At 49.1% G+C, this 64,820-nt stretch overlaps 7 protein-coding genes, 1 long non-coding RNA gene and 2 other non-coding genes across 22 annotated transcripts; 6 read left to right on the top strand and 4 right to left on the bottom strand.

The window, feature by feature from the left end:
* Window positions 1-1,210: 1,210 nt before the first annotated feature.
* Window positions 1,211-3,768, bottom strand: LTA (lymphotoxin alpha). Of its 2 annotated transcripts, none has more exons than XM_047796789.1 (4): window positions 3,111-3,768; window positions 2,609-2,713; window positions 2,420-2,525; window positions 1,211-2,186 (listed from the first exon to the last, which is right to left on the bottom strand). In XM_047796789.1, exons 2-4 carry the CDS (start codon window positions 2,702-2,704, stop codon window positions 1,774-1,776), a joined length of 615 nt encoding a protein of 204 aa, XP_047652745.1. In that variant the 5' UTR covers window positions 2,705-2,713; window positions 3,111-3,768; the 3' UTR covers window positions 1,211-1,773. The 2 variants fall into 2 exon arrangements, with proteins under 2 accessions (XP_047652745.1, XP_047652746.1); XM_047796790.1 differs by lacking the exon at window positions 3,111-3,768 and adding an exon at window positions 2,982-3,104.
* Window positions 3,769-14,291: 10,523 nt separating this feature from the next.
* On the bottom strand, window positions 14,292-26,103 carry NFKBIL1 (NFKB inhibitor like 1). Of its 3 annotated transcripts, none has more exons than XM_047795848.1 (4): window positions 26,046-26,103; window positions 24,558-24,834; window positions 15,243-15,464; window positions 14,292-15,088 (listed from the first exon to the last, which is right to left on the bottom strand). In XM_047795848.1, exons 2-4 carry the CDS (start codon window positions 24,820-24,822, stop codon window positions 14,502-14,504), a joined length of 1,074 nt encoding a protein of 357 aa, XP_047651804.1. In that variant the 5' UTR covers window positions 24,823-24,834; window positions 26,046-26,103; the 3' UTR covers window positions 14,292-14,501. The 3 variants fall into 3 exon arrangements, with proteins under 3 accessions (XP_047651804.1, XP_047651802.1, XP_047651801.1); XM_047795846.1 differs by lacking the exon at window positions 26,046-26,103 and adding an exon at window positions 25,938-26,038; XM_047795845.1 differs by lacking the exon at window positions 26,046-26,103 and adding an exon at window positions 25,222-25,424.
* Window positions 25,499-28,411, top strand: ATP6V1G2 (ATPase H+ transporting V1 subunit G2). Of its 2 annotated transcripts, none has more exons than XM_047795849.1 (3): window positions 25,499-26,126; window positions 26,697-26,797; window positions 27,312-28,411. In XM_047795849.1, the coding sequence occupies exons 1-3, from the start codon at window positions 25,904-25,906 to the stop codon at window positions 27,483-27,485; spliced, it is 498 nt and encodes a 165-aa protein (XP_047651805.1). In that variant the 5' UTR covers window positions 25,499-25,903; the 3' UTR covers window positions 27,486-28,411. The 2 variants fall into 2 exon arrangements, with proteins under 2 accessions (XP_047651805.1, XP_047651806.1); XM_047795850.1 differs by lacking the exon at window positions 25,499-26,126 and adding an exon at window positions 26,204-26,417.
* Window positions 28,412-30,313: 1,902 nt separating this feature from the next.
* Window positions 30,314-40,962, top strand: DDX39B (DExD-box helicase 39B). Of its 4 annotated transcripts, none has more exons than XM_047797071.1 (11): window positions 30,314-30,418; window positions 31,688-32,020; window positions 32,801-32,928; window positions 33,192-33,284; window positions 34,745-34,928; window positions 36,272-36,390; window positions 38,426-38,557; window positions 39,298-39,407; window positions 39,507-39,651; window positions 39,790-39,937; window positions 40,739-40,962. In XM_047797071.1, the coding sequence occupies exons 2-11, from the start codon at window positions 31,810-31,812 to the stop codon at window positions 40,753-40,755; spliced, it is 1,287 nt and encodes a 428-aa protein (XP_047653027.1). In that variant the 5' UTR covers window positions 30,314-30,418; window positions 31,688-31,809; the 3' UTR covers window positions 40,756-40,962. The 4 variants fall into 4 exon arrangements, 3 of the variants coding, with proteins under 3 accessions (XP_047653027.1, XP_047653028.1, XP_047653029.1); XM_047797072.1 differs by lacking the exon at window positions 30,314-30,418 and adding an exon at window positions 30,438-30,578; XM_047797073.1 differs by lacking the exon at window positions 30,314-30,418 and adding an exon at window positions 32,414-32,548 and having other exon boundaries at window positions 31,883-32,020.
* On the top strand, window positions 31,166-31,243 carry LOC125136953 (small nucleolar RNA SNORD83). The gene has a single exon (XR_007137278.1). It is a non-coding gene; the product is annotated as a small nucleolar RNA SNORD83 (small nucleolar RNA).
* On the top strand, window positions 34,980-35,056 carry LOC125136954 (small nucleolar RNA SNORD83). Its single transcript, XR_007137279.1, has one exon. It is a non-coding gene; the product is annotated as a small nucleolar RNA SNORD83 (small nucleolar RNA).
* Window positions 40,963-40,967: 5 nt separating the features above from the next.
* On the bottom strand, window positions 40,968-42,272 carry MCCD1 (mitochondrial coiled-coil domain 1). The gene is made up of 2 exons (XM_047797085.1): window positions 42,001-42,272; window positions 40,968-41,475 (listed from the first exon to the last, which is right to left on the bottom strand). Exons 1-2 carry the CDS (start codon window positions 42,160-42,162, stop codon window positions 41,275-41,277), a joined length of 363 nt encoding a protein of 120 aa, XP_047653041.1. The 5' UTR covers window positions 42,163-42,272; the 3' UTR covers window positions 40,968-41,274.
* Window positions 42,273-42,291: 19 nt separating this feature from the next.
* On the bottom strand, window positions 42,292-49,910 carry LOC125136340 (uncharacterized). 2 transcript variants are annotated; one of them, XR_007137160.1, is made up of 4 exons: window positions 49,546-49,910; window positions 48,455-48,558; window positions 47,514-47,667; window positions 42,292-42,454 (listed from the first exon to the last, which is right to left on the bottom strand). It is a non-coding gene; the product is annotated as an uncharacterized LOC125136340 (long non-coding RNA). The 2 variants fall into 2 exon arrangements; XR_007137159.1 differs by lacking the exon at window positions 49,546-49,910 and having other exon boundaries at window positions 48,455-48,796.
* Window positions 49,513-53,517, top strand: LOC125136335 (class I histocompatibility antigen, Gogo-C*0203 alpha chain). 4 transcript variants are annotated; one of them, XR_007137158.1, is made up of 7 exons: window positions 49,513-49,671; window positions 49,907-50,251; window positions 50,496-50,771; window positions 51,344-51,576; window positions 52,054-52,155; window positions 52,567-52,599; window positions 53,250-53,517. XR_007137158.1 is itself a non-coding variant. In XM_047797078.1 (7 exons), the coding sequence occupies exons 1-7, from the start codon at window positions 49,599-49,601 to the stop codon at window positions 53,252-53,254; spliced, it is 1,110 nt and encodes a 369-aa protein (XP_047653034.1). In that variant the 5' UTR covers window positions 49,513-49,598; the 3' UTR covers window positions 53,255-53,517. The 4 variants fall into 4 exon arrangements, 3 of the variants coding, with proteins under 3 accessions (XP_047653034.1, XP_047653032.1, XP_047653035.1); XM_047797078.1 differs by having other exon boundaries at window positions 51,344-51,619; XM_047797076.1 differs by lacking the exon at window positions 53,250-53,517 and having other exon boundaries at window positions 51,344-51,619; window positions 52,567-52,891.
* Window positions 53,518-59,957: 6,440 nt separating this feature from the next.
* On the top strand, window positions 59,958-63,200 carry LOC125136332 (BOLA class I histocompatibility antigen, alpha chain BL3-7-like). Of its 2 annotated transcripts, XM_047797070.1 has the most exons (8): window positions 59,958-60,105; window positions 60,412-60,681; window positions 60,856-61,131; window positions 61,729-62,004; window positions 62,123-62,233; window positions 62,670-62,702; window positions 62,819-62,888; window positions 63,032-63,200. In XM_047797070.1, the coding sequence occupies exons 1-8, from the start codon at window positions 60,042-60,044 to the stop codon at window positions 63,096-63,098; spliced, it is 1,167 nt and encodes a 388-aa protein (XP_047653026.1). In that variant the 5' UTR covers window positions 59,958-60,041; the 3' UTR covers window positions 63,099-63,200. The 2 variants fall into 2 exon arrangements, with proteins under 2 accessions (XP_047653026.1, XP_047653025.1); XM_047797069.1 differs by lacking the exons at window positions 59,958-60,105; window positions 62,670-62,702; window positions 62,819-62,888; window positions 63,032-63,200 and having other exon boundaries at window positions 60,112-60,681; window positions 62,123-62,376.
* The last annotated feature ends 1,620 nt before the right edge of the window (window positions 63,201-64,820 follow it).

The raw sequence follows: 64,820 nt of genomic DNA, 5'->3' as shown, positions 1-64,820 counted from the left end.
GCTCATCTGGAGGAAGCGGTAGCGGGCCCTGCACCTTCTGTCTCAGTTTCATCTCCATAGCGGGGGTGGCGGTTTGGAAAGTTGGGGACACCCAGGCATCAGGGATACTTCCTACCCTCCCCGCCCGGATCCTGAGGTGGGCTTGCTGGGCCAGTTACCGCTCTGCGTGTAGGACCCTGGAGGCTGGACCCCAGGTCCCCCCGCCTCCCATTTCCCATTGTTTCCATTTCTTTGGGGGACAAGTTCTGTTTCTTTGGGGGACAAATTCCTTTTCTTTGGGGGATGACTTCTATTTCTCTCTGATTTCTGAACAGGGCTCAGGTAGGGGTAGAACTAGGAATGGGAGGAGCTTCAGAAAGCTGAGTTCTTAATGGAGAGAAAACTTAGACGACACCGCGCTGGGTGCTGAGACCCATGTTTCGTCTCCTGGAGGGAAGAGGAGCTGGGAGAAGGGCAGCTGGAGGCCCTACACGGGCTGTGGGAGGACGGCAGGAACAGGCCTGGGACAGCCCCAGAGGGAGAGGAAGCCAGGCTGGGAATTCACAAACCCACCATGGCGGGCCTTCTCCTTTCACTCTGACAGGAACTCACCAAAACTCTGCTGCTGGTTTCAGTCTCGGCTTCCAAGGGAATGTGAGGCCCTGACTTCTGCATGAAGTCCCCACACCTCAGCCTCCCTTTGTGTGGCCACGTATCCTCAAAGAATTCCTGCTTCTTCCAGATTCCTAGAGACTGCCCAGGCCCTCGGCGCTCCTGACCGTGTCTCCTCAAATGTCCCTGTATCTCCAGCAGCTAGCCTCAGAGGCTCTCCCACTCCTCAGGGCCCTGGCATGGCCATGTCTCCCAGGGCGTCCCCGTGCTCCTCCCTCAGAATCCCAAACACCCCTCAGTGTGTTCCCTGCTTCCGGGAAGCCTCCTGTCACCCCTATTCTTCCGTCCCTCTACCTGTGGCCATATCTGCCAGGCGACCCCTGACCTCGGTTCTCCAGACCTTGGCCCTGCATCTCTTCCTTTGTCTTCTCAGAGGACCATCTGCTTCTCCTGCGGGGTCTGGCTGTCCTCACCCCGAGGTCGCCATCTCTCACCTGAGCCCCTTAGGCCTCTTCACATGCCCACAGCTCCTGTCCCCTCTGATTCCTGTCCTCCCTCCACTCCTTAGAGACATCTGGAGAATTCTCCCCTCCCGAGTGACAGATACGGGCAGACAGCATTTCAGAGAAAAGAGCTTTATTGGGTTTCATCGAGGGTCAGCCGTCTCCTCATGAGCCTCCAGTCAAGCAGCCCCTTCCTGAGCCACTTTGCCCTCTCTGGCCGGGTCATTTGGAGCCCATGCCTTCTGTCACTTTATCTCTTGGGCACATGTGTCACACTCTTCTGACGTCCCTCTGTGATTCCCTTCTCTCCATCCTCCATAAATAAATAATTTAATTTTCCCCTTCATAAATAACCCCCCCCTACACCGCCTCCGGTCATCCATCCAAAGTCCCTCATGGGTCAGCTTCCCTTCCACGTCCTGGGCGAGGCCCCCTAGATGGGCAGAACAGGGGAAGGGCTCCAGGCGGGCATTCAGATCCTCAGCAGAGCGTCCGGGGTGGTTCCAGTTCCCCCGAGGTGCCTAGAATTCCTTCTACGGAAGCTCCAGGTGCTGAGTGTGGGGGAAGATGAGACTGTTGGAAATTGTCAGAGGAGAGGCACGGTGACCTCCGAAGTGGTCAGAAGGGAGGTGAAAAGGGGAGAAGGCCTTGAAACCAATTTTTTTCTTTCTGGATTCTTCTATAGAGCGAAGGCTCCAAAGAAGACGCTACTGGGGCTGAGGAGCAGGTGGGGGGTGCCGTCTGTGTGTGTGGACAGCTGATCTCCCTGGGTGAGCAGGAACACAGCCCCCTGGTACACAGAGCGCACCCAAGGTCCCTGTGGCCCAGGGCACACGGACTTCTGAGCGCTGAGGAGTGGCACGTGGAAGGGGTACTGGGAGGAGAAGAGCTGGACCTCGTGGGCCAGGTAGAGAGGGGTGGGGGTGGCCTTGGGGAAGCAGCCTTCCCCGGAGAAGACGACCTGGGAGTAGACAAAGTAGAGGCCACTGGTGGGGACCAGCAGGGAGTTGTTGCTCAGCAAGAAGCCGTGGCGGAGGAAGGCACGATCCGTGTTCGCTCTCCAACGCAGCGAGTCTGGGGTGCTGGGGTCTCCTAGGAAGAGCCAGAGGGGGTGGGAGTCAAGGACCTGGGGGTCGGAGGTCTCAATCCCCGAGGAAGCAGGTGCTAGACTGAGTTCCTGGGGGATGGTTGGGAGGGAGTCGGGAGTGGGATGCCTCCATTTAGGGGGTGGGGGGAGATGGGGGGAGGGATGCTTCAGTCCCTGAAGCAGGGGCATAGGAGGAGGGCTAGGGGCTACAGGTCTGGGAGACCAGGTGGATGTTTACCAACGAGGTGAGCGGCAGGTTTGAGGGTGCCTCTGGCCAAGTGCTTTGGGGGGTGCTGATGGGCAGGCTGTGCAGCTGAGGGTGGGAGGCCGACGCCAGGGAGCCCCTAGGGGAGAAGAGCATCAGAGAGGCTCTGAGGCCCAAGGTTGGGCAGGGCTGCCCCCACGGCCCGCTCTCCTGCTGCCTCACCTGGGCCTCGGGCGGCAGGGCCAGCAGCAGCCCCAGGAGGAGGAGGATGGGGGTGCTGCACACCCTCCGGAGGTAGAGGCGTCCAGGTGGTGTCATGGGGAAAACCTGTGGGGGGAGAGAGACAGTGAGCGGGGCGGGGCACCCTGCGGAAGAAGGGCCTCCTGCCCTCGGAGACAGCCACCCCAAGAGACAAGAGACGGGGCGCCAGACAGAGAAGGGGACCAGAGGCACTCAGGGAAATCCCGAGGTGAGCAGGGGGAGACCCAGAGAGAAACAGAGATGGGAAGGGAACAGAGAGGGATCAGAGTGTGTGAGAGCTAGAAAGAGCCTGACAGATAAAGAATCAGAGAGAACAAACCAAAACCAAACCCACCAAGGCCCAGGCCGGGGGCTGGAGATGCAGGAGGGGCAGGAAGGCCAGGGCACGGGCGGAGGGACCGAAGGTCTGAGGGGGGAGTCCAGCGCCCGGGCAGCCCTAGGAGATGGGGTGGGAGAGTCTCACCTGCTGTGCGGGGCCCCTTGGCCCGGGCGCCTGGGTCCCTTTATAGAGGAAGCGGCAGTGGCAGCGTGGCAGGCGGCGGGCGGGTTCTAGGCCGGGGCTGGGGCCTGGGGAAGCCCCCAGGGCTTAGAAGATGCTGCTGTTTCAGCCGAAGGCAGGAAAGGCTGAGGCCTAGGAGAGAACCGCAGGCTGGGGGCTCAGATGACTGAGTTCTGGGAAAGGGAGTGGGGTCAGGGGAACCGTGGGCTGGGAGGGCCAGGGAGCGGGGTCAGGCTTAGGAGTTCCAGAGAAGGGACGGTGAGTTCAGAGGAGGAGAAGGAGTGCAGCTGGGGCGTGGGCTGCTTGCCCGGTTCCCTGAAGAGCGATTATGTATAACACCTCTGCACCCTTGGCTGATTACGGGCTTCTCTCTGTGCACGTTTCCTCCTCTGTACCCCTGTCCTGGGCCCAAGAGGCTCAAGTCACACTTGTCCCAGTCTGTGTATTTTCCAGGTCATCTGGCCGATTTCATATCAACAAGTTCCCTTCTATACCCTCCTGCCTGGGACATCCTGGTTTGTTCCTGCTGTCCTGGAGGAAATCTTCAGGGAGCCCCCTTTTGCTCTCCAAGGTGTCCTCATTTGGAAGATCTGACTCAGGGATGAGGCCATGAAATCACCTACAATGAGGTTTCATCTCACTGCAGAAGGCCGCCCCCCACCACGTCCCAACCTTGGGTGGGCCCCACAGATCAGATGTGTCTAACTCTAGACAAACGTGCATCAAAAGAACGTGGCAACTGCTAAAGTTCTCTACAGGGGAGGCTTCAGAATTCCACACAGGTGGAGCTTAAGGGTGGTGACCTAGGGTGGGGTGGGGACAGCAGAGGGATTGTGTTGAAACTACATCGGTAAAGCCAATACACTTTGTAATTTTCAAATCATTAAGGATTTCCCCCTCTGCTGATGCAGAACTTAGGTCCCATGAGAAGCCCGTCTCCCAAGCGGACAGCCTGAGGAAATTTTCCATCTTCTGTAGCCATGTTGCCACCATCCAGTCCAATATATTTTTAGGTCTCCAGAAAGTTCTCTCATGCCCCCTCCCAGTTCATACCTGCCAAAGACAACCAACTGCTCTCTGACCTCTGTCACTATAGATTAAGTTCTTCCTGCGCTTGAACTTCATAGAAATGAATCCACACAGATGACTCATCTATGCTTGGCTTTTATTCTCGCTGTTGTATTTGTGAAATTCATCTATATGGTTGTGTCTGTCAGTAGTGATTTTTATTTCATTGTGATGTTATATTCTATTGTGTGCATATACCCCAATTAACTTATCTATTCTTCTGTTGATGGGCATTTGGTTTGTTTCTAGTATTTGGCCTTTTTTTTTTTTTGTCTTTATAGGGCCACAGCTGCAGCTTATGGAGGTTCTCAGGCTAGGAGTCTAATCAGAGCTGTTGCTGCCAGCCTACACCAGAGCCACAGCAACACTAGATCCGAGCCACATCTGCGACCTACGCCACAGCTCACAGCAACGCCGGATCCTTAACCCACTGAGCAAGGCCAGGGATCGAACCCGCAACCTCATGGTTCCTAGTCGAATTCGTTTCTGCTGCGCCACGACGGGAACTCCCTGTTTCTAGTACTTGGCTAGTATGAAAAATGATACAAACATTCTGGAATAGGAGCCAGTTTTCACTTAGCTTGTAGGTTACATGTTAAGAAAAAGAAAAGTTTCTCTCTTTTTTTTTGTCTTTTAGGGCCGCACCTGAGGCATATGGAGGTTCCCAGGCTAGGGGTGGAATCAGAGCTGTAGCCACCAGCCTACACCACAGCCACAGCAATGCAAGATCTGAGTCGCATCTGCGACCTACACCACAGCTCGTGGGAACGCTGGATCCTTAACCCGCTGAGCAAGGCCAGGGGTTGAATCTGCATCCTCATGGATGCTCATTGGGTTCATTACCTGCTGACCCATGACGGGGACTCCCACACTTCATTGTAATTATCTGATAACCAACCGGTCTTCCACAATTGGTCTTTGAGGTCCCAGAGGTCAGGGGACTGTCTTTCCCATCCGTATCCTCAATGCTTCATGTAGATGCTCAATAAATGATTGTGGAACAGAGAGAAAACTAAAGAGATGGAATGCAGACAAAAAGAAGTCATAGGTCAGAGCAGCAAGGCATGAGAGGCAAAGCTGCAGGGCCTCAAGCAGGGGGAGGAGAACAGGAGAAATAGTTCATGCACAGCCTGAATGTAACTTCTGTGCCACAGGACATCAAAACCCCTCAGGCTCGGATCCCACGTTGCTGTGGCTCCGGCGCAGGCTGGCAGATACAGCTCCGATTAGATCCCTAGCCTGGGAATCTCCATATGCTGCGGGTGCGGCCCTAAAAAGAAAGTCAAATAAAATAAAATGTGATAAGTTCCATGACAGTGGGCTTAAAGCAGCCCACAGAAAAGCCATTGAACCTGGCCTGAGGGAGAGGCATTAAGTATCAAAGCAAAAAAGATGGTGAGGGGCAGAGAGAGGGAACAGAAGGTGCAAAGACGGGAGGTAAAAGAGAGTACATGGTGTGTGGAGATGTACACGTGGGTACACGTAGAAGGAGCAGGGATGAGGCTTGGGAGGTAAGCTGAGGACACATGCTGAAGGGTTTGCACACAAGAAAAATGGTTTGGAATTCCTTCTCATCATGATAGGGAGCTGCCAAAATTTTTAAGTGAAAGAGGGACCCCCTCAAATTGGTATATTTAAAAAATGAGAATGACCCGAGGGGCGTTGCCTTGTGTGCAGTGGGTTAAGGATCTGACACGGTCACTGCATTGGCACAGGTTTGATCCCTGGCCCCTGGAACTGCCACATGCCATGGGCATGGCCAAAATAAATAAATGGAAGTATGGGAGATGGGGGGCTGGAGGGGAAATGAGAAGTGTGGAGACCAGTTAGGAGGATTTTGCAACAACCCAGCAAGGAGATGACAAGAGCCTGCATTTGTATTAAGGCGGCAGCAGCAGCAGCAGGAGAATGGAGAGGAGGAACGTTTCTAGGCAAAATCTTGGTGGCTGACCAGATGTGATGGCGGAAGAAGGGTAGCCACAGATGGCTCTTTTAAATAGCTTGGTCTCTATCTTGGCCTCATCTTATTTCTTTTAACCTCACTGTGTCTTGTGTCACTGTTGGCCTCTCTCTTGGTGCCTGTTTCTTGCCTTTCCTCTGAGTCTCTTTCTCTGGAGTCCCTTTGCCGTCCTGCTGTTTCTTTCTGCCTCCTCTCCAACAGTAGGAGCTGATGGACTAGGAGACCTCGGCTTTATTAAAATATAAAATGGTACCGTGAGAAATAAAGGGAAAAACCCCAGGCAGAGAGGAAGAAGGGGGCATTGCAGGACAAAAACGGGAAGGTGAGAAGGAGTGATGAGAAGACATGAGAGACAGAGAGGAAGGAAGCTCGGAGAGCTGGGCCGAGGCTCCGTCAGCGACATTCTCAATGTGCTGGAGGACGCGCCTTGAGATGGGCCAATCTTGGTTTCAATCTTAGTTTCGGAGGTTGTGTGAAATTCGGTTTCTTTCTTGAGGAGGCCAGCAGTTGGTTTGGGGCTTTCCCTGTGTGGGAGGGGTGATGACTGGAGTCTTGTGCCCAAAACTCAGGGAAATGCAGTTTCTGCAGTGGTCTCTGCGGAGAAACTAGTGAAATCTCTGAGTCCTCCAAACAAGGCTGAAATGACATTAGACTCAAACTTGAACTTAGCCTCAAAACCTAAACTGGGATTTAATGCTGACTTTGATCCTAACCCATATTTAACCTCAACCCAAATCACAACTCAAACTCAACCCCAACCTTAAATCTAAACATATCTCAGTAAACGAACCCCCAAATGAATTTATCCTCTAAAGTAATGCAACCCTGTTTCTAGAACTGATCTTGAAATGGACTCATCCCCATTCCTAACCCTCTAGTTAAACCTGACTCTAAGTGTAAGTTCAATCTGAGCCCCCAAACCTAAGTGGAGCTTTAGTGGAGCTTTATCCCACGCTTCCCCATTATCCATCCACACCTCTGTTTACCAAGTCTTTAGTGAGAGTTTTTCTGTGTGCTGAGAACTTCCAGGCAGGAGGGATACAGAGGCAAACAAGTCAGGCAAGGAACACACACTCATGGAGCTTACACCCTAGCGAGGCATGGCCGAGAGGAAACACGCCGGAGAAGCGGGCAGTAAAGAGCGCTACGAGGAAACAGGGGGACCCGTGAGAAGAGTGGAGGGAACTACTTTAGACACAGTGGTCAGGAGAGTCCTCCCTGATTTTAAAGTGGTATTTTAAGCTGAGACCCAAATGAGAAGAGTGGCTGAGTGAAGGTTTAGGGGAGAAGCATATTCCAAGCAAAGGGAACAGCTGCTTCAAAGGCCGGAAGGTGCACATGAACTGTGGGTGCTGAGAAACAGAACAGAGGCCAGGGTGGCCGGAGCAGACAGAGTGCGAGAGGGGTGGGAGATGAGGTCAGAGAGGAGGGGCCGGGTCAGGGCACTCAGGGCTGTGCAAGAACAGGTCAAGCATATGGATTTTATTCACACATGGGAAATTTTGGAGGGTGTCATGGTGTGTACATGTGGGGATGGGTGGGAGGGAGATGTGAGGTAGAGGCGATTGGATTTACATGTACAAAGATCACAGTGGCTCCGGTGTCTCAACCAGACGCAGGGCAGGGGGTAAGACTGAAGGCAGGAACACCAGTTACAAGGCAGTTGCAGTAACCCTGGAGGAAGATGGTGGCAGCCATGAAGATGGAGAAAGGTAAACTTCTTTATTTATATTGGGATATATTTCAGGGGTCGAATGGACAGGATAAGATGATGGATTGGATGGGTGATGGAAGTGGAAGATGGCAAGACTGGGAGAGAAGTAGGATTCTGGTGGGATGGGAGAACCAGAAGTTCAATTTTGGATTTAAGTTTAAAGCTATTGGAGAGACCTTCAAGTCTTGGATGACATTCGAGTCTTGCCAAGAGATGTCACTTGGTGGTTGTATATATGAGATGAGAGGCAATGTCAGAACCAGAGAGTCAACATTGGGAACTGTCAGCATGAAGAAAACCATGGACTTGGAAGAGACATCTTATCTTGTGCATCCCCCAAGACTCCTCACAGTATTTGTTGTCCCTCATGATAAATGCAACGTGTCTCCCATTCTAAATTCCAGAAGTGGCAGCCTCTTTCTTCTAGTAACAAAACCCTCCAGACTTGGAATTCTTCTCCTGAACTTTCACTGGGATTTAACCTCCTTGGATTTGATTCCCTATCCAACAAGGATGCTTCAACTATTCCATTTCACGATGAAAAATTTTTTGGCCGTGATCTCAATGTGCAGAAGTTCCTGGGCCAGGGATTGAACCTGCACCACAGTGGCAACCCAAGTTACAGCAGTGGCAATGCCATGATTCGCTGAACCACCAGGGAACTTCCCATTTCACAATAATTTTTGGAACTCTTCATATATTCAAATCCTCTATTTCACTTTTGAAAGCATCCTCCTCTGGTACTTTGAAAGCTGGCCTTCCCCTAATGATGCCCCTTCCGTCTTTCGTGAAGCCGCCCTTTTTCCACACCCATCACTAGGGGCAGGAGGGCAGAGGAGGGACCACTGCTCTCTCTCCCCTCTGCACTGTTGATAATCTCCTCCTCTCTTGAAGCCCACGCCTTTCGCATTTTCCATTTTCTGGTCTTCACAGCTCAATCTTCTCCACCAACATCTCTACTGTGCTCTTAACAATTTGTTTATCTAGCTCAGGTTTTCTCCATATCTCACCCCTACCATTACCTTTCAGTGACTTCAAAACCACACAGATCAGATGAGCCTTACAGTCTGGCCTCTCAGTGCTTCAACTTTCTCAACTCCACCAGCAGCATTACAGCCTCTTTCCCTGTTCCGATGTAGCCACCTGTAAGCACACAACACGTAAGGTCCTATCTCATACCTCGGCATCACATGGAAGGACTATTCCTTCGAGACCTTGAATTATGAATTTTCCCTCTCATCATAACTACCCACTTTTTACATCTCCCACTCTCACCCTCCCCTTGAATCCATTCTTCACTCTTACCCAAACTTCCTTTTTATTCTTCTTTCCTTGTTTTCCTTGTCTCTTTGGTTTAACCTGTACTGCATGGTCAAAAAATCAACTACTTTCACTAGCACTCTAGGATCACTTAACTACCTGATATTCCACTGAGAAGATTTTGAAAAGCCTGATTTGGGTGAACTCAATTGTCTCTTTCTTGGGTCTTTCTCCAAGGCTGCCCAACATGGCAGGAGGGCACTATGTCTCCATAAGAGGCTTGCTACAACCTTCACAGCCATCTTTCCTCAGAGATCCCTCAGTGTTCTCCAGGCTTTGATTCCCTTATTCTACTCCTGCAGGTGCTGTTCTCAACCTTCACATTACTCTTGGTGATGCTGTCATCTTTTTCTTTAGCTTAAGGCCATCCCAGGTGACTCTCTTCCTTCTTTTCCCTTCATTTAGTGTTTTCTTTTTTCCTTCTTGCCTCAGAGAAGGATGCTCTCTCTCTCGTCTCTCCTGTCCAAGGAATTTTCTTTCCTTTTTTTTTTTGGTCTTTTAAAATTTTTTTTTTGGGGGGGGGGAGTCTTTTGACTTTTTAGGGCTGCAACCATGGCATATGGAAGTTCCCAGGCTAGGGGTTGAATCACAGCTGTAGCTGCCGGCCTACGCCACAGCCACAGCAACTTGGATTTGAGCCACATATGACCTACACCACAGCTCACAGCAACGCCAGATCCTTACCCCACGGAGCAAGGCCAGGGATTGAACCCGAGTCCTCATGGATGCTAGTCGGGTTTGCTAACCACTGAGCCACAATGGGAACTCCGTGTTTGTTTTTTTTTTGTTGTTGTTGTTTTAAGTGCTGCACCTGCGGCGTATTGAAGTTCCCAGGCCAGGGGTCAAATCAGAGCTACAGCTGCCAGCCTACACCACAGCCACAGCAACTTGGGATCTGAGCCACATCTGCCACCCACACCATAGCTCATGGCAACACCAGATCCTTTAACCTACTGAGCCAGGCCAGGGATCAAAGCCGCATCCTCAGGAATACTAGTTGGGTTTTTAAGCCACTGAGCCACAACGGGAACTCCTTGACTTTATTTCTTGAAATAATATTTCTTCCCTGGACTTCTTCCTCAAATGTCCATTACAAGCCTCACCTTCCTTTTCTGTGTGATGTCTCGAGAGACCAGCCCCCTGACTAACCGCTTTTTTGGGAACTGGTAAAATTTTCCTCACTGTAAAAATCGTGGGTTGAACTAGAGATGATTCTAAGTTACCTTCTATAGTCACCACTCTATGGCTTTGTACCACCTCCCTTTCCTCACCTCCTACTCATTCCTCAACCTGTGTAAAGCGATTTCTGCCCCTCTGGTAAGTGGAAACTGTTTTCTCAAAATTTGTAATCGTCTAGTTCCTGAACCCAGAGGATCTTTTGAACTCTCACCTACTAGACTTCTTTGAAGCATCAGATGTGGCTGCCCAGTCTCTGCTTGGCATGCCCCGCCCTTGCCCTAGTTCTGACTGTTCTCTCCTTTATTGGATCCTCTCCCCTTGATCATCCTCGAGGCTCTTCTAGTCACCCTCTCTCTTGAGGATCCTGTCCATTCAGAGGCTCCACCTCCACCAGGAAGGGAATGATGCCCAAAGCCATCCATCCAGCAGCCCCAAGTTTTCTCAAGCTCCATAACTGCTTGCTGGAAATCTCCAGAGTGTCATGCTAACGCCTCAAACTCAGCAGGCCTTTATTACTCTAAGCAGGTGTACCTCCCATTGTCACATATAGTCACAGATCATTAGACTGCAAGCCCTGAGGGCAGTGACTTTATTTCTTTTATACCTATCGTCTATCAGAATGCTCTGCTCCTATCAGGTGCTTAATAAAAATTTACTGAGGGTATGTCTGAAATTAACTCATCTTTCCCCTCCTTGGTTTAGGGAACCATCTTCTTTCCTATACCCTTGGCTCTAAACTCGGAGCCATCTAAGACTCCTCTTCCCTTGCTCCCATCATCAATCAATTGGCATGTCTGAACAACTTACCTCTCCAAGTTTTTCTATTTGTTAAATTGTATTTATTTATTTTTAAAATGTTATATATATATAGTCTTTTGTCTTTTTTTTTAGGGCCGCACCCATGGCATATAGCGGTTCCCAGGCTAGGGGTCTAATCGGATCTGTAGCCGCCAGCCTACACCACAGCCACAGCTGCAGCCATGTGGGATCCCAGCCACGTCTGCGACCTACACCACAGCTCATGGCAACGTCAGACCCTTAACCCACAGAGAGAGGCCAGGGATCAAACCTGCATCCTCGTGGGTACTAGTGGAGTTCATGAACCTGAGCCACGATGGGAACTCCCACCCTCTCAAAGTTTATAAAATCTGTTCCTTCCTTTAATGCCTCTTGTAGCTACTGGAACCTAAGCAGAAAGTACACGCGTTTTGGAGTCAGATGAGTTTAATGCTAATGCCTCTGCTTTTTCACTGTGTGACCGCGATCAAGTTACAGTACGCTTATGCACCTGGGTTTCCTCATCTGTGTGATGGAGATCCACCCCCCGCTTTTGAACATTTGCTGGCTGGATTCTGACATTAGGAAAAGGGGCTTGGTTAACGCATAGTATGTAGATTAACACAGTCTGTGTCCCCAAATGGCAGTTGTTTTGCTAGTACCCATGCCACACCCCTCTTCTCCCTCCTCCTCACGGCTGACACAGTGCCACAGCCCACGGGATGAAGTCCAAATCCCTTAGCCGGACATTCTGGGTCCTTTCTTCCACACATGCTCTCTCACCCCCGTGCTTCACCTACCTCGGGGGCATTCATCTTTCCCGAATGTACATCCTTTGTTTCCGGACCCCCCGCCTCTGCTCCAGCCTTTTCACTGATCTCTAGAGCCCTTGCCTTCACCTCCTCCCACAGAAATCCCACCCTTTCATCAAATGCCCGCTCCTCCCTCAGAGACCCCTGGGTGCTCTCGGATGGGGTGCACCTCCCCTTTCGCTATAGCCACTGAACCCTACTCTGGCATTCACTCGGCAGGCCTCGAATGGGTGGATTAGTGTGGGCCCGCCTCCCCTATTGGATGGTAAACTGAAGCAAAGTTTAAATTTATCTCTGGGCTCCTGGATGCTCGGCTGAACTGCATGGCAGAGTCCCTCCCAGACCCTTTTCCTAGCCTAACCCAAACCTGCCCCAACCCCAATCCCCCAACTTCACCCCCCCGTCGATCTCACCAGTCTCATTCCCAACCTTCTTTCTCTACCTGAACCCCAATGCACCCTCCACCGAGAAGTAATTCCTTGCTCCAGCTCTAGAGAGCAAGCTACGTTACGCACACTTCCACCTCCCCAGCGTTTCATGGTAGGCACTGAGTCATCCCTTGGGGATCCCTGGTCCCCCCTCCCCCCACCGTGGTGGACAGGATGCCTGCTGCCTGGCCCCGGGGGGTCAGAGGAAGCCAGGGCCTCTAGGGCTCAGTATTTTTATCAGCCTAGGAAATAAGAGACACAGAAGCGGAAATGGTGTGGTCAGAGAAAGTGAACAGCCCTCATCTCAGGGGAACCCCCAACAGGGCTGGGGGCCAGACACCAGGGAGAGACGTTGAAAAGAGGGAGGCCTGGGGGGACCAGGTGTCAGGGCTTATTCGGCTTTGGTTTTATGTGACTCTTACAGAGGGACAACCGATGTGCTTGGAAACCAGACAAAAGCCTCCTGAGTGAAGGGACACATCTGGACACCCAAGTTTTCTGTTGCTTACCCCTCGACCCCCCGTTTAGGGATCCTAACCCCAACCCCAGCCCCTGCTCCGAATCCGAGCTCTTTGCATGCCACTTCCGAAATCTCCAGCCTGTGAGAGGAACCGGACGCCTGGGTTGCTCACAGCTTGCAGTCTTTTCTCTGAATCACAGCAGCTTCCTCTCACAGGATCTTTCTCACCAGCCCTTCCTCCTCCTGCCCTCTGAACATCTGCCTGGTCCCTTGGAGACCTGGGGCCTCTTGGCTCTCGGTCTCCTCCGAGGGTCTCTCGCCCACCCCGTGGTCCCAGCATCCAGAGGCTTCCCCTCCCCGTGCCCTCCACTTCCACTCCTGGGATTCTCCCGTGCAGAGCAGCACTCCATTCCAAACCTGAACAATGAGTTCTGACCCGCAAGATTCCCCGAGGCAGACACGTGTGCACTGTGCCTGTGCCCACACATGCCAGTGCTCTCCCACCCCTGCCCTTTCTTTCTGCCGAGGTCCCTGCTCTGTCCTGCAGGATGGCGGTGGGGCTTGGTGCTGCCTGCGGCTTCCCATCCCAGTTCCCAGGGCTGGAGTGGGGCTGAGTATGAACGGTGGAGGGATGGTGTCCCCTCTCCCTGCACCCCACAAGGACCTCTTCCTCAACCTCAGGAAAAGGCCATGTTCATCTAGAAGGCCAAGACGGGTGAGGCCCAGGGCTCGGGATGGGGGCAGAAGCTGGATGGAGGGAGCTGAGAGGCCTGGAGGAGACCCAGGACTGAGAAGCTACAGCGGAGGGATGGCCTTGGGTGTGGATCCTTGGTTGCCCAAGAACAGACAACCCAGGTTACATAATTCGGCTCTTTCCACTTCCTACCCCCACTCCTAATTTTAGCAACCGAAATTCCACTCCCCCACAGGGCTCTTCCTCCATCCCTTCTGCTTCTATCCCCCATCCTCCCACCACCTCCTCATGGTCCCCTGGCTCTAGCGGCCCCCAATTCAGATCATTCAGTGACTCAGCAAAGGGAAAGCCCTGTGTTGGGGGAAGGGGGTGTTAAGTGGGGAGGAGGATGTGGTTCTGGCTGGGGAGCTGGGGAGGGGAGGGGAACTGCTTTTGTTCCCCTTTTTGACTCTGTTCACATCTATTTCTCCAACCGCTGATGGAAGAGTGGAGAGGAGTCCAGCGTAGGGACTGGAGAGACTGGAGGGCAAACTGGGCCTTCTTAGGGCCACCCTTGTGGGCAGGTGGGTGGGCAAGCAGGGGGCTTCTCGTCTCCCGCCGAGGGCACGAATCATGTGTGCGTGCATGGTGCAGGTGCACAGGCGCTGTGGGTTGTGGCAGGCGGAACGGGAAAGGAGATGTCATGGGTGATGAAAACCACAGCAGTGGAAAAAGGCAGAGGAGACACCGGGAGTGAGATGTGGAACCAGGTCTTATTAGGAATGGCAGAGTCAAGGAGCCGTGGTGGTGGCCCACATCCCCCAGCCCGCGCCACTCATTACAAGTTTGCTCCCACCCCACATCCTCCGCTGCTCAGCATCCGCCTCCTCTTCGTCATCCCCATCTCTAACCTTTGCCTTCCTACTGCCCTGCGCTCCTGCAGGCCCCTGCTCTTTCCCTGGGGTCACTTGAGGGCCTCTGCATGGCGATTCAGGGCCTGAGAAAGGGCTGTCACAGCTCCCATCACCCGGCCCAGCTCCCAGGTCTCGATCTGGCTTCGGAACCGCTGCAGGAAACGGTCAGGGTGCCAGCGCACCTGCTGCACCCTCAAGTACCTCCTCAGAGCTCCCTGTTCCTCCAAAGGGGGGCCCCTGGCCACCAGGGCTGCAGCCATGGCCTCTGGGTCCCCTCCCCCAGGGCAGGGCCAGGGCACATCGCCGAAGCGCCAGAGGCTGCCCCTCCCTGCTCCTCTGGGGTGCTCTGCCCTGGGCCCGGCCCTGGCTGGCTCCGGCGCCGGGTCCCTGGGAGCCTCCTGCGCCCTCCTGGCCCGGCTCTCACGCAGTTCCTCCTCCTTGGCCCGGGCTCGCTCTCGGAACAGCCGCTGCTCCTCCTCTTGCTGCCGCCAGCTGTGACTGGAGCCCTCAGCCCGTGGGGGTCGGCAGGCTCCCTCTGTCTCACGCTGCTGCTGGCGCTTCTGGGCATGTTCCTGGGCCATGCGATCTGACCAGGCTGAGAAGGACTCGGGTTCCTGGGTCTCGTGGGAAGCATCATCTGTTTGTAGGGCAGGAGGGGGTGGTTGGGGACAGGCAGTGAAAAGGAGATGGGCCAGAGAGGCAGGGCAGCAGAGGAAGGGGGCGCAGGAAGCCAGTGGCGGCATCCGTGCAGCAGGGAAGGGAGCGGCTGTGGGTGGAAACGGATTCCTTACCTTCGAATCTTCCAATGACCTCCTGCCACTCGTCCTCCAGCTCTCCCTGCAGTTTCTGTCTCCACTCCCGTTCCTTGGAAGCCTCATCTTCTTCCTCCTCTTCAGCAGAATCCCAGGGGGGTCCCCAGCCCAGAATCTGCCCAGGGGTCTCCCCATCCTTATTCTTTATTCCCATGGCAGAGGGACAGCGACTCAGCAGTGGCAGGAAGAAATCCGTGTAGGCTGTGGGTGGGAGAGCAGTGAGCAGAGTTCGCTGGGGCTCCCTCGTCTTGGCAGGGCCGCCATCTTGAATCCTGCTGGCCACTCACTCCCTTAGTCTCAGACCAGTGAAAGGGTTGCCCACATGGATGCCTCCTGGGTATCAGGAAATCACACCACTGACAAGTATTTACTGATAGTTTACCACGTGCATGGTAAGTGTGGTGATTTAAAAGATTCTGACCTGTGTCTGCAAAAACTAATTTAGTGTCCTGGGGGCTCTAGTATGTCTTTCTGGCCTGCCTCCAGCCGCCTAGGGTGATGTCAAAAACCTTGACTGTGTCTTCCATTCTGGCTGGAAAATAGTGTCACTTTATATACCTCTTGTGTTTCTCACCCAGAACTATATTCTTCCGACTGGTAAAATACCTGAACACCCTACTCTATACCATTATAAATATCTAAATACATAATAGATTTATCTCTTTATGTCACTTTTCAATAAACTGAATAAGATCAATATTTTCAGGGGACTTTCTCTCAGCCAGCCTTACACTGGGGATGCTGGGAGGGAGATGGAGAGGTAGAGAGAGACCAGCAATGAATCTGAACCACAGAAACGTTCCCAGCAAAGCAAATTACTGCTGACTCAAGGCAGGGGAACGGGGCTGAGAGAGGGTCCCACCCAGAGGCTGGGGGGACACGGAGGGACTGACATCCCTGAGCTCCCCTCTTCCTGAGCCCTGACCACAACGCATCTACTCCAGCATCAGCTGAGTGCCATGCTGCTCACTTCACTGCCCACCCAGGACCCTACCACTGGCCAGCCATGCCCCTGGCCACAGCCGCCAACCACCTCTGTGCTCCTAGGACAGAGGAGGGTGAGTGAGGCACTCTCCCTTCCTGTGGACCTACTTTCTCTCCCTAGGGCAGGAGGAAGTGGGCCAGCACTCTTTGAATCTTTATTCCGGGGTACCAGGACATACCGGGTACCCAGCAAGAGGAAGGGACAGAGGAAGGGTTGTCCTGTCACTACTATGGAAGGCAGAAGGCAGAACGGGTTCGGCCTCGGCTGGCCAAGACCCACTGCCCCCACCCATCTCCTGGCATGCCTGAGCGTCGCCCAAACCACATCAGGATGACAGGTGGGGGCACTTCTCTTTAGAACTGATGCGACCTGTCACAAGCCCTCCCAAACTGTCCCAACAGCTTATTCCCTATCAGGGTTCACAGCAGGTGTGAGGATGGGTGGGAGCTCAGGCTTGGACAGGAGGTTTTTAATTCATAGCTCCTAAGGAGTAAAGCCTTGTCCAACTATAAAACATGATGAGTAAAATCTGGTACAGAATATTAAATAGGCACTAACATTTATGTTTCTGGGTGGAAAAAGCTGGTTGCAAAATTGTATATAGGATCTGATCGCAAGTGTGTAAACAAACAAAGAAACAAACAAAAACCCTAAAAGGAGTTCCCGTTGTGGTTCAGTGGTTAATGAATCCGACTAGGAACCACGAGGTTGGGGGTTCGATCCCTGGCCTTGCTCAGTGGGTTAAGGATCCGGTGTTGCCATGAGCTGTGGTGTAGGTTGCAGACACAGCTCAGATCCCGAGTTGCTGTGGCTCTGGCTAGGCTGGCAGCTACAGCTCCGATTCGACCCCTAGCCTGGGAACCTCCACATGCCGCAGGAGCAACCCCAGAAAAGGCAAAAAGACACAAAAAACCCAAAAACCCAAATCCCATGGTTGAAAAGAGTAGACTGGAAGGAAATATGTAAAAAATTCTAGTCTCTGGGTGGCAGGACTATGGGTGGCTTTCCCCCGATCTTAGCTGATATTTTAATGTGAAAAGGACATCACTAATATGAACTTTTCTTTTCTTTTTAAAGAAGGAAAAATGGATTTAATTTTGAGTTTGCTGTGTTCACTTCCAGTCCCAGACTGGTGCATAGAAACACACACACACACGACAATTCCTCCTCAGAGACAGGGGACCAGACCGCTGTGTATTATTTGGAAACTTACTTTTTTCACTTAACACCTCACTTATATTTTCCACAGGAGTACACAGTCTATCTCCTTCTTTTTTTATGACTATGTAGTGTTTTAACTGTGTGTATGAAACAAACAAATCTTCCCACCCCCAATAGAAAGTCTTTGTTTCCACAAATGATCGGCCTTACGCGTATGTCTCTGTGGACTCCTGACAGTACTTCTGTGGGGCAGATTCTCAGAAGTGGAATTTCTGAGTCAAACCATATGTGCAATTTTGCCAAACTGCTTTCAAAAAGTTTGTGCCGATGTATACCCCATCAAGAATATGAGCACCTGTGTCATCCTTTATCAAATCTGAGTATCACCAACCCTTTCAATTTTGCTCATCTGACAGGTTAAAAAAACAACTTTATGAATGAAATTTTTTTCTTTTTCATATGATTTTTGGCTCTTAGTGTTTATTGTGAATAATTTGTAATCTATGCCCACTTTTCTTCTGGAAATCATATGTGTAGATATGAGAGCTTTTTTTTTTGTCTTTTTTTAGGGCTGCACCTGAGGCAAATGGGAGTTCCCAAGCTAGGGGTCCAAGAGAAGTGACAGCTGCTGGCCAGATTCGAGTTGCATCTCAACACACACCACAGCTCACTGCAACGCCAGATCCTTAACCCACCCAGTGAGGCCAGGAATCAAACTTGCATCCTCAGGGATACCAGTCAGGCTCGTTTCTGCTGTGCCAAAACGGGAACTTTCATGAGAGCTCTTTATACAGCATAGATAACAACCCTTTGTGTCTGTTACACATATTACAAATATTTTCTCTCATCTGTCTTCAAAAAATTTTTATGTACTTAAATCTTACCAATATTTTCTTTTATAGCTTTTGACTTTTATTTCATTCTTAGGAGGGTTTTTCTCCACCCCAAGATATTGTCTTTGTGTTTTCTCCTACTATGTTTATTTTTAGAAATATTTTAAAAAATGAAAAAAGCACAAAGTATAGTACGATCAGCACCCCTATTCCTACCATGAGGTATGTTAAATTATTTTCATTTGATTTTAAAGAAATAAAATCATCATAGACAAAGCAAAAGTTTTCTTTGATGCTGTCTTCCAATTTTCACTCCCCTCAGGGAAAATCCTCCCATGAATTTGGTATGAACTCTTCCTGTCCTGTCCTATTTAGGTGTTTCTCAGCTGTAATTTACTTCTAAGTTGGGCATGAGATAAGACTCTGTTTCTCTCCTGCAAAGCCAAATGGTTCAGTATCACTTATTAAATAGCTCACCACCTCCCATCCAGTGGTTTGAAATGCCAACTTTACCACCAATTTAGCAGCATAGATCAACTTTTCCCTACACTCTTCAACTAACACATTGTACTTTTTTTTTGGTCTTTTTTTGAGCCTCTCCTGCGTCATATGGAGATTCCCAGGCTAGGGGTCTAATCGGAGCTGTAGCCGCTGGCCTACATCACAGCCACAGCAACACGGGATCTGAGCCACATCTGCGACCCACACCACAGCTCACGGCCACGCCCGATCCCTAACACACTGAGCAAGGCCAGGGATTGAACCCGAAACCTATGGTTCCTAGTCGGATTTGTTAACCACTTCGCCATGACGGGAACTGTTTTTTTTTTTTTTTCTTTTTAGGGCCGCACCTGTGGCATATGGAAGTGCCCAGGCTAGGGGTCTAATTGGAGCTGCAGCAGCAGGCCTATGCCACAGTCACAGAAAGTCCAGATTCTGGCCACATCTGCAACCTATGCTGCAGCTTACAGCAACACTGGGTCCTTAACCCACTGAGCGAAGCCAGGGATCAAACCTGAATCCTCATGGACACTATGTCGAGTTCTTAACTGGCTGAGCCACAATAGGAACTCCAACGTGTTGTACTTTTATATTGGGAAAAATAAGTGTAAGGGAGAAAAAAAAACTTTGTGGAGTACAAAGTCCTTCATCTGAGTGATGGAAGCACTGCTCTTCTCCCCATAATGAGATGTGATTTCTACCTAGTGAGACGCTCATACTAATTGATACAACATGCTTTGAAAAAACGCCAGTATCAGAAGTTTGAGTGACGACCACGGTGTGAAAGAAGAACAGGCAACAGTGGGTGGGTGGCTGGAGAGGGCTTCCAGGAGGAGGTGGGACTTGGGTTGGGCTGGGGAGGGAGAATAACTTAGCGAGGTGGAAAACAGCAGGGCGGATAGGAAGGCAACAGGAAGGAGGCAGATAAAAGATGGGCAGGTTTGCTGAAAACAGCCGGGGGTCACTGAAGACAGAGCCTCGTGGCAGGAGGCGAGGGTCTGTGGGTGTCTGTGGGAGGGAGGGCTGGAAAGGCAAAGGGAACATAAGCGGATGGCCCAGTCATCTGTGAAGCAGGCCCACAGCCGCCTTCTCCTGAGCAGATCAAAGTGGGCACCGGGCGGGAAATGTCTAACAGAGTGTGTGCACAGAGCAGAAGGGCCGTGAATGCTACACTTAAAAGAAAAACACCAAGCTGGCTTTGGACTTACTTTTTTTGCAGTCTCTAAGAAAATGACCTTTTGTTTCTCAACACTCACTCATTCTTGCTATATGTGGAGAATGGTCACTGTAGGACTAAGGTGTGTGTACACAGGCGTCTCTGACAGTGAAGACCACCTCCCCGTGACATGTTACCCAAAGGTAGTGGCCATGCCCTGGCATCTCACTGAGTGTGACAACTTGGCCCAGCCAATCTAGTGTGAAATGGCACATCCCTCCGACCTCACATGGGAACTGAGGGGAAACCTCACTTCCCCAGAAGATTCTGGGTCATCCGTTCAAAGAAAATATTTGCATTTGAAGCCAGATTGGTCTCTAGAGAGGGGCCTTTCCAACAAGGAGTTAGAAGGCCACCTGGTGGTAAGGCTGGCAGGGGACCAGGAGAAGGAAGGCCTGAGAGGGCTTGGGAGTGACCTGAGCATAGGTGAGGTTTTGGCAAGGTCCTGAACCTTCTGGGCCCTGCATCCTCATCTGTAAACGGAATCATATCACCAACCCCACATGCTCCTTGGCATTTGGTACAATGAAGGAAGCACCTACCACACCACGAGGGACATTTTTGTTACTCAAAAAGCTTTAATGAGGAGTTCCCCTTGTGGCTCAGTGGAAACGAATCTGACTAGTATCCACGAGGACACAGGTTTGACCTCTGGCCTCACTCAGTGGGTTAAGGATTCAGCATTGCTGTGAGCTGTGGTGTAGGTCACAGACAAGGCTCAAATCTGGCACTGCTTGGCTGTGGCATAGGCTGGCAGCTACAGTTCCAATTGGATCCCAGGCCTGGGAACATCACCTCCATGTGCCAAAAGTGAGGCCCTTAAAAAAAAAAAAAGAAAGAAAAAAAGAAAAGCCTTAACTGAATAATACAAGAATGAGAATTAACAGCACTTATCATCTAATGAGTACCAAAACTGCACCAAGTGCTTGCCTCATTTACTTGTCACAACCTCGACTTTAGAGAGGCAAAATGGGTTCACACAGGCTGAGCTGCATGTCCCTGTCACACAGTTTGTCAGTGACAGAGTCAGAACTTGGACCAGGTCTGAAGTCTGCCTCCAGGCACTCTGCTCTCTCGCCATGTACAACGTCAACTGTGGAGTTAGGTGCCTGCACTTTGTAAACCTCTTCTCCATGTTTTAAGTTAAAAAAAAAAAATCTGAATAGTAATGGAAACAAGCCTCAAGCCTCGTGACGACCAACGTTTGAAGCCACCCTCGACTCCCTCCCTCGCCAGCCTTCTTTCCTTCTTTAAAGGAGAAGCCATACTTTAAGCAGATCTACAACTCATTTGATATGAAGCTTAAAGAAATCTTAATATGTAGAAACTTATAAATATTCATACTCAAATAAGAAACTTAAGTGGTACTCGTTAGCACTTGGTGAAAGCTGGAAAGAAGGCAACAGTAAACTATACCATTTTACTTTCTTCTTTAAAAATCAAGGTTCACTGCTTAAATTTTTTGAGTGAAGTCATGTAGAACATTATATTGACTTTGATGTAAGTTTTCTCTCTATTGAATGCAATTGAAGAAAATAACTTCAGTTATTCATGATGTTAGTAACTTTGCACTGTGATACAGTCAATAAATTTTATTGGTGGATGCCAAAGAAAAAAATTTGAATAGGTCAGCCTATTTCATTTGTGTTACAGGAATTAAAGAAAAGGGGATTTTTGACTATACAGGAGAGTTTTCGGGGGTGTGGGTGGGGTTTCTGTATATTCTTGGGAGCTGGAGGATGATAAGAGCAATCAAACCAAGCTCAGGCTTGGCGTTCCTATCGCGGCTCAGCAGTTAATGAACCTGACTAGTATCCATGAGGACTCGAGTTCGATCCCTGGCTTTGCTAAGTGGGTTAAGGATCTGGCGTTGCTGTGAGTTGCAGGTAGGTCACAGACATGGCTTGGACCTGGTGTGGCTGTGGCTGTGGTGTAGGCGGGCGGCTACAGCTCCAATTGGATCCCTAACCTGGGAACCTCCATATGCCGAGGGTGCGACCCTAAAAAGACCAAAAAAAAAAAAAAAAAAAATCAGGCTCAGGCTGTTCAACCCAACCTAGAGGTTGTCACCTAACATTCTAGCTCTAGAGGGACAATCTCTAGAAGGGGAAAGGGGGTTTCACCTGTTATTCTCCTAGGGAAGGCTACATCTCTACAGGGCTGCCACTATAGTATTGACAAATCCCCATCTGAAACCCTCAATATCAAAGGCTTTCCAGAATGCAGATATTTTGGGATTTGATAGAGTTGGTCTGAAAGTACATACAGTACATAGCTTCACGTTCTGCATCTACAGATTCAATTAATCAGAGATCTAAAATATTCAGGAAAAAAATTCTGGAATGTTCCAAAAAGCAAAACTTGAATTTGGGAGTTCCCATCGTGGCGCAGCAGAAATGAATCCGACTAGGAACCATGAGGTTGCGGGTTCGATCCTTGGCCTTGCTCAGTGGGTTAAGGATCCGGTGTTGCCGTGACCTGTGGTGTGGGTCGCAGACGCAGCTTGGATCTGGCGTTGCTGTGGCTCTGGCGTAGGCCTGTGGCTACGGCTCCGATTAGACCCCTAGCCTGGGAACCTCCATATGCTTTGGGTGCAGCCCTAAAAAAGGACAAAAGACCAAAAAAAAAAAAAAACCTTGAACTTGCTGCCTGCCTGTAACTATTTATGTGGCATTTACATTGTATTAGGTATTATAAGTAATCCAGAGATGATTTACCATGTTCAGGAAGATGGTGTGCAGACTGCACGCAAATACTACATCATTGTCATTTTTACTGGCTGTGCCCAGGGCATGTGGAAATTTCTGGGCTAGGGATAGAACCTGCATCATAGTAGTGACCTGAGCCACAGTAGTGATGATGCCAGATCCTTAACTCGCTGAGCCACAAGGGAACTTCAAATACATCATTCTACACAAGGAACTTGAGCATCTACGGATGCTGGTATCCTGGGAGCGAGGTCCTGGAACATCCCTCTCGGATACCAAGGGACAGCGGTTCACTGTATACGAGGCCGCTCCTGAGAGCCTGGGCAGCCCCAGTAACTGAACGCATGAATGTTTCTGCACTGAAATGTATGAAATTTGACATCAGTAGGGTAAAAACATAGCATGGATAGCCTTGCTCTAGGTTAGGTTTTGTCACCAAATGAGTTTGGTGGCAGATGGATGAAAAATGTTTGGTTTTCAGAGTATTTTTGAGTTTCGGAACAGTGGGTGAAAGAGTACAGATCTGTGATAAGCCACCATCTAGAGTGCTTATCATGTTGCCAGGGGCTCTACTCATGTATTCTTTATGTCAACTGACTGGCTGCACCTGCAGCATGTGGAAGCTCCTGGGACAGAAACTGAACCTGCACCACAGCTGCAGCCTGTGCCGAATACTAAACCCATTATGCCACCAGGGAAATTCCTCAGTTGATTCTTAAAACACACGTCACAGCATGGGTGCTTTGAACGTGGGCATTATCACTGTGTAATTCTATAAAGTATCACACAGGATAAAGCAGCTATTAAGAGCATGGACAGTCTAGTTAGGCTTTCTTGCTCTACCACTTAACAGCTGTGTGACTTTGGCAAACTATTCTTTAATTTTTATTTTATTTTTTTGCATTTTAGGGCCACACCTGCAGCATATGGAGGTTCCCTGACTAGGGGTTGAATTAGAGCTACAGCTGCCGGCCTATACCACAGCCACAGCAACACAGGATCTGAGCCACATCTGTGACCTACACCACAGCTCATGGCAACGCTGGATCCTTAACCCACTGAGTAAGGTCAGGGATTGAACCTGCATCCTCATGGATGCTAGTCAGATTCATTAGTTGCTGGGCCACGATGGGAACTCCAACTATGGCAAATTATTGAACTTCTCTGTGCTTTTCTTCATCTGAGAAATGGTGGTTAATGTTAGTACTTGTACATTCATAAGGTAGTTGTGAGGATTAAATGAGCTGCTTTGTGAGAAGTGCCTGGCACACAGCAAGGGTCATTATCTAATTTTGCACATGGGGGAGTTCCCGCTGTGGTGCAGTAGGTTAAGAATCCAACTTCAGTGGCTCAGGTGGCTGTAGAGGCACAGGTTTGATCCCCGGCCCAATGCAGTAGGTCAAAGGACCCAGTGTTGCTGCAGCTGTGGTGCAGGTCACAGCTGTGGCTCGGATTCAATCCCTGGTCTGGGAACTTGCATTTAAGCCATTAAAAAAAAAATCTGCACAAGGGCAAATTAAGCATCAGGAAAGTTTAGAAACTTGCCAAGAAGACACAGCTATTAATCATGGAGCTGGACTTTGAACCCAGACAATGTAACTGCAAAGAATATCCTCTATCGTACTTTTTGCAATACAAGCAAAAACTAGTCAAGAGACTAGATAGCCAGTAATCTAGAAAGACATGATATCTGACTACTACTTGCTGTTTTGGGGAATGTAGGGCTCTTCAGACAAAGGGAGCTCAGTCATGTAAAGGCACAAATGATAGGCAAAGCCAACTCTTCCCTAAGTCTCGGGAGCAAATAACCAGCTTATTTTTCAACCACTGGCCTTCATTTCACACCCCACCAGGTCCTCCAGACCTTGTTCCCTCCCAGGGCAGACTCACCATCAGGGCCCTGGCGGGCAGCAGCATGTAGCGCCGTGTCCCCATGGCGGTCCTGGTGGGCAGGGTCAGCCCCAAGCCGAAGAAGCAGGCAGAGGGCAGGGGCATCGTGGCGGGCACAGGCCCGGTGCAGTGGTGGGGGCTGCCCAGCATCTACATCAAGGCCTGGGTGTCGCTGGAGGAGGGCTTGGGCCCGGACCAGCCGTCCTGCAGACAAATAACGACGGAAGCGACGCTCTCGGCGTTGGCGACGGGAAGTGGATGCCATGGAACTCTTGGGCTGAGAAAGAAGGAAAAAAAAGGCAGCAGTCAGGACCTCAGCCTTGGATGGTCCCTCCCCCTTCCATCTTTGACATTCTCTCTGTTCCTCCCTTCCGTTCCCCATTTCTCCTCGTATTTTCAGCAAGAGATGAGGGCCAGTCCTAATCCTCATCTCTTTACCAAATAAGTTTGAAGAAAAATTTTGAGGAGGGAGCTGGGGTCACATTTAATTTTTTTAATGAGAAAAGGATAAATGATTACTTTGCAGCTCATTGGCCCACATAAATTTTTAATAAAGATTTTGTTATATAATAAAAGACTGATGAGGGAAATTTTTATCAACAGAAATTTGAATTTTAAAAAGTCACAATTTCAAATAATGATCTAGAAATTGAATATAATGTACCCGGCAGACAGATGTAGAGGCTTCTCCCTCTGGGACTTGGGGGGAGGGGTTACTCATCAGACCTGCCCCCCGCCCCCCTAAGTACCCCCGGAGCAGTAGGCCCGAGGCCTATGTTTAAGACGCTGCGAGGAAGGGAGGCGGGAAGGGCGGAGACACTCTAGGCTGACGGAAATGGCGAAAGCCGACAAGCCGGTAAAGGGCGGAAATGAACTGAGGCGCGTTACCGGATGTCGTTCCTCCCCGAGGGGGGCGGGAGGTGTTTCCTTTGCTCTAGCCTCCGGGGGGGAACCTAGGGAGCTTAAGATAAAGGGTCCGTCTGAAACCGGAAGACTACGATACGCCAGAAAAAGCAGCAGAGGCAAGGGCTAGCTGGAGGTTGAACCCCGCCTCCCCCAACTGGAAGGAGAGAGATGATTCAGTAATAGACGTAAAGATGAGGAGAGAAAACAGGGGCGATAGGATAAAAATCACGGTGAAAATGCAAAACCAAAACCATAGCAAGGCCGAGAAAGGGACAGGTCATAAAGGAGAAAAACACAGAAAGGAAAAAACACAAGAAAATAAAGCAAGTGAGATGAATAGAGATATCTGGAATTGAGAAAGTAGAAAAAGGAGATGGAAATGAGAGGGAGAAAAAAAGAGGGGAAGACAAGTTGGAATTTAGAGAAGCCCAGCATACTCTATGCCCAACACACCACCCAGGATGATTTATTTACCTCCTCACCCCATTCTCAATCCTTCTATGTCTCCTTCTCTCCCAGATACTTCTCTCCTCTTGACCCCTGCCCGCATTCCTAGCCCTTCCAAGTGGGAAAACCCTGCACCTGCGACGACGGTTGTGGGGAGCTTTGGGCCTGGTCTCTGCTGCCCCCAGGCGGTAATTTTGGGTACTGCCAGAGGAAGAGGTGAGCGAAAAGGAGCAGTCATCATCAATCGGAGGATCAATTTGGGGGGCACACCCGGTGCAGAAGGCTGAAAGAAAAGAGGAGCACTAAGACCCAGGGGTAGTGGAAGGCTGCAGCAAACAGCTGGGGGAGGAGAAGTAGGCAGTGTGGGGGAGAGCCGTCTGGTACCTTGATAGCATCCGAAACAGCATCGGTCATAAACGACAGAAATGGCCAGTCAATCCCAGGGCATCCAGCAGCTCCTGCAAGCTGAGAAGCGGGCCGCTGAGAAGGTGGCAGATGCCAGAAAGAGTGAGTCTCTTCATTTCTCCCTTAGGAGTCCAGAGAGAAAACTGGGGGTAGGGATACAGCAAACATTTGAGTCCTTCGGATAACCCAAGGCTGGTGGGGAAGGAAGGAGCTGGGGGCTGGGGTGGCTTATTAGGAAGGAAGAAATGGGTGTCAGAATCTAGCATCTAGCTGACTGAGAGAAGGCAGAATAACTTTTCCGAAGGGAGTGACCCATACTCTCACATTTAGTGGTGGTGGGGAGGGTCTACTTCCACTTTCTGTCCTTTCTTCTGTTACCAGGGAAGGCGCGGCGCCTGAAGCAGGCAAAGGAAGAGGCACAGATGGAAGTGGAGCAATACCGCAGAGAGAGAGAGCAGGAATTCCAGAGCAAGCAGCAAGCAGTAAGTCATGGAGGAGCTGGGATGGGACCCTGGGATGCAAGTTGATAGGTCTATCTGGTGAGGTGTATACAGGGTGATTCCACAAGAAAAAAAGGTGGTAAAGGGCTGAAGGGGACTCTGGCGAGGACCACATTGCTGATGAAGCTTTGCAACACATAAGAGAGTCTGGGAGCTTTAAAGGACTTGTATAGCTTGTGGAGGTGGGGGGATGTCACATTCCATGCAGAGTATGACACTTGGGGTGGAGGGCAGAGTTTTATGGGCGCATGTGGTGAGGCGGTGGGGATTGTATGGTCTGTTGTAGGATGATGCTGCATGTCAGGTCTTAGAGGAGAGGGCATTACGTGGCTCTCTTTGATGTCTGGATGTTTCTGTGGATGGCAGTGGTTTTGGAGAGGGCCTTTCTTCCTGGCCTTGCTCCAGGATCCTTCCCTCCATGTGCGTGGATGCTTCTTTCTCTGTTTCTGCTTTTTCCTTTCTCTCTTTCACCCTTTCTCTCCCCCACCTCCCCCAGGCCATGGGCTCCCAGGGGAACCTGTCCGCTGAGGTGGAGCAGGCTACAAGACGCCAGGTACAGGGCATGCAGAGCTCCCAGCAAAGAAATCGGGAACGTGTCCTGGCCCAGCTTCTTGGCATGGTCTGCGACGTCAGGCCCCAGGTCCACCCCAACTACCGGATTGCTGCCTAGAACCCACACCAGGTCCCTGGAGGGCCTGACTCCTCCTTCCAGTTCCCCCTTTCAAAGAAATCCTCAAGAATCACCTCCCACCATGATCCTTTTCACCTTCTCATTCCATAGAAATTCTGGAAGCAAATCCAATAATTCTCCAGTGAAATCTATAAATATCCTGCTCAGACCTGAACCTCCATGTTCTTAATCCTTCACTGGGAACCTGTAAATCCCAAGTCACCCTCACCCAACCCCTTTGTGACAGAAGAAGTAGGGATGTGGAAACCACTCTGACTTCAGAGCCTGGTAGGCTTGGATCCCTCTCCCAACCCTGCCACCTGCCAGCTGGGCAACCAGAACATGCACCTTAAACTCCAGCTCCAGTGTCATTTGCAATACTGGAATAACAGTAATAAGGCCTACCTTGCAGGGTTGCTGCAATGGTTAGGAACCATTATGTAAAGAACCTGGCATGGTTTCTAGCATGTAGTAGCTGCGATTCAATGACTGGCAACCTTGTGATATAATTACCATCCCCTGCCCACCTGCCAAAACCTAAACACAGCTGTTTCCTCGTTTCTGTCTGTGGTTTTCTAATTCTACTCATTTATTCTGTGACCCTAGTGATTCCATGAGGAATTGGTTCTTCCTACCTCTTTTCCCAGAGACCTTATAATCCTTGAAAAGATGAAATAATGATCTGATTTAGCCTCTCTACTGAAGTGCCAGGAAGTTGTTTGCATCTCTTAACCTCCCTTTTTGTCTCTAAGTTGGTCTTTCTTTTTATTGGATTTCCGCATTTTCCTATTTTCCCAAAGACCTGAGATCTAAAGTGATGCTCTGTCCCCTTGTATGCATGGCCTTCCTTTCTACATCTTCAACACCTTACTTTCCCTTTGTAACTATGAAAAAAAGTGTCAATAAAATAATTATGGGCAAACCAATTGGTGGGTCAAATCAGCCTCCTCTTTTGCTTCATTTTTTTCTCATTTTCCTGGTTTATGTATTCCCCAGACACCCAAAGGGGTTGTTTTTGATGCTTGCTGGAGAAACAAAAGCAAATGGTATGTTATTTTTTTTCTTGAGTGAGAAACAGAGTTCCCTGGTGGCCTGACAGTTAAGGATTCAGTGTTGTTGCTGCTGTGGCTTGGGTTTGACCCCTGGCCCAGAAACTACCCCATGCTGTGGGTGCAGCCATAAATAAATAAATAAACAACAAACAAACAAACAAACAGAGAAACATGTGGCTCCTCCTTTGGAAACCTGAGGACTAGAGATGGCCACTGTAGAGAAAAACTGGGGTGTAGGAACAAGCACCTTTACCTTGCTTTATTTTCCTTCACAGCACTTATGGATACTTGACATATTTATGTGGCATCTCCCCCATTATGTGAACTCCGTGATGATAGGGCTCTTCACTGCTGTGTCCCCAGATCTTTGGAGAGCACCGGGCACAGAATAGGCAGTTGATAAAATACTGTTGAAAAAAATTGATACTACAGGTTGGAAAAACTGCCCTTCCATGACACCATCCTTGGATCACTGTCATTTCTTTTGGCCACAGGAAACAAGCCTACTGCACCAAGGACTTGAACTAATGAGGTAATCCATAGTGTGTTTATTAACCACTCTTTAAGCATGGAGACAGGATTTAGTGGAGAATAAGTAAGTGTTTTTTTCTCTGGCTCTGTCACTTTACAAACTCCATTGCTTTGCACATGTTGCTTTAATTCTCTAAATCCTTTTCGATTGATGTAGAATGGGAATAATGGTACACCTTGGTGTTAAGTGGTTAAGTGTGATAACAGGTAAAGGGCCAAACACTTCTCAGTTTTTTGTTTGTTTTTGCTTTTTAGGGCTGCACCTGCTGCATATGGAGGTTCCCAGGCTAGAGGTCAAATAGGAGCTGTAGTTGCAGCCACAGCGACGCAGGATCCGAGCTGTGTCTGCAACCAACACCACAGCTCACGGCAGCACTGGATCCGTAGCCCACTGAGCAAGGTCAGGGATCGAATCTTCATTCTCATGGATGCTAGTCAGATTCGTTAACTGCTGAGCCATGATGGGAACTCCCCAGTTCTCAATTTTAAGTCACATTTGATTTCCATAACTTATAAAAACCGGAGTGGAGGTGGGTATCAAATATTTCATTCAGAAAAAAATCTAGGCTAAACAAAGGGGCTATTAGAGGCAGGACTAAGTATGTTATGGTCGAAAATTTATAAAATATTACGTAACTCTCAAGCCTTACCACTTACCTACCATTTGTCTTTAACACCTGGGGCAGAATCTAGACTCGGTGGATTCAAAATACCTTCCTGATTCGCTGCCCATGCCCACGAACCTCAGGGCCCTAAGGACATCAGCTACATCAGCCAACATAACTTTAGGCAAATGTCGTCCACTGGCTCCACTGCTGAGGAAAGGGTACGACTGAAGAACCAGACTTCCTTCCTCCCCCAACCTAAGGACAGCCCTTACCTAGCTCCAGGGCCAACCTCCCTAGGTCACCTTGACTACCGAGCCAAGGACCCCGTGGGAACTCGCAGTCCCGCCACCTTGGGTGGCTTCCACGGAGGGGTGCCCAGAGAGGAGGCCTGCGTGGCAAGAAATTAAGTGGAGAGGAGAAGGACGAGAAAAAGAGTAGGACAAGATAAAAAGATAACACTGGGAGAAAATGCTGGTTTCCTTTATGCCTTTTGTTACTGGCATTAGCGGCGGAGTTAAAGTGGCTTTTTCTTTCACAAAGGCACTTTATAAAGGCAACCCTAGAGCGCGCGGAACCATAGACCGGTGGAAGGTCCTTCTTCCGGTCTCTTGCGTCTGCGCGCTCACAGCGAAGAAGGCGGGAGGCCGGCGGAGGTGGGGGGTGGGGAGCGGGGAACCGGAAGTGAAGTCCGATTCCCTCCTTCGTCGCTGTTGCCGCCGCCATACGCTTTCGCCTTGTTCAGGTAAGCTTTGGCTTTCGGCACAATCCGACTCCATCTGCGTTTCTCTGCGGCCATCCCGTCGCAAGGGCTCCTGATAACCCTTGTACAAGCTACGGTCTGGTCGCCGGGGTCTGATTGAGTTGTTACTTCCACCGCATACATTCCTTTCAAGAGCAAGAAGGTTGGGGGGGGCGGAGGCAGGGAAGCGGCGCGCGGGGGAGGGGGGGGAATCCAAGATGGTGGCCCTGGCGCCATTGTGTTTCCTTTACTCTTCGCTCCTCCAGTGGGCGCCTGCTTAATCGGAGGCCCCAGCGGCGATGAGAGGTGGCGCTAGGCGTCCTCTGGCCTTGGGCATTTGCGGAGGGCGGGGCTCTTTTCATCCTCCCGCTTATTTTTGCGTTGTCGGCTCGCGGTAGTAGTAGGAATCGGCGGCTTCTGGGCCTAGTTGAACTTTTCTCATTTCGGCCTTCCCACTATTATATAGAGCGTTTTAATTGTTTAGGAATGGTGTCAATGTGTTTTTCGGAAAGGGGGTGAGGCCTGAAGAGTAACGCAATGGTGACGAAGGTTTTACTTATTAACTGGAAAGAGGATTCATCTTAGTTATTGGCCTGCTTTTCATTCATTGTTTGTTGGGGGGATGAATTTTTCCCGGTCAGGCATTTCTCTAGACCCCTCCCCCTGCCATAAGTTACCCAAGGCCTTTAAACGCCAGAAGGCGATTACTGAGGAGTGGGAGGCTGGAGTGCTGGGGAGAGGTGGGTGGCAGCCACATGATGTTTTCATTTTGAAAAGTGAGAGCTTTGCGCAGTGACGACTTTTATCTATCACCCTTGACTGATGGCTGCTGTGTTAGAAGTTGAGATTGTACACTTCGTAGGGAAAGCACAAGATTTTGAGGGCCTGTCATTTTGTCGTTTTCATTCTCCGTTCTTAAGTTATTATCTATGTTCTGCTTTTCATGTTTTCTTGTTTTTTTTTTTTTTTCTTTCTTTCTTTCTTTGCTGCTGTCACAGACCAGGGATTTATAAGCTGATTTTGCCCTTCCAACTTCCGGGTTTCTGCTTCTTTGAGCTGAGGTTTTGGGGAAGCTGTGTCCTCATCACCTCCTCTGGGACCACTTTTTTCATTCCCTGTATTAACGTTTACTTTTCCCTTTTAATTCTTGTGGGGTTTTTTTGTTACTTTCAGTGTTTCATAGTTTAGGGAAAGTGGAACGTGTGGGGATGGAAGAGGTGGCTAAGGCTCTGCCCGTGACTGATGAGTCTTCTCTCTGGTTTTTTTCCCTAGCTCTTCTGTCAGAAACTAGTGTTTCTTTTCCTCTCCTGTTCCTCGAGCCTCCACTCTCCCCTGTCTTATTCTGTGTGAACCCAGCCGGAGACGCCTCCCCTTCTCCCCCTGCCGGCCCAGTTATGGCAGAGAACGATGTGGACAATGAGCTCTTGGATTATGAAGACGATGAGGTGGAGACAGCAGCTGGGGGAGATGGGGCTGAGGCCCCTGCCAAGAAGGATGTCAAGGGCTCCTATGTCTCCATCCACAGCTCTGGCTTTCGTGACTTCCTGCTCAAGCCAGAGTTGCTCCGGGCCATTGTTGACTGTGGCTTTGAGCATCCATCAGAAGGTAAATTTTCCTCAGACTTTTAAAGGATGTGAGAAACATGGTTATGGTCCTTTAGTGATACGGAATTATATAAGATAGATTAGGGAAGAAGTACCAAAAACTGTTTTAGCAGTAGAAAGAGTTATATATAGGTTGGTTTTTCATTCATGGTGACAAGTAAGTGCTAGTGATGTAAAAGTAATTTAGATAGAGGTCTGTTTTTCATCTTGTGACTGGCTTTTCTCCTTGTCTGCTTGTTTTTTAATTTTGTTTCTTTGACTTTTAATTTAAAATTTCCAGAGAGGAGCTGGTTGGACTCTTGAGCCAAGCCAGCTCTGGTCTCTGGAAACCGTTATGGCTGGTCTAAAGGTGGCTGGCTTTGGGTCAGGTACCAAGTCCTTCATTTTGTCCAAGGTTGCAGGGTTATGTGACCCAAAGCATGACAGCCTAAGTAGGAGAAATGGCCTGTGGCAGGCACTCAAAAGTCATGGATTGTTACAGATTAAGAAACATTCGGACAGAGTCAGGAGCACCTAAGGCAAGCAATTGGTAGGTGCAAGAGGGTTGTTAGCAGGACTGTGGGGGTCTGGAACTGGAGGAGGCCAATGTTAGAAGGAACTGGGAAGGTCTGATTTGGGGATCACTTTGATTACTCGAGGGAGCAGAGGTAGAAAGGGTCTGGAAATCGACAAGAACCATTTAAGAATTGAGTAGAGAGAAACGGGTTTGGCATGGTGAGAAAGCTGGCCAAGTTAGCTGGAGACTGAAGTCTAATTATCCTTTTTTCCCCCCTCGTTATAGTTCAGCATGAATGCATCCCTCAGGCCATCCTGGGAATGGATGTCCTATGCCAGGCCAAGTCAGGCATGGGGAAGACAGCGGTGTTTGTGTTGGCTACACTGCAGCAGCTGGAGCCAGTTACTGGGCAGGTATGCTTGGGGAAAGTGCTGGAGGAGGCATTTTGGTTTGCAGTGTTCGGGAAGGGTGTTTGTGTCAGCTCCAGAGCCACCAGTGCTTGTTGCTAAGGTGATCTCTCATTCTTGACTGACAGCCGTGGGGAATGTTCTGTAGTAATCATGGGGTTAATGGTTTAGAGCTCCAAACTGTAGTCAGTTGTGATCTGCCAGGTGTGCTTTTGTGACATACCTGAAGGGATATATTGTATGTGTCTCTCCACCTACTCCCCCCCTAGGTGTCTGTACTGGTGATGTGTCACACTCGGGAGTTGGCTTTTCAGATCAGCAAGGAGTATGAGCGCTTCTCTAAATACATGCCCAATGTCAAGGTAAGCCAGGGTAAGGGGACCTGGGAGGGTGAGGGTGTGGGGAGTCGGAGGCATTAGAGACTTGTTAGAGCAGCGGTCTGCGTGTCCCACAGGAGTTAAACCCCTACACACGAATCTCAGTTACACCCAATACATAGTAAGTTGGTGCAGTTGTGGTGTGGAAGAGATTTATATTCTAGGGCTCATTTGGATATGCATTATAATTTCTGTGGTATTTGCAGCATTCTGATTCATGTGAGTGTGAATATGCATTCTTTTTTTTTTTTTTTTTGTCTTTTTGCTATTTCTTTGGGCCACTCCCGCGGCATATGGAGGTTCCCAGGCTAGGGGTCGAATGGGAGCTGTAGCCACCGGCCTATGCCAGAGCCACAGCAACGCAGGATCCGAGCCGCGTCTGCAACCTACACACCACAGCTCACGGCAACGCCGGATTGTGAACCCACTGAGCAAGGGCGGGGACCGAACCCGAAACCTCATGGTTCTTAGTCAGATTCGTTAACCACTGCGCCACGACGGGAACTCCTGAATATGCATTCTAACAAGATCCTCGGGTAGAGTTTGAGAAGCATTGATGTATGCAACTTTACCTTTTCCTGAAATGAAAAAAATAGTACTTTTGTTCAGATTGTTAAAATTTTCTCAGTTATTTTACGTTTAAAACCAGTAACGTTGAAGTAATAGTTTTAAAGTAGTTTGTTTAAAACCAAAGTAGTGATAGTGGGGAGTTCCCATCATGGCGCAGTGGTTAATGAATCTGACTAGGAGCCATGAGGTTGCGGGTTCAATCCCTGGCCTCACTCAGTGGGTTAAGGATCCGGCGTTGCCATGAGCTGTGGTGTAGGTCGCAGAGATGGCTCGGATCGCACACTGCTGTGGCTGTGGCATAGGCCGGTGGCTCCAGCTCCGATTCAACCCCTAGCCTGGGAACCTCCATATGCCACTGGAGTGGCCCTAGAAAAGGCAAAAAGACAAAAAACAAAAAACAAAGAAGTGATAGTGGCACTTGTGCACGGTAAAAATGTTTATGCAATCCAGAGGGCCTTACACTGAAAAGATTGTTTGCCCATCTGATTATATGTCATAGAATACCACTAGTTAATTTTTTGTTGTGGTCGTTCTGATGATTCTGTGAAACCAAGTATTAGGCAGTTTTTTCAGTTTGTCAGCATACAAGCCTTTTTGACTTTTCCATGAAAGATTATTTAGCTTATTTATGCCATTCTAAAATTCGAAAATTGTGTTAATTTTCTAAATATAGTTTGAAAGCAGTATTTACTTGTGTGTGTATGCATATCTGTACCCTTATATTGTTGGTTTTGGTAGCTTTTATTTTCTGTCTTTTTAGTAGTTGTCTAGGTTGTCTAAATATTGAAAACCAGGAAACATTTTCCATTGTTAAGATTTCTCAACCTTGAATTCTTTCCTTCTTTGTGAGATACTCTCTTTTTGTGGGTTGGCAGGTCGCAGTGTTTTTTGGTGGTCTGTCTATCAAGAAGGATGAAGAGGTGCTGAAGAAGAACTGCCCGCATATTGTCGTGGGGACCCCTGGCCGCATCCTAGCCCTGGCTCGAAATAAGAGCCTCAACCTCAAACACATTAAACACTTTATCTTGGATGAATGTGACAAGATGCTTGAACAACTCGGTGAGTAGCAGTGCTGGGACTAGGCTAGTGACCTGGGAGTTGCCTTTTGGAGCCAAATGATGTTTATTTGATACTGGAGCACATCTGTGCTAGGACGACTCTTAATCTATCACCCATGACTGATGGCTCTGGCTTCCCTGGGTGGTCTTTGTTAGGCTTTTTAAGCATCCTTGGTGCCTAAGGAGAAGGATGTTCTTCCTTTCTGTGATAATGTTTTTCATTACACAGTTACATCACCTTTCTTTCGTTTCTAAATCTTTATAGTAGGTGTCATGGGGGAGAAAATAAACGGGAAGAGGAGATAGTTTACTCTTGGCATTCTCAGTTCAGCACATACTGTGAGACCTTAGAGCTGATTGGGTCTCTAGACTTAAATTCCAGGATTACCACGGAGAGTTTGTGGGAGTTTTTGTGGCCTGGTATTCCAGTGTGCTAAATGGGGTCAAGGAAAAGTAATTTTTGTGTTTTTACTTTATTTTATTTTTTTATTTATTTATTTTTTTTTACAGCTGCACCTTTGGCATGTGGACGTTCCCAGGTTAGGGGTCCAATCGGAGCTATAGCTGCCAGCCTACACCACAGCCACAGCAATGCCAGATCTGAGCCCTGTCTTCAACCTACACCACAGCTCACAGCAACACTGGATCCTTAACCCACTGGGGACCAGGGAGCAAACCCGTGTCCTCATGGATGTGAGTTGGGTTCGTTACCACTGAGCCACAACGGGAACTCTCAAGAAAGAAGGATTTTTTATAAGAGCATAAGTTTGGTGAATGAGAGAGTAAGGATGGGGACCTAGCACCATGGATGAGTCAATGCAAGTGATCTTTGGCTGTCGTAGATGGCAGGCTCTAAGGTGTGTTGTTTGCCTGACTGGTTGGGTCAGTGTGATCCAGAGAAAGCATGACATGGCCTCTGATAGCTGCAGTGTAATTGGTGCTTGATACTTGTAGACAGTTGGGACTTGGAGAGAGAGGAGTTGGGAGAAGGACCTTGTAAAGTATTTTTTGAAGGACTTATCTTTGTGAACCTCTGCAGTGGGCTTTATCTCCATTTCCTAATTGTGGGCTTTAGGGTTTCATCTGATTTCTTGTGTGGTTAGAATACGAAGAGCTGGAATCTGGTCCCAAATCCATTGCTTTTTCCTGTGGTACTACTATGGATGTGTCCGTGGTGGTTGGAGGAGATAGAGTAGAGAGACCTGAGGCACAACTTCCCCTGAAATGAGACTTCCTTATCTGTCATCAGCGCTCTTCACCTCACTGGGAAGCCTGTCCCTGGTCTGTCTTTATGACACATGCTTGCCTCCTCCTAGACCCTTTCAATCTTTTTTTTTCTCGTAGACATGCGTCGGGATGTCCAGGAAATTTTTCGCATGACCCCCCACGAGAAGCAGGTCATGATGTTCAGTGCTACCTTGAGCAAAGAGATTCGTCCAGTCTGCCGCAAGTTCATGCAAGACGTAAATACCCTTCTACCTTCTCTCCCTCCACTCCCCGCCCGCTGCCTCCTCCCCTTCCGCGCCCTCTTCCTCCAGACTCCCTTGTCCTTCAGTCGCCAAGAAGGGGGCACGTGCCCATGTGAGAGGGCTGACTCCTTGAAGAGACACACAGAGGCAGAGACAGTTAGTGTTAGGGTCTGCGCGGCGCCAGGGAAACTCCGGAAGACTTGGTCGGGTTAATGTGAGAGCGGGTAGCGTTCGACTTTTTTTTTTTTTTTCCAATCACAGCATTTTTGAACCTCTTCTCCCTCTTGGGGGAGGGCAGGATTTTCTGCCCTACCACCCACCCATCATCTCCTACATACCCCCTACAGCCACGCACCCTCAAGGTGGCATCGAGCATACAACCGGAGCCTTCTGCTCCCCAAACTCGTAACCTCCCGGTGGCAGGAGAGCAAGAGAGGGACAGACAGTTGGCAGGGCCTGTCCAAAAGAAGAGCGAACAGCGCAAATGAATCCGCTCCCTCCCCACCTCCAGGGGTGGGGGCCTTTGGCACCTCAGTCCCCGAGTCCCTACTCCTTCCCATCCGTACCTCCTCGCACCCGTCCGGAACCTCGGTCGATGTGAGCTGGCAGCAGAGAAGCATCGTGGCGCGGCGGGGGAATGCGACGGCACCGGCGGTGGATGGCGGCAGCGGAGGCCGCGGGGAACCTGACCAGGAAGCTGAGGACCAAACCAGCCTCTTTTTCCGTTCCCGGTTTTTTTCCTGAACCCAAGGCGTGCCGTGCTCCTTGTTTCCCTCCATTTGTGTTTGGGGGTGGGGGGTGTTCTGAATGGGGTGGTAGATTTTTTTTTTCTTTTTTTTAAACATTTTTGTAATACTGAGAGGGATATGGGAAAGGTAAAGTGAGGAGCTCCACTTGGATGTGACCAGGTGGGTGTTAGGGTCTGGGACTAAGTGGGTCAGCTGTAGAAGCAGTGGAGTGTGCTCTTTGCCTCCCTGCTCTGCTCCTCCCTGTGGGACGATAACTCACTGTTTAGCTATATTTGGGGCTCAAGTTAGATTTCAAGGAGGCCATGGAGCTTCTCTTTGGAAAGACTACCTTTGCTAGTCTGCCTTTGGGGATTGGGCTTCTGGTGTTCTCCCATGACACATCCTTTCCTGAAATCTTAAACCCTGGATCCTTCATGTTAAGCCATGTCCTCAAGTTAGGAGTGCTAGGAAAGTTGGGCTTTAGAGTTGAATCTTGTGTTGGTTTCCACCTTTTTTTATGCCATCTTCCTTCCCTTTAAGGGTTGTGTGGTTTTTTGGGGTTTTTTTTAAGATGAGCAACTGCTGCTCTGAATTTGACTTCTTAGCACCACTTACTGATACCTTCCATATGACACTGTAGTTGGTTTGATTCTTAGATCAAAGACCAGTCTTGTCTAAAAGTACAACTTTGTGGTCTGAGGGCAGGTTGTTACTCATCTTACGTGATTTTTGTCTTTTTGTGGCATTTTGATTTACATCCATTGAAACATTCCGATCTTTAAGATGCCCACCTTTCTAATGAGGATATGATTCTCCTAGTGTAGAGATTACTCAAATGGAGCAGTCCTTATCCTCTCTCCCATATTATGACCAGCTTGGATAGAGTTATTCAGACCTTGAGTCGCTGTTTCCCATCATTTCCCAGGTGTTTGGTTCATGTTGTCCTTCTGAAAATCACTTCCCATTGTTTTCTTTCCTCCACCACCTCCATTTGAGGTAATGGCGCCTTGCCATTGGGTGGTTGTGCTGTGCCTTTTCCTCCCTGCAGAGTTCCTTTCCCATGACACTTTTCAGTTGGGCCGTCTTAAAACTCAACTGATGGGGAGGAAATTAACTTAATTTGGGAAAGACCACATTAAAATAGGTATTTTTGGGGGTGGGGTTGGATTTTCAATCTTCTCTCTCCTCCCCATCCCCCCATGGGGTGTATTGGAGATCAACTTCCTCCACCCCCCCAGGTTTAACCCCCCCACTCTGCCCTCCTCCCGTTCCCCACCCCCTCCCTTCCCCCTCCCCCCCAGCCAATGGAGATCTTCGTGGATGATGAGACGAAGCTGACGCTGCATGGGTTGCAGCAGTACTACGTGAAACTGAAGGACAACGAGAAGAACCGGAAGCTCTTTGATCTTCTGGATGTCCTTGAGTTCAACCAGGTCAGTTGTTCCAAGGTCCAGAAGGGAGAGTGAATGAGCACATCTCTAACTTGCAGAAACCTGTATTATGGACCCTTTTATTGAGGAAACCATGTGTGTCACGTGGAAGAAAATGGTGGAGAAGTTCTGTGAATGAGGAGAAAAATGTCTTTGTGGTGCTGAGCACGAGCATGGTGGGAACTGCTTTTCTGTTCCATACTCAACAAAATACACCTCAAATTATAAAATCTTTGAACAGAGTTAATAAGTGGGTGAAGGTCCCAGAATGTATTAGACCTGTTAAGTTCTTAAACTTATTTGTTTCTTGTACTATTACCGAGAGAAAAGTGTTGCACCACTTGTGTGATTTTTTTTTTTTTTTGCACCGAAAATTGCTCTCCAGAATTAGGGTTCCTTGATGTTTGATGTTTTGGAGAATGGGAATCTTGGTCGTGGTCTTTCCAGACCTTAATTCTGATTTTGAGCACTCTCTCGTGAGGTGGCTTTGTCCTTGTGTCCTAAAATGTGTGGTAATTTTGGTTACTGTTTTTCCATACCTTCTCTGCAGAATATCTGTCTGCTCAGGAAAAATCAGAGGCAAGAGGGAAAGGCTAAGTTATATTTAGAGCAGAAGAGGAAATATGTGATGAGGACTAAGAGGAATTCTTTTAGAGAACTTGCACATAATCTCTGTCACTCATCCCCTCACGGATGCGCGTCTCCCCCCAGTCTCTCACATACACACACATGCGCGCACACAGGTGGTGATATTTGTGAAGTCTGTGCAGCGCTGCATTGCCCTGGCCCAGCTCCTGGTGGAGCAGAACTTCCCAGCCATTGCCATCCACCGTGGGATGCCCCAGGAGGAGAGGTGAGTCAGATGTTGGGGAAGGTGCTTTGTGTCCTTGGGAGGAAGAAAGACTTGAGAGAAGGGAATCTCAACATTTTTCTGCTTTCCTTTCTCACAAAGGCTTTCTCGGTATCAGCAGTTTAAAGATTTTCAACGACGAATTCTTGTGGCTACCAACCTGTTTGGCCGAGGCATGGACATCGAGCGGGTGAACATTGCCTTCAACTACGACATGCCTGAGGATTCTGACACTTACTTGCATCGGGTAAGCCTCATACCTAGAAGACATCCGTGTCCTCTCCCACCCCTAGTTCCTTTGTCTTCAGAGCTTATGTCTTTACCCCTCCCTTTGGGTGTCTTCCTTTTTTGGGGTCTGCCAGTTCTATCGTCTCTCCCCTTCTAGGTGGCCAGAGCCGGCCGATTTGGCACCAAGGGCTTAGCCATCACGTTTGTGTCAGATGAGAATGATGCCAAGATCCTCAACGACGTGCAGGATCGCTTTGAAGTCAACATTAGTGAGCTGCCTGACGAGATAGACATTTCCTCCTACAGTGAGTATTGATCTCATGAAACTGGCTCCCCTAACCCTTTAGATTTTCCTTGTTCCTTACGGACTTTTCCATTTTTTTCCTTTCTGTTTTTTTGGAAGTTCCCTAGCCAGGGTTTGAGTCTGAGCCTCAGCCGCGGCCGTGCCAGATCCTTTAACCCATTGCACTGGGCTGGGGATCAAACCTGTGCCTCCGCAGCAACCCAAGCTGCTGCAGTTGGATTCTTAACCCACTGTGTCAGGGCGGGAACTCCCCTTAACAGGTTTTTCTTGAAGTGCTTTGTGCACAGTCGGGTACTGGACAGATTCATCATCCATCTTCTCCCCGTCCTCATCCTGATGGCTTGCTGAGTTTTTTTTTTTTTTTGTCTTTTTGTCATTTTTTGGGCCGCTCCCGCAGCATATGGAGGTTCCCAGGCTAGGGGTCTAATCGGAGCTGTAGCCGCCGGCCTACACCAGGGCCACAGCAACGCAGGATCCGAGCCGCGTCTGCGACCTACACCCCAGCTCATGGCAATGCTGGATCGTTAACCCACTGAGCAAGGGCAGGGACGGAACCCGCAACCTCATGGTTCCTAGTCGGATTCGTTAACCACTGCGCCACGATGGGAACTCCTTGCTGAGATTTTTAGTTGCTCTCTCTACATTGTGTTTCCTCATCAAATTGGTTCCCCTTTTCTACCCCCAAATCTATTCTCTGACCCATAGGCTACACAAATGTCTGTATGTATTGGGGGGCTATGTTTTTGCCAGCCTCACCTTTCCTTTTCAATACCTTATTCTAACTGCCGTGTTTTTTCTTCAGTTGAACAGACGCGGTAGAGGACTCACCCACCATTCGGGAATGAGAAAGTCTGTCCCTCTGCAGGAGATGACACCAAGCATGGGGGTGAAGGAGACACTACTGCCACCTACCCCTGACAACCCCTAACCCCCAACCCATGGCTTCCCTCTTTTGCATCACCACCACTCCTAAACCCCCATTTCCCGATTTGTCAGAAATTTTTTTAACAAAACTAAAAAACACAAGCGTCTGTGGTATCTGTAAGCGCTCCGTCCCTTTATTGGATTTGGGGTGAGATTGTTTTAGGGCACAATCCAAAGTAAATTCCTGCAGGGACAGTATACTCTGCTTTTGGGCCAAGGTCAGTGGGAGGGGGCAAATGGGGTGTGTGATTAAAAGGCTGTACCACGGTTCTTCCTCCCTATCTTCCAACTTCTGGCCCTTTGTAGTGGTTTATTCGGTTTTCTTAGTGGACTAGGAGAGGCTGGGATGTTTGATTGAAGGGCTGGAGGGGGTGGGCACAGTGTTTCCAGTATTGGAGAGTGTTGAAGTTGGAACTAGTGGGAAGCTTGGGCATCTTCTCCCAGGCTCTCTCTGTGTCTTCTCATCTGTTCCTTCAGCTTCTGGATCTTGAGCACCAGGGCCTGAGCTTCCCAGGCCCCCTCTTGCCCATCCAGCAGGGCCTGGTACAGCTCCAGCTGCTGCTCCAGCAATTCCTCAGCTTGGGTCAGCTCAGCTGTGGGGCGGGGCTCGGGCTCCTGGGAGAGGGGGCATTAGGGAGGGAGCATCAGCCGGGGCAGGGGGCTGGGGCCACCTGGAAGTCAGGAATTCAGCCCTGCTCTTGTTTTTCCAGCACCATTAGTTTAAGGTCATCTGTACTGCAAAGCCAAGGTAGCTTCCTGTTTTAAGCGTAGGCTTGGGAGGGAAATGAGAGCTCACAGCTGTAACTGGGCTGTAACTGGACGTCTTATGTGATGGGAAGGGGAGGACTGGCTGTCCCAACCCCCCTGAGAAATAATTAACTGTTAAATGAGGGGAAGTTCCTGTTCAAGGACTTCTTGGACTGTGCAGGGAGGGAGGGGTGCAGGTAGAGGGCGCCTGGAGTGGAGTGGGGTGGGGGCAGGGAGGGTGATGGGGAACTGAGGGTGGGGGCTGGACACAGCTCCATAGGTAGGGGTCCCCTGCTTTTAGCTGGCTTGTGGTACACGGTGCGGTTCCCTGCCCGCCCCCCCAGTATGAATTTGCGCTCCCTGCGCTACACCCTCGTTCTTGGTGCCACTTACCCTGGAGGGTGACATCTTCCCAAGGCCGTCGGAGCTAGTCTCTTCTCTGTTTGCCTTGGAACCCTGGGAGCAGCACCTCCAGGTACCCTGGAGTACTGGGGGCCAGAATGGCAGGAGACCACGGCAGCAACATCGGGAGAGCCAGGGCAGAGGGAGGACCATGGCGGGTGAGGCAGGGAGCTGTCTGAGCCACCCAAAGGCCACCAAGGAACTGGTTCCCTCCGGGCTGTGGCCTCGCTTCAGTGCCTGGCCCTGCCCCTGCCCTGCTCTGCTGCACCCACCCACCCACCCGCCTCCTAACCTGGCCCCAGACAGAGTCCAGGAACTTGTGTTCCCTGATGTGAAAATTTCCCTGCCAGGTTAGGCAGAACTTGCTTTAAAACTCTGGTGCCCGGCCAACCACGTCTTGCGTCTTTTTCTCGGCACTGTGTTTTCTCACTTGGTCCTCTCCATTCTGCAAGGTAGGAATTACATTACTGGTTGGCAGATGAGGAAATGCTCAGAAAATTTCATTCAGCTGAACATGGGTGGGGACCAGCTCGGGGGCGGATGTGCTCGAGGCTCCACAGCTGGTTGGTGGAAAAGCCTGGAGGACTCACGCCCAGGTCTGCCAGACTGGAAAGCTTGTACCAATTGACCTGGCTCAAATATTGATTCTCCTATTTCCCTTTTCTCCTCTTGCTGCCCCAGAGTGACATTCTTCCCTGTCCCTGGCGTGCCTTGCATATTGTGGGGAGTGGGGTGCCTTCTCTGGTAAGCCTGGGCACTGTACATTGGACACTGGTGTAGGTTGAACTGGTGAGCCCTCCCATCTGATCTGCACCAGAACAGAAGCCCTGTTCGCCTCCGGTGTGGGAGCCCTGTGGATACATTTTGGACTTCCCCCATGAGTGCTAAAATGTCCTGTTGAGGCCATGGGCAGAGGTTCAGAAGCGGGAGGATGGTTTCAGCTGTGATCATCAGGGAAAAGGTAGGATCTGAGAAAAAGCATGCCTCAGAAAGCAAGGTTGCTGGAGGGGGGACAGCTGCCAGGTGCCTCGGTACCAGGACATCACTGAATTGTGAGGCAAGATGGCCTCTGTTGTGGTGTGTGGTGGTGGGGGTCTGGGAACCAGAGAGGGAGAGCTTCCTGGAGATCAGTCGTTCTTACACTTGGGGGTGGGGTGAGGAGGCCTTCAACTTTATTTTTTTATTTTTATTTTTTGCTTTTTTAGGGCTGCACCCACAGCATATGGAAGTTTCCAGAATAGGGGTCGAATCAGAGCCATAGCTGCCACCTACACCACAGCTCATGGCAACACTGGATCCTTAACCCACTGAGCAAGGCCAGGGATCGAACCTGCAATCTCATGGTTCCTAGTCGGATTCATTTCTGCTGCACCATGGTGGGAACTCCTCAGGCTTCCAACTTTAGATGAGGTCAAAGACCTTATGTTCCCCCTTAGCTGGCAGGTTCCCACTTTTCAGTTTTGGAGATTTCTTTCGTGTCTCAGGAATAGGGTTATGCATGGATCATTTTTGAAGTACAGTGTGTGCACGGCTTAAAGTCTTAATTATTGATACATAAGAGGGCTAAACTACTGTTGTTACAGATACGGGAACCTACCTAGTATGAGGTTAAACAACCCGCAAGGAACACTGACGTAAAACTAACCACATTTATAAATTAAAAGCAAAATTAGTAACTATTAAAATAGGAGGGAGTTCCCGTCATGGCACCGTGGAAATGAATCTGACTAGGAACCATGGAATTGCGGGTTCCTCCCTGGCCTTGTTCAGCGAGTTAAGGATCTGGTGTTGCTGTGAGCTGTGGTGTAGGTCACAGAAACGGCTTGGATCCTGCATTGCTGTGGCTGTGGCATAGGCCGGAGGCTACAGCTCTGATTAGACCCCCTAGCCTGGGAACCTCCATATGCCACAGGTGTGGCTCTAAAAAGACAAACAAAAAACAAAAAAAACCTGAGCAGACATTTTTCCAAAGAAGACATACAGATGGCTAAGAATGCACATGAAAAAATGTTCAGCATCGTTAATCATCTCTAGTGCAAATTAAAACAAAAATGAGATATCACTTAATACTTGTAAGAATAACTGTCATCAAAAAGGACACAAATAAGTGTTGGAGAAGATATGGAGAAAAGGGCCCTTGTACACTTTTTTTTTTTTTGTCTTTTGTCTTTTAGGGCCGCACCCGAGGCAAATGGAGGTTCCCAGGCTAGGGGTCCAATCAGACCGGCCTACGCCATAGCCACGGCAATGCAGGATCCAAGCTGCTTCTGTGACCTACACCACAGCTCACAGCAACGCCAGATCCTTAAACCCACGGAGCAAGGCCAGGGATCGAACCTGCAATCTCACGGTTCCTAGTCAGATTTGCTTCTGCTGCACCATGACAGAAATTCCCTTTTTTTTTTTTTTTTTTTAGGGCCCTGGTGCACTTTTGATGGGATTGTAAATTGGTGTAGCTTCTGTAGAAAACAGTATGGAGTTTTCTCAAAAAAGTCCTAAAAGTATGACTCAGCAATTTCACTCCTGGGTATATATCGGAAAAAAAAAACCAAAAATACTAATTAGAAAAGATACAGGAGTTCCCGTCATGGTCCAGTGGTTAATGAATCCGACTAGGAACCATGAGGTTTCGGGTTCGGTCCCTGCCCTTGCTCAGTGGGTTAAGGATCCAGCATTGCTGTGAGCTGTGGTGTAGGTCGCAGATGTGGCTCGGATCCCGCGTTGCTGTGGCTCTGGTGTAGGCCGGTGGCTACAGCTCTGATTTGACCCCTAGCCTGGGAACCTCCATATGCCTCAGGAGCGGCCCAAGAAATAGCTAAAAAAAAAGACAAAAAAAGAAAAGAAAAGATACACACACATCCCATTGTTCATAACATCGTTATTTACAATTGCCAAGATATGGAGACAACCTAAGTGTCCATCAACAAATGAAGGGGAGTTCCCTTCGTGGCTCAGTGGTTAACGAATCCGACTAGAAACTCATGAGGTTGGGGATTTGATCCCTGGCCTTGCTCAGTGGGTTAAGGATCCGGCATTGCCGTGAGCTGTGGGGTAGGTTACAGATGCGGCTCGGATCCCGAGTTGCTGTGGCTCTGGTGTAGACCGGCAGCTGCATCTCTGATTCGACCCCTAGCCTGGGAACCTCCATATGCCGCGGAAGTGGCCCAAGAAATGGAAAAAAAAAAAAAAAAAGGATAAAGAATATGTGAGATACACACACACACGGAATACTACTCAGCCATAAAAATGAAAATTTGCCATTTGCAGCAACATGGATTGACTTGGAAGGTATTATGCTCTAGTAAAATAAGTCAGAGAAATATCTGTATGATATTACATATGTGGAATCAGAAAAATAAAACACTAGTGAATGTAACAAAGAACAAACAGACTGGAGTTACCTGTCGATCTAGTGGTTGTCACTGCTATGGCGCAGGCATGGATTTGATCCTAGCTTGGGAACTTCCATGTGCTGCAGCCATGGCCAAAAAGAAAGAAAGAAAAACTAGTGCTTAACAGTGGGGAGAGGGAAAGGGGGAGGGGCAAGATAATGGGAGGGGATTAGGAGGTACAAACTACTATGCACAAAGGAAGTAGTCTACAAGGATGTATTTATTGTATAACAGGGCATATAGCCAACATTTTATAATAATTATAAATATAACCTTAAAAATGTGAATCATTGTTGGACACCTGAACTTTATATAATATTGTACATCAACTATACTTCAATTAAAAAATCACATTGGGAATTCCCATTGCGGCACAGCGGAAATGAATCCTACTAGGAAACAAGAGGTTGTGGGTTCGATCCCTAGCCTCACTCAGTGGGTTAAGGGTCTGGCGTTGCTGTGCACTGTGGTGTAGGTTGCAGATGCAGCTCAGATCTGGCTTTGCTGTGGCGTGGACTGGCAGCTGTAGCTCCGATTTAGACCCCTAGCCTGGGAACCTCCATATGCCACAGTTTCGGCCCCCAAAAACCAAAACAAAAAAATCACATTGGGGAGTTCCTGCTGTGGCAAAGTGGAAATGAATCCAACTAACATCCGTGAGGGTGCAGACTCGATCCCTGGCCTTACTCAGTGAGTTGTAGTGTAGGTCACAGATGTGGCTCCGATCCCCTGCGGCTGTGGCTGTAGTGTAGGCTGGCAGCTATAGCTCTGGTTCAGCCCCTAGCATGGGAACCACCATATGCTGCGGGTGCGGCCCTAAAAAGCAAAAAGAAAAAGAAAAAAATCACATTGGGGCACCCAGTTTGTTGGTGATAGGAGATACTCCATGGCCTTACTCAGCTTCGCTTCATTGCCTGGTGATCTAGGATAGTTCAACGAAACTTCCCTCCTGTGCATTGCTAGGGGTCAGACTTGGCATCTGAGTCTGCTGGCTCTCCCAGCACTTTCTGCCTCCCTCTTCATATCCTCTGACAAGTATTTCACCTAAGATATTGGTGAGTTTAATCACATCTTGACAGCTGCTTCTTGGAGCACGTGGAGTAACAAAGTCATTTTCATTTGTGTATCAATGACCTATTATTAATTATTGCATCTTGTAAAATCCTCTTCTTTATCCAACTTCTCCCACTAGCATCTGCTTCTTGGCATGTCTAAAATTTAGTATCTCTTCGAGCTAATGATATTTGTTGCTTTAAGACACTAAGTTTTTTTTTTTTTTCTTTTTAGGGCTGCACCTGCAGCATATGGAAGTTCCTGGGCTAGGGGTCAAATCAGAGCTGCATCTGCCGCTCTACACCACAGCCACAGCAACTTGGTATCTGAGCCACATCTGCGACCTACAGCGAAGCTCTTGGCGATGCTGGATCCTTAACCAACTGAGCAGGGCCAAGGATCGAACCTGCACCCTCAAGGATACTAGTTGGGTTCATTACTGGTGAGCCACGACAGAAACTCCAGGGTGCTAAGTTTTAAGGTAATTTTCTATACAACAAAACTAAAGTGGAGTTCCTGGCGTGGCACAGTGGTTAACGAATCCAACTAGGAACCATGAGGTTGCAGGTTTGATCCCTGGCCTTGCTCAGTGGGTTAAGGATCAGGCGTTGACATGAGCTGTGGTGTAGGTTACAGACACGGCTCAGATCCGGCATTGCTTGTGGCTGTGGTGTAGGCCAACGGCTACAGCTCCGGTTAGACCCCTAACCTGGGAACCTCCATATGCCGCAGGAGAGGCTCAAGAAAATGCAAAATAAATAAATAAATAAATATCCTTTATGTTTCTATTGTTCTCTAGATATCATCTAAATTGGTTTTATTTCTTGTACCATAAAAGTGTTATCTAGGTTATCGTAGATTAACACTTTTAACTAGGTGTTAGGCGTCATTGCCCTGAGCTTCACTGTAGGTTTCAGATATGGCTCAGATCCTGAGTTGCTGTGGCTGTGGCTGTGGGGTAGGCTGGCAGCTGCAGCTCCAATTTAACCCCTAGCCTGGGAACTTTCACATGCCTTGGGTGCAGCTCCAAAAAAAAAAAAGATTGTTGTTTATACTTACTTTTTCCAATTCTTGTCCTGTTGTTCTTTTATTTCTTTTTGTCTGTTGGCTTTCTTTCCCTCATCCCTAGCTTATTTCTTTCCTTTCTTCTTCTTCTTCTTTTTGAGTGAGAAAAATATGCCTGGGTGATGCATCCAGGAAGCAATGTTCACCCCTAGAAATGGGTTTCAACATTTATTTTTCTTCCCCTTCTACTGAACACCCTTCCTCTTGAACAATCACAAAAACAAGGTGAATGGATAAATATCCCTGGTAAAAGTTTAAATTGACACAAGCACTTTGAAAATCAAATTATTGATACCAGGTGTGGTTATATTACATACACCATATAATCCAACAATCCTACCCCTGATCATCTACCCTGAGGAACTTCCATGTGCCTTGGGTGCAGCCCTAAAAATAAATAAGTTTGTACACTCTGGTTGAAATATAATGTTTAAATTATATTTTCTGTATGCTTGATGTTCTGGCTTCTGTGGCCTGGATAACCGGGGGGAGACACGCTTCCAAGGGCTGACCAATTCTTAGCAAAAGTCTTGTCCAGGAGCAGCTCTTTCCCTTTGCTAACTAGACAAGCCAGAGCTTGTATTTGGAACCACCTTTCCTATCAGGTCTTATACTCCAAGAGGCATTATCCCCCTGCCCTAATTATCCTAATTATCGCGGGTCAGCTAGCAGACACCCAGAGCCAAGCCCTATCTCCCAGACCCCACCAATGCCATTATACCAACCAGCCAATCCTGTGTTTCCTCATCCTTACTTTGCTTTTCTGGAGGAAAACTGAAAGTTCTGAGTCATGCTTTCTCTCTCACCTCTGCCTCCTGACCAACCTTGGTGCTTCCTTATGTGGCCCTGCGTGGTCCACCCCCCACACCCCATTCAGGAAATGTAATAAAAAAATCTTTCAATGGCTTTAGTCTCTCCCATCATCACTTAATTACCTTTGTAAATTAAAGCTCAGGCACAGATCTTATGCAGGAACAAATGTGCTCAGTGCTTCTTTGTACTGAGCATACATCTGGCACTCCCACAGAAAAACTCAGGGCTATGGAATGAAGGTAATTTTAAAACATAAAAACTTAGAGTCACAGTTTGGGAAAGTGAAGTTATGAACTTTGGTTATTACAGGGGTGTTTAGACACATAGGTGAAGGGTAAAACTGCTGCTTTTACAGATTAGATTCCCAGTCATTCAGGGTTATTAGGATCATGGTTAACAGGAAAGGAATTCCCATGTGGTGCAGAGGAAACAAATCCGACTAGTGAATGATGAGATTGCACGTTTGATCCTTGACCTCTCTCAGTGGGTTAAGGATCCAGTGTTGCCCTGAGTTGTGGTGTAGTTCGCAGACGCGGCTCAGATCAGATGTTGCTGTGGCTGTGGCGTAGGCCAGTGACTAAAGCTGCGATTCCTAACCTGGGAACCTCCATATTCCGCGGGTGTGGCCCTAAAAAGCAAAAATGATAATAATAATAAAAAAACGGAAACTGATCCTATAGGAATCTCTATGTGGTACCCCAGGCACAACTGCCCCGGTTTTAAAGAGGAACTATTGTTTCTTCACCAAGTTTCCTAAAGCCGGCTCATTATCTGGCATCATATACCTTGAAAGTTTGTTTTTTTCTAGTAAAGCCCAGGGGGAGGGTTAAGGAGTAGGAGTACAGGTCAGGGAGAGGGAACCCAGGAAGGGAAGGCAAAGAGGCTGAGCCCAGCCTGGGGGTTTCTCCTTGGTTTTCTCAAACAGCCCCTGGGCCAGGATTCAGGGAAACTATATATCAAATAGCTCTCTCTTGTTTTAAGAGGAGAGGGGTCAGGGCAACGTCCCAGGTGCCCAGGAAGAGCGTGGCTCTCAGGGTCTCAGGTCCCCAGCAAGGAGTCCGGGTGGGGGAAGCCAAGCATTGGGGATTCTCCACCTCCCCAGCGTTTCACTTCGCTAACCTGCGTCTTGTTCTTTTTCCTGGACACACGTGATACTACCCCAGATCGTAATCCCATTGGTTTCTAAAGAAGCCAATCAGCTCTCCGCGGATACCTGTTAGGAAGTTCTCAGACCAGCCAAACTCAGATCCGCCACAGACGGGGAGGATGCAGGTCACGGAGCCTCGAACCCTCCTGCTGGTGCTCTCGGGGTCCCTGGCCCTGACCGAGACCTGGGCAGGTGAGTGCGGGGTCCAGAGAAAATGGCTTTTGCGAGGGAGGAGCGAGGGGACCAACTGGCTGGGGCGAAGGACCCCCCGGGGAAGATGTGTTTCTGTCGATCCCGGGCCACAGCCAACACCCCGGTCCCGCAGCGTCCTGACCCTCAGCCTGTCCGTTCCGAGCCTCAAACCCTCTCCTTTCACTAGTGCCCCTTTTCCGTCTCACTTACTCTCTCACCTCCTTCTCCCCTCCAGGCCACCTTCACCACGGACCCAGGGACCCGCGTCTGGAGAAGGGTCAGACCCGGCCTCAGCCCCTCCCTGTTATAGGATCCCACTCGCTAAGATACCTCCATATTTTGGTATCCCGGCCCGGCCACGGTAGTGACCTTTACAGCTCTGTCGGTTTCTTGGACGACACGCAGTTCGTACGGTTCAGCAGCGATGCCGCGAATCCAAGGGTGGAGCCTCGGGCGCAGTGGATGGAGCAGGAGGGGCGGGAATATTGGGATCGTCAGACTGATATAGCCAAAGAACATTCGAAGGCTTCAAGATCGAACCTGCGGGTGATCATTGGCAACCACAACCATAGCCAGTCGGGTAAGTTCCTGCACCCCCTTACACGAGCCGGGGTCTCCCTGAGTTTCTGGGTCCAAGATTCACCCCGAGGTCAGGCCCTTTCGTCTGGGAAGAGCCCGCTAGGATTCACTCGGATTTTGTTTTCAATATAGAAGAACGGTCTCTGACCAATCACAGCGTGGGGCTGGAGCGGAACTAGGCTAGGTGGGTGAGGTCGTGCAGGGGGCGGGTTAGGTGGGCGGAGCTAACCGCGGGAGCGGGGCAGAGTCGCACAGCTTTCTTTGGGTGTCCGGCTGCGACGTGGGATCCGACGGGCGCATCCTTCGAGGGTACGAGCAGTTCTCCTACGATGGCGACGATTACATCGTTCTGAATGAAGACCTGCGCTCCTGGACCGCGATCAGTACAGTGGCTCAGATCATCCGGCGCAAGTGGGAGGCGGAGGGAGTAGCTGAACAGTATCGGGCATACTTGGAGATCGAGTGTGTGGAGTGGCTCCGCAAGTACCTCGAGAAGGGGAAGGACGTGCTGCAGCGCGCAGGTAGAGACTTTGGGCCCTCCCAGATCTCACTTCACGCTGGGGCTCTACCTCCAGCTGGCCCAACCTGAAGGGGAGAAAAAATGGGCTTGACATTAAGACCACTGGAACCTGTGGTTTTCAGATCCTCTATCAGAGGACCTCAGAACAATTAAAGGATTCTGTCTCTGGATGCGGAGGAGATCTCTGAAATAATTTATTAGCGGATTTCTTTGGCCATGGCCGAAGCCTTACTGACTTACCTTCTCAGACCTTCTCTGCCCCATGCCCAAATTCACTGGCAATCTGACTCCAGGTTTTTTGAGTCACTGGTCTTCCACTTAGGTCAGGACCAGAAGTCTGTGTTGTCCCACAGAGAGCCCTGGAGCCTCAGCTGTCTTGCCCTGTTTCTAGAACTTTCTAAGGCATAGGAAATTATCCCGTATCCTGGAGTCCAGGCTGGTGTCTGGGTTTTGCATTCCCTCCCCCAACCCTGGTTGTTCCTTCCAGTCTCAGAGTGGTCACAGGAGTTGCCCCTTCATGGGGCCCATGAGAGTTAATGCAAAGTTCCTAAATTTTCTCACCTTTCTCCTCAGTTCCTCCAAAGACTCATGTGACCCGCCACCCCTTCTATGACAATAAAGTCACTCTAAGATGCTGGGCCCTGGGCTTCTACCCTAAGGAGATCTCCCTGACCTGGCAGCGTGACGGGGAGGACCAGACCCAGGACATGGAGCTCGTGGAGACCAGGCCTTCAGGGGATGGGACCTTCCAGAAGTGGGCGGCCCTGGTGGTGCCTTCTGGAGAGGAGCAGAGCTACACCTGCCAGGTGCAGCACGAGGGCCTGCAGGAGCCCCTCACCCTGAGATGGAGTAAGGAGGGAGATGAGGGGGTGGATTTTGTTCTCAGAAAACCGAGAACAGGGAGTTCCCATCATGGCACAGTGGGAACCAATCTGACTAGGAACCATGAGGTGGAAGATTCAATCCCTGGCCTTGCTCAGAGGGTTAAGGATCCAGCATTGCTGTGAGCTGTGGTGTAGGTCGCAACCTGAAGGGGAGAAAAAATGGGCTTGACATTAAGACCACTGGAACCTGTTGTTGTGGCTGTGGTCTAGGCTGGCAGCTGTAGCTCTGATTTGACCCCCTAGCCTGGGAACCTCCATATGCCACGGGTGAGGCCCTTTAAAAAAAAGGAAAAGAAGGAAAGAAAACAGAGAGAGAGCAGGAGCCCTTCTGTAGACCTTCAGGGGGGTCAGAGCTTAGACTGGGTGGTCAGGGGCCTTCACCTTCCCTTCTGTTCCCAGAGCCACCTCCTCTGTCCCTCAACCTCATCATGATTTGCATTGCTGTGAGTGTGCTTGTGGTCACTGTGCTTGGAACTGTGATCTGGAGAAAGAGGAACTCAGGTAAGGGAAGATGTGAAAGCTGAGTTTTCTTATGCCACTGGAGGGGTTTCAAGGCAGAAGATGTCCAATATCTTGCCTCAGGACTGGGAGGCAACATCTACATGCACGTACTTTCCCAGTCTGGAAAAAGTCCCTTTTTGCTAACACTCTTTTGAAAAGAACATGGGTAAAAGAGGAACATTTTTTCCCTTGATGATTCTGGTAATGGTGATCTGATTTCCAGCAGCTAAGGCCACACCTCCAGGAGGCGCTTAGTATAATTCTCTCACAGTCTCTTTCCTTGGGTTTCCCAATCCTGCACTGGTTCTGCATTCCCAGTTCTGGAAACTTCCCTAGGGTCCAGGACCAGGGTCTTCCTATAGGCCCTGCGCCCCACCCTCCAGCTTCTCACATGATGTTTTTCTCCTACAGGTGGAAATAGAGGGAACTATGTTCAGGCTGCAAGTAAGTATGGAGGCATATAGGGGCGAGGGCGAGACCCTTGAGAGAGTGAGTGTTGATGGAGCCCACTAGGGGGGCTCACCTAGCCCATAGTATTTCCTTTAGCCTCACTTCCTATGGGCCCTTACACAGTTCTTTACTATTCTACTCCAGGCAGACAGGATCCAGGGCTCTAACATATCTCTCATGGCTTCTTTTTTTGTTGTTGTCTTTATATTTTTTCTCATGGCTTCCAAAAGTGAGGCTCTGGAGGCCCTGAAGAGAGAGAAGGGTTGGGTTATGGGGACTCTCTGGATTTGAACAATTTTGAGAGTGGAAGTTTGTTCAGAATGCAAGACACTGACTGACGTGAATTTCTTCCTTTTTTTTTTTTTTTTCCCGTCTTTTTAGGGCCCCACCCACGGCATGTGGAGGTTCCCAGGCTAGGGGTCTAATTGGAGCTGCAGCTGCCAGCCTATACCACAGCCACAGCAAGGCGGGATCCGAGCCCAGCGTCTGCAACCTACACCGCAGCTCATGGCAACGCCGGATCCACAACCTGTTGAGCGAGGCCAGGGATCAAACCTGCAACCTCATGGTTCCTAGTCGGATTCATTTCCGCTGTGCCACGACGGGAACTCCCTGAATTTATTCTTGATTGTTTTCTCCTACAGGCTGACTTGTGTGGGACTGAGTGAAGAAAGATTTGTTCATGCCCCTAAGCTGTGACTTCAGAACCCGGCCTTCTGTTTTCCTAGAGGGCTTCTGAATGTGTCTGCCTTGCTGTAGTTTCATGTGAGGAAGTGCCGAGGTTAACCCATCCCTGCCCAGCACGGCCCCCAGTCCCCCTATAGCATTGTGTGTTTGCATGTAGGGTATATCTCAGCTGTGGGCAGTTCTTTGTATATCAATGTTACTTCAATAAAGCTGTGTGAAAAATAATATCACTTTGAAAAGCATGTTTTGAAAGTGGCTGGGTGATTCCTAATTTAACTGTTGCTATTTGAGATCGTATATTAGGTTGATAAAGTCCTTGTAACTTTTATGTTTTTTACTTTTTCTTTTTTTTTTTTTTTTTCTAAGCCACATCCCATGGCATATGCAAGTTCCTGGGCCAGGGATCAAATTTGAGCTGCAGCTGTGACCTGCACCACAGCTGCCAAAATGCTGGATCCTTAATCCACTGCACCATAGCGGGAACTCCTCTTATTGTTGAATTTTAAATTCTTTGTATATTTTGGATAATAGTGATTTCTCTGTTATTTGCAGACATTTTTCTCCTAGTCTCTGTGGCTTGTCTTTCCATTCTCTTAGGTATTGCTAGGTTTAAAATTTAGATGATGTAAATAATTTTAAGGAGTTCTCGTTGTGGCTTAGCGGGTTAAGAACCCAATTAGTACCCATGAGGATATGAGTTCAATCCCTGGCCTCACTCAGTGGTTTGAGAATCTTGCATTGCTATAAGCTGCAGCATAGGTCACAGATGCGGCTTGGATCTGGCATTGCTGTGGCTGTGGTGTAGGTCAGCAACTGCAGCTGTGATTCAGCCCCTAGCCCAGGAACTTCCATATGCTGCAGGTGCGGCCCTAAAAAGGAAAAAAAAAATGTATATAGATAGATAGATAGATAGATAGATAGATAGATAGATAGATAGATAGATAGATATAGTAGCCTGACAAACTATAAAATACCTCTTCAGGAGTTCCCTGGTGGCCTAGCAGTTCAGGATCTGGTATTGTCGCTGCTGTGGTTTGGGTCGCACCTATAGCACCGTGTTTTTTTTTTAATTAAAAAAATTTATTAAAGTATAGTTGATTTATGTGTTGTGTCAATCTCTGTACAGCAATCACTGTACAGCAAAGTAACCCAGATATATATATATATATACACACACATACTTTTTTTCATATTTATCATCCATCATGTTCTATCACAGGAGTTTGGATATAGTTCCCTGTGCTATACAGTAGGGCCTCATTGTTTATCCATTCTAAATGTAATAGTTTGTACCTATTAACCCCAAACTCTTAGTCCATTCCACTCCCACCCCCTCCCCCTTGACAACAAGAAGTCTGTTCTCCATGTCTGTGAGTCTGTTTCTGTTCTGTAGATAGATTCATTTGTGCCACATTTTAGATTCCACGTATAAGTGATATCATATGGTATTTGTTTTTCTCTATCTGACTTACTTCACTTAGTATGAGAATCTCTAGTTGCATCCATGTTGTTGCAAATGGCATTATTTTTCTTTTTCATGGCTGAGTAGTATTCCATTGTGTGTATGTCCTACATCTTAATCCATTCATCTGCTGATGGACATTTAGGTTGTTTCCAAGTCTTGGCTATTGTGAACATTGCTGCTATGAGTGTAGAGATCCATGTATCTTTTATTTTTTAAATTTATTTTTATTTTTTGTCTTTTTGCCTTTTCTAGGGCCACTTCCCGCAGCATATGGAGCCTCCCAGGCTAGGGGTCTAATCAGAGCTATAGCCACCAGCCTATACCATAGCCACAGCAACTCGGGATCCTTAACCCACTGAGCAAGGCCAGGGATCAATCCCAAAACCTCATGGTTCCTAGTCGGATTCATTAATCACTGTGCCACAACAGGAACTCCGCATGTATCTTTTTTTTTTTTTTTTTGGTCTTTTTGCCATTTTATTGGGCTGCTCCCACAGCACATGGAGGTTCCCAGGCTAGGGGTCAAATTGGAGCTGTAGCTGCCGGCCTACAACAGAGCCACAGCAACGCGGGATCCGAGCCGAATCTGCGACCTGGGCCACAGCTCACAGCAACGCTGGATCCTTAACCCACTGAGCAAGGCCAGGGATCAAACCCACAACCTCATGGTTCCTAGTCAGATTCGTTAACCACTGAGCCACAACGGGAACTCCCAGCATGTATATTTTTAAATTGTAGTTTTGTCCAGATATGTGGCTAGGAGTGGGATTGCTGGATCATATGGTAGTTCTATATTTAGCTTTTTTTTTTTCGCTTTTTAGAACTACACCCACAGCACATGGAGGTTCCCAGGCTAGGGGTCAAATGTGAGCTGCAGCTGCTGGCCTACGCCACAACCACAGCAATGCCAGCTGCAAGCTGCATCTGCGACCTACACCACAACTCACAGCAATGCTGGATCCTTAACCCACTGAGGGAGGCCAGGAATCGAACCTGCAACCTCATGGTTCCTAGTCAGATTAATTTCCACTGCGTCACGATGGGAAATCCTGAATTTATATTTTCACCAACAGTGTAGGAGGGTTCCCTTCTCTCTACACCCTCTCCAGCATTTGTTATTTGAAGGCTTATTAATGATGGCCATACTGACTCGTGTGAGGTGGTATTTCTCTGCTAATTAGTGATGTTGAGCAATTTTTCATGTGCCTACTGGCCATCCGTATGTCTTCTTTGGAGAAATGTCTATTTAGGACTTCTGCCCACTTTTCAATTGGGTCGTTTGTTGTTGTTGTTGTTGAGGTGTATGACTTGGTATATTTTGAAGATTAAGCCCTTGTCAGTTTGCAGTGCGGGTTAGATCCCTGGCCCAGGAAATTCTGCATGCCTTGGTGGGGTGGGGGCGAAGAAAGCAATGGCAGACTCTCCGATTCATTTTTCTAATGCTGTCCTGTCCGTGTGCAACTATTTAAATTTAAATCAACTAAAGTGAAATAAAATTTAAAATTCAGCTCCTTCATCCCACTAGCCTTATTTCCAGTGCTCAAAAATCACATGTGCCCAGTAGCTACCATAATCAACAGTACATATCTACAACATTTCTGTCATTGTAGAAAGGACTTTTGGGCAGCAGCATTCCAATGAATTCGTGTTTCATAGGCAGAATCTTGAGTATAATTACAGCATGATGACAACTCAGAGTTCCAATTCCTATCCATGAACCCTTTTTTTTTTAATATGGAAGTAGCATTTTATTTATTTATTTATTTATTTATTTATTTATTTATTTATTTATTTATTGTCTTTTTAGGGCCACACCCCCAGGATATGGAAGTTCCCAGGCTAGGGGTCCAATTGGAGCTGTAGCTGCCTTCCTACCCCACAGCCATGCAGGATCCAAGCCACTCTGCCACCGACACCTATTTCATGCACAGATCTTCTTTTCCTGTCCTTAGAACTTCATCCAGCACCATGCTCTGGTGCCCACAGAAATTCCTGATGCACAGACTTGGAATTGCTCTTAACAGATTATCTGACCAGGGGACCCAGTTCACAGAAGGAAGTGCAGGATGGACCACGAAATCCACAGATCACATCACCACCTGCATCATCCAGGGGCTGTCGGCCACACAGCATGCCGGCCAGGTCTTCTGAAGGTTCAACTGAAACTCCAGTTTTGAGGAAAGCTCTTGTGATGTGGTTACATCTTTCAGGAAGCAGTGTGTTTATTGAATCAGAGACTTTCATATAGTGCTATATTCTCAGTAGGAAGATGAGGTGGGTCCAGGACCAAGGTGTGGAAGCAGGTATGACCCTCCCTCACCATTCTTCCAATCACCCACTGGGGGAGTTTACATTTCCTGTGACTATAGTGTAGGCCAGCAGCTACAGCTCCAATTGGACCCCTAGCCTGGGAACCTCCACATACGGCCCTAAAAAGCAAAAACAAAAAAACAATTGGTTGAGAAGTTCCCACTGTGGTGCAATTGGGAGTCTGGGATACAGGCTTCGTCCCTGGCTTAGAACAGTGGGTTAAGGATCTGGCGTTTCGACATTTCAATGTAGGTTGAAACTGTGGCTTGATCTGATCCCTGGCCTAGGAAGTCCATGTGCTGTAGGGGCAGCCAAAAAAAGGGGAAAAATTTTTTTGGTTGGGATATATTTAAGTCCAATAACAGAAGGGCTTGATTTCCAGAGGCCCAGACCCATCACTCATAAAGGTTCAGGTCACACTCCCAGGGAAGGGGCAGGGCCGGTGCTCCTGTGCTCTAAAACCATGGCAGCATTTGTGCAGAGGCCCTGCTTCACCGGGGCTGTTTCCTGACAGTAACCGGCTACAGCTGGGACCCTAAGGCAGGCTCATCTCCAGGAGACAAAGGGCTCCTCTGATGGCCAATTACCGCTCGAGGACTCTCCTATAGCCTTGCTCAACCTCAATCACCTGCTTATCTAGGGTAGTCCAACGAACCTTCTCTCCTGTCCACCGCTAGGGGTCAGACTTGCATCTCAGTCTGCTGGTTTGCTCATCTTTCTGGCTCCCTCTCCATAACATCTCTGACAGGTGTTTTTGGTTTTGTTTTTTTTTTGTTGTTGTTTTTTAGGGCCGCACGCTCGGCATATGGAAATTCCCAGACTAGGGGTTGAACTGGAGCTACAGCTACTGGCCTACACCACAGCTCACAGCAACGCTGGACCCTTAACCCACTGAGTGAGGCCAGGGATCAAACCCATGTCTTCATGGATACTCTTCAGATTCATTTCTGCTGTGCCACAATGGGAATTCCCTGACTGGTGCTTAATAAAATTCTGGTGAGTTTACTTTCAATTTGGCATTTGCTTCTTGGAGGACTGCGACTAACAGAATCATTTTCATCTGTGTACCAGTGACCTATGATTCCATCTCGTAAAATCCTTCTTTTTATCCAACTTCTCCCACCAGCGTCTGCTCCATTTTACTTGTCTTTGCTTTGTCTTTTATCGCTCTAAGGTAATGGATGTTTGTTGTTTTGAGCCATTAGGTTTTAGAAGTAGTTTGATACACAGCAATAGATAACTAACAAAGCTCTCTTAAGTTTCTATGATTCTATAGGTATTCCAAATCTGTTTTATCCCCTTGCACCTTGAAATTGTTATCTGTACTCAGTCCCAATTCCTATTCTCTTTCTTTTATTTTTATTTTCTTTGTTTTCTTTCTTTTTTTTTTTTTGTCTTTTTGCCATTTTTTGGGCCGCTCCCGAAGCATATGGAGGTTCCCAGGCTAGGGGTCTAATCAGAGCTGCAGCTGCTGGCCTAGGCCACAGTCACAGCAACGTCGGATCCGAGCCGCGTCTTCAGCCTACACCACAGCTCATGGCAACGCCGGATCCCCGGCCCACTGAGCGAGGCCAGGGATCGAACCCACATCCTCATGGATACTAGTCAGATTCGTTTCGAGAGCGCCACAACAGGACCCCCATGAAGGGCATTTGGACTGCAGCGAATACTTGCAACTTTGGGGTGTTTAAAGTTTGTCCACCCTTCTAGTTGGAATACACAGTAACAAACTGTGCTTCTGGGGATTGAAGCTTGTCCAGGATCTGTAGGGGAGGAAAACCTTTCCTTTCTTCCCTTCTATGGTCTTTGGCTGGTCTAATGATTAAACTGACATAAGCAGAGTGATAAGAGAAAAACAAATTTAATTTCATATGTACAGGACCTCACTGACATATGAGACTCAAGCAACCGAAAGCAGGCAGCTTTAATACCTTTTAGACAAAACAACAACAACAACAAAAAAAAAACCCCAGTTTATTTTTGAAGAACTGACAAGGCAAAGAAGTTTGGGTTTGGGGTATTAAATTTGTAAGTAACAAGATTTTTAAACATCATCTCGCCCTAAATTCCCTGTCTCTGGTGTGAAGGATGCCTTCTACCCTCCCGGAACAGGGAGGGTACCTTGCATATGGAAGATTTACTTCTTGCTCCCAAAGAGACAAAGGAAGCTCAGAATGTCCTTCTGGCACTGCTGTTTCTTAAGTGACTTCGGTTCAAAATAATCAACATGCCCAAATGGCATATTTTGGGGTGGTGTTTTCTGCTTCCCTTCAACTCACTCAGACAAACTCAGGGCATGGAATGAAGACACTTTCAAAATACACCACCGCAGGAGTCACTGACATATTGCTTGGGAAAGTAAAAGCTAGGAGCTTTGTGAGTCTCACTGCAGTGCTGTTTAGACATATTTCTATACATAGGGACCAAAGTCACTTTTACAGATGAAATTCCTGCTATGTGGGGGTCATCAAGAGGGGGTTCCCTGCTGCAGTGAATACACACAAAGGAAAGTAGTCTCTAGGGGAACATCTGTTTGGTGTTTTTCAGGCACAACTTCTCCAGGTTGAAAGACAAAACCCATGTCCCTCCACCTCCATTCCCAAAGCGACCCTGCTCCCTGATACCAAGTTCCCCTGGAGTGGGGGTTCCCTTCAAGATGAGTCCAGGGACAGCTTCTGGGTTTCCTCCGGCAGCCCCTGGGCCTGGACTCCGGAAGACAAGGTAACAAAGAGCGCTCCCGACAGGGGAGGACCGGGATCACGGAAAGCTCTCAGGACCTCCCAGCAGGCGGTGTTTGCTGCGGCGGGAAGCTCAGGGTTGGGGATTCCACCTGCTCAGTTTCACTTTCTTTCTCAGGACTTGAGTGGGGCCCTCCTACCGGAACACTCGCAACAGGACCCCGGTTCTCCCATTGGATTTCTGATTACAAAGTTTCCACCAATTCAGCTTCTCCCCTGACCCCGAGGGTGCGTTCATGGGGCCCCGAGCCCTCCTCCTGCTGCTCTCCGGGACCCTGGTATTGACCCAGCCCTGGGCGAGTGAGTGAGGGATGGGAAGATAAATGGCTTTGGGGGGGGGAGGGAGAGAAGAGCGTGGTTGGGGGACAGGACCCCCAGGGAAGGCGCGTCTCCATAACCCCGGTCCAGATCCCGCCACTCAGCCCCTCGGACCCGCCCCATCCTTATCCTCCCCTGTCCCTGCCTGGTCTCCGCACCCTCTTCTCACTCACTCGGGTCTCACGCTGTCCTTTTCCGTCTCATGCTCTCTTCGTGCCCTCCCCGCTCCTGGTCCCATCACGTCGGACCCGGGGTCCAGCGCCTCAACCCCCCGCCCCTTGCCCCCAGGTCCCCACTCCCTGAGGTATTTCTACACAGCCGTGTCCCGGCCCAGTCGACGGGATCCCCGCTTCTCCGTCGTCGGCTATGTAGACGACACGCAGTTCGTGCGGTTCGACAGCAATGCCCCAAATCCGAGGGAGGAGCCGCGGACACCGTGGGTGGAGCTGGAGGACCCGGAGTATTGCGATCGGAACACACGCATCTACAAGGACACCTCACAGAATTTCCAAGTGAGCCTGAATATCCTGCGCGGCTACTACAACCAGAGCGAGGCCGGTGAGTGACGCCCTGATCCAGGTCACGACCATCCTCCGCCTAGGGCGGCCTCTAGTTCCAGGATTTGCCCTGGGGGATTTGCTCCGGTTCTCTTCGACCCTGACAGATCGCAGCTGATAGATCTCTTGGGGGCCCCAGGCAAAGGCGCGGGTCTAACTTCAGCGGCTTGGCCAGGGTCTCACACCTACCAGTGGCTTTGTGGATGCTATGTTGCGCGGGACGGGCGCCTCCTCCGCGGGTACAGTCAGTTCGCCTATGACGGCGCCGATTACATCGTCCTGAACGAGGACCTGCGCTCCTGGACCGCGGTGGGCATGGCGGCTCAGATCACTCGGCGCAAATGGGAGGAGGAAACTGTGGCAGAGCAGAGCAGAGCCTACCTGGAAGTGGCATGCGTGCAGTCGCTCCACAGATACCTGGCGAACGGGAAGGAGACGCTACAGTGGTCAGGTACTAAGGGCCTCAGGTGCCTCCCGGATCTCCCCTCAGGCCGGGACTGGCATCTCTGCTAGGGGTGGAAAATGGGATGGATGCCCAAATCCAGACCCTCCTATGAATCAGGACACGGAGGCATCTATCCAAATATTCAGACGGGGTACCTTCTCAGTGGACAATTAAAGGATCTAGGTTTATCTGGAGATGGAGGGGAGACCATCTTCAGCATAACTCATCAGCTGTACCTTTTGATTCTGGCAGCAGCTCTGGGAACCTTGAGGGACTCTCTCAAGCCTTGTTCTCAGCCCCACCTCCAGAATGTTTGAGATCAGGATCCAGCTTTTCTGAGTCTCTGGGTCTCCCCCAAATCAGGATCAGAAATTCCTTTTCTCTGCCTCTGAGACCTGCCTCCTACCCTAGGGTATCCAATGGATTCCAGAAATTTCCAAAGAATAGATTATCCCAGATGCCAGCATCCAGGCTGGTGTCTGGGTTTTGTGCTCCCTTTCCCCACCCCAGTTGTCCTCCCCAGTCTCAGGATGGTCACCTGAGTGCTGAGTCTGTATGTGAAGGGGGATGCAAAGATTCAGAATTTCCTGACTTTCTCCTCAGATCCTCCAAAGACACATGTGACCCGCCACCCCAGCTCTGACAATAAAATCACCCTGAGGTGCTGGGCCCTGGGCTTCTACCCTAAGGAGATCTCCCTCACTTGGCAGCAGGAGGGGCAGGACCAGAGCCAGGACGTGGAGGTTGTGGAAACCAGGCCCTCAGGGGATGGGACCTTCCAGAAGTGGGCGGCCCTGGTGGTGCCTCCTGGAGAGGAGCAGAGCTACACCTGCCATGTGCAGCACAAGGGCCTGCGGGAGCCCCTCACCCTGAGATGGGGTAAGGAGGGACCTGGGGGTGGAGCCTCTTCTCAGACACAGCAGAAGCCCTTCTGGAGACTTCCGCAAGGTCAGGACTCCAGCCTGAGGAGGGCCCTCCCCTTGCCCTTTGTTCCCAGACCCTCCTCAGCCCCCCGTCCCCATCGTGGGCGTCATTGTTGGCCTGGTTCTCGTCCTGGTCGCTGGAGCCGTGGTGGCTGGAGTTGTGATCTGGAGGAAGAAGCGCTCAGGTAGGGAAGGGAGCGGGGATCTGAGTCTCCTTGTCTCACGGGGGGTTTCAAGCCCAGGTGGAAATTTGTTCTGCCTTGTTCCTGGGATGTCCCCTCCACACACATGTGCTTTCCCAGTCTGGGCCTGAGTGCCAACACTCTCTAGTAAAGCATCTATGAAAGGGAAGGACATATGTATCACTGTGATGGATCTTGTGACAGAGACCTGATTTGCAGCAGTCTCAGAACAGAGGGGAAGGTTGCTGCTGAGGACAGACCTCTAGCAGGGCGGTTGGTCCAGTCCCCAAACATGTGCACTCCTCACGTTTCTTGATCTTGCCTTGGGTCTGAGATCATAGTTCTGGAAACTATTCTGGGGACGAGAACTAGAGGGTTCCTTAAGATCTCATGGCCCTGCTTCCTCCCTGGCCTCTCACAGGATCTTTTCTTTTCACAGGTGGAAAAGTAAGGAAATACCATCAGGCTGAAAGTAAGTATAGATGGGCTGAGATCCCCAAAACCTTGAGATATTGTAGCGGGAGCTCACCCACTCCATCATTCCTCCTCGGTCTCCACTGACCCGTTCCTGTTTCTGTTCTACTTCAGGGAGCAGTCGTAGCGAGAACTCTGGTGTATGTTCGATGCCTTTCAAAGCTGAGACCCTGGAGGCCCTGAGGTGGGACAGTGGTTGGGGTAGAGGGGACACAACAGGGTTATGGGGGTTCTTTAAGTGAAACAATTTGAGCATGTGGGGGGCTGTCAGAAGGTCAGCGCTTATGTGACTGACCTGACTTTGTTCATGATTGTTTTCTTCTATAGTGGGAAACAGCTGCCTTATACAAGACGGACTGATCAAGTAACAAACATCTCCCTCATGGCATTGTGACTTGAAGATCCTCCGACTTTTCTTCTCAAAAGTCATCTCAGGAGTCCCAGTTGAGGATCAGTGGATTAAGAGCCCAACACGGTTTCCGTGAGGATGCAAGTTTGATCCCTGGCCTCACTCAGTGGGTTAAGGATCCAACGTTACCGTGAGCTGTGGTGTAGGCCAGCAGCTACAGCTCTGATTTGACTCCTAGCCTGGGAACTTCCATATGCCACAGGTGCAGCCCTAAAAGAAAGAAAGAAAGAAAGAAACCGTCAGGAGTTCCGGCTATGGCGCAACTGGATCAGCAGTGGGTCTGCAGCACCAAGACACGACTCCCATCCCCAGCCTGGCACACTGGGTTAAGGATCTGGTGTTGACGCAGCCATGAAGGTCCCAACCATAGCTCCGATCTGATCGTTGTCCCGGGAATCCCACATGCCTCGGGGAGGCCAAAAGAGGGGAAAAAAAAAGAGAATGCCATCAATTTATAGATAATCAGTTGTCATATGACTATATAAGACTATATGTATATATATAGCTATGTATAGTTTTATTATCTGTAAATTACTGAATTGGGGGCTTGGCTTCGTAATGTTTTGAAATAGTTTCTCCCTGACCCCCACATAACTTTATTTTTATACTAAAAATAAAATTCCAACCTTTCAGAGAAAGTGAGTCACCAAGTTTATCTCATTCCCTGGTGATACCATTATCAAAATATTGGTGAGAAATATTCCAGATTTTCTATTAAATTTTTTTCGTAAGTACTATTAGTGGCACTATTATTCAGTATGTTCTTAACCTTTTAAAAAAGGTTAAAAGTGTGTTGGGAACATCTTTAATAGCCATACATTAGAATTCTTTTATCTCTTATAATGGCTGCTTAGAATTTTACCATATGACTTTCCCTTGGGGACAGTGGGGTTGCTGTACACCTTCACTGTGATAAAGGTGACATGAATGTGTAAACTGCCAAAATGCAACCATTTCAAATCGTGGCGTTTTATCGTATGTAAAGTATGTTCCAAGCAGCTTGGTTTTCAGTCTGTTATCCTCTTTGGAATCTGTGCTTTGATTGTGGACCAAAACAAACAAAATACCTTGCTCCTGTTGCTAAGAGCTACACCCTGCACATCTAGAAGCAGAGTCCTGATGTTTGCAACTCAGTGTCAAGTGGTCCAGTGATAACAATACCAGTCATCTTTATGTTTTTAGAGGGAGGTCAGTTATGACAAAATTTTAATAAATGGGAGTTCCCATCCTGGCTCTGCAGAAACGAATCTGACTAGCATCCTTGAGGACACAGGTTCAATCCCTGGCCTCGCTCAGTGGGTTAAGGATCTGGCATTGCTGTGGCTGTGGTGTAGGCTGGCAGCTACAGCTCTGATTAGACCTCTAGCCTGGGAACCTCCATATGGTGTAGGTGCAGCCCTAAAAAAAAAATTAATAACTGATAGAACTAGATTAATAATACAAAAGTTAGAAATAATTTTTAAAAACTTAAAGAATACATTTCCCCCATAGCTTTTTTCTTTCTCTCTCTTGCTTTCTTCAACACTCTATCATCCCCCCTCCACGCCCCCTCCTTTTCCCAGTCTCTACATCTTCTCGGCTGCAGATTCCAGTCCCACAGTGAAAGCAAGTGACTCCATCCATCTCAGACAAGCCAGGTAGGGACAGGGGAGCAGGTGCTTGCCAGGGCAACTTGTAAGCCATGCCTGACCTGTTATTATTATACCC

Source organism: Phacochoerus africanus, chromosome 9 (assembly GCF_016906955.1).
Source record: "Phacochoerus africanus isolate WHEZ1 chromosome 9, ROS_Pafr_v1, whole genome shotgun sequence".
NCBI classification, from domain to species: domain Eukaryota; kingdom Metazoa; phylum Chordata; class Mammalia; order Artiodactyla; family Suidae; genus Phacochoerus; species Phacochoerus africanus.
This window is presented reverse-complemented; position numbering and strand designations above follow the sequence as displayed.

Bases quoted from the DNA above. Each gene is read 5' to 3' on its own strand.
- LTA (XM_047796789.1), bottom strand. From the start codon at position 2,704: ATGACACCACCTGGACGCCTCTACCTCCGGAGGGTGTGCAGCACCCCC. The intron at 2,526-2,608 runs GTGAGGCAGCAG...CTTCTCCCCTAG, and splicing joins CCCTGCCGCCCGAGGCCCAG to GGGCTCCCTGGCGTCGGCCT. The intron at 2,187-2,419 runs GTAAACATCCAC...GGCTCTTCCTAG, and splicing joins ACCTGCCGCTCACCTCGTTG to GAGACCCCAGCACCCCAGAC.
- NFKBIL1 (XM_047795845.1), bottom strand. From the start codon at position 25,278: ATGAGTAACCCCTCCCCCCAAGTCCCAGAGGGAGAAGCCTCTACATCT. The intron at 15,465-24,557 runs GTGAGTCTGCCC...TCCCACCCACAG, and splicing joins TGCCCGCCAGGGCCCTGATG to CCTACACGGATTTCTTCCTG. The intron at 15,089-15,242 runs GTAAGGAATCCG...CCCTACAAACAG, and splicing joins GGTCATTGGAAGATTCGAAG to ATGATGCTTCCCACGAGACC.
- ATP6V1G2 (XM_047795849.1), top strand. From the start codon at position 25,904: ATGCCCAACACACCACCCAGGATGATTTATTTACCTCCTCACCCCATT. The intron at 26,127-26,696 runs GTGAGCGAAAAG...TTCTGTTACCAG, and splicing joins GGGTACTGCCAGAGGAAGAG to GGAAGGCGCGGCGCCTGAAG. The intron at 26,798-27,311 runs GTAAGTCATGGA...CACCTCCCCCAG, and splicing joins TCCAGAGCAAGCAGCAAGCA to GCCATGGGCTCCCAGGGGAA.
- DDX39B (XM_047797071.1), top strand. From the start codon at position 31,810: ATGGCAGAGAACGATGTGGACAATGAGCTCTTGGATTATGAAGACGAT. The intron at 32,021-32,800 runs GTAAATTTTCCT...CCCTCGTTATAG, and splicing joins CTTTGAGCATCCATCAGAAG to TTCAGCATGAATGCATCCCT. The intron at 36,391-38,425 runs GTAAATACCCTT...CCTCCCCCCCAG, and splicing joins GCCGCAAGTTCATGCAAGAC to CCAATGGAGATCTTCGTGGA.
- MCCD1 (XM_047797085.1), bottom strand. From the start codon at position 42,162: ATGGTCCTCCCTCTGCCCTGGCTCTCCCGATGTTGCTGCCGTGGTCTC. The intron at 41,476-42,000 runs GTAAGTGGCACC...CCCCTCTCCCAG, and splicing joins GGAAGATGTCACCCTCCAGG to GAGCCCGAGCCCCGCCCCAC.
- LOC125136335 (XM_047797076.1), top strand. From the start codon at position 49,599: ATGCAGGTCACGGAGCCTCGAACCCTCCTGCTGGTGCTCTCGGGGTCC. The intron at 50,772-51,343 runs GTAGAGACTTTG...CTTTCTCCTCAG, and splicing joins GGACGTGCTGCAGCGCGCAG to TTCCTCCAAAGACTCATGTG. The intron at 51,620-52,053 runs GTAAGGAGGGAG...TTCTGTTCCCAG, and splicing joins GCCCCTCACCCTGAGATGGA to AGCCACCTCCTCTGTCCCTC.
- LOC125136332 (XM_047797069.1), top strand. From the start codon at position 60,129: ATGGCTTTGGGGGGGGGAGGGAGAGAAGAGCGTGGTTGGGGGACAGGA. The intron at 60,682-60,855 runs GTGAGTGACGCC...CGGCTTGGCCAG, and splicing joins CTACAACCAGAGCGAGGCCG to GGTCTCACACCTACCAGTGG. The intron at 61,132-61,728 runs GTACTAAGGGCC...CTTTCTCCTCAG, and splicing joins GGAGACGCTACAGTGGTCAG to ATCCTCCAAAGACACATGTG.